Source organism: Adiantum capillus-veneris, chromosome 13, assembly GCF_014529385.1.
Source record: "Adiantum capillus-veneris isolate H3 chromosome 13, ASM1452938v2, whole genome shotgun sequence".
Taxonomy (NCBI): Eukaryota; Viridiplantae; Streptophyta; class Polypodiopsida; order Polypodiales; family Pteridaceae; genus Adiantum; species Adiantum capillus-veneris.
The window spans coordinates 29,080,082-29,141,029 of NC_140943.1; the positions used below are offsets into that span (position 1 = coordinate 29,080,082).

At 43.1% G+C, this 60,948-nt stretch overlaps 1 protein-coding gene and 1 long non-coding RNA gene across 2 annotated transcripts; both read left to right on the top strand.

Annotated features, from left to right (window-relative positions):
• Positions 1-11,529: 11,529 nt before the first annotated feature.
• On the top strand, positions 11,530-43,660 carry LOC147443738 (NADH dehydrogenase [ubiquinone] 1 beta subcomplex subunit 2-like). The gene is made up of 4 exons (XM_086526535.1): positions 11,530-11,712; positions 11,789-11,834; positions 12,002-12,097; positions 43,204-43,660. The coding sequence occupies exons 1-4, from the start codon at positions 11,606-11,608 to the stop codon at positions 43,213-43,215; spliced, it is 261 nt and encodes an 86-aa protein (XP_086382661.1). The 5' UTR covers positions 11,530-11,605; the 3' UTR covers positions 43,216-43,660.
• On the top strand, positions 41,366-43,176 carry LOC147443739 (uncharacterized). The gene is made up of 3 exons (XR_015189980.1): positions 41,366-42,770; positions 42,867-42,916; positions 43,022-43,176. It is a non-coding gene; the product is annotated as an uncharacterized LOC147443739 (long non-coding RNA).
• Positions 43,661-60,948: the final 17,288 nt, after the last annotated feature.

A 60,948-nucleotide genomic window follows, 5' to 3' on the forward strand; every position in this document is an offset into this window, starting at 1 on the left:
TGATATTTTGGTATTCACTAAATTTGAAGAAGAGCATACACAACACGTAACACGTGTATTTGATCTGCTTGCACAAAATCACTTGTATTTGAATTTTGAAAAGAGTTCATTTTTCCAATCTGAAATTGAATATTTGGGACACATTGTATCGGGTAAGGAAATACATGTCGATCCAAAGAAAATTGAAGCCATTCAATCATGGACTAGACCCAAAAACTTGCATGAGCTACAATCTTTTATTGGTCTTTGTAGCTATTACAGGAAATTTGTTCGTAATCTTGCTTACAAAGCACATTATTTGACTCTCTTGTTGAAGAAAAACACGCCTTATGAATGGACTGATGTGCAAGAAAGCTCATTTAATGCACTTAAACATGCTTTAACTAATACACCTGTATTGCAATTGCCTGGTTTTGAAAGACCATTCTTTGTGGTAGTCACTGATGCTAGTGGAAAAGGTATCGGTGCAGTCCTTATGCAAGATAACCATCCAATTGCTTTCGAAAGTCGTAAATTCAAACCTGTTGGGGTATAAAGCCCAATGTGGTCGCCCAGGTAAGTGGGCGGGCCGCCAGGTATGTACACATATTCTTTTGTTAAAACATAATAAGAACTCACTATGCTCTACACATTATAGTAGAGCGAGTTCACCATATCGTCGTGCTCTTCTTCTCGCACTCTCTTTCGCGTGGCACTTCTACTCGTACTCCTTCAACTGGTATCAGAGCTCAGATCGAGGCTCGGGGCAGCACTGCAGGAGGCTAGAGTCACCAACTCATATTGGAGTGAAATTCGACAGGCGAAGACACGGCCCCAAATCTCGTGGGCAAGCCCGAAGGGCTTGGTGTTGTCAGAATTTCATTCTGAGGTCATCTCGGCCACCGTTCGGCTTCGACAAAGGTCTGCGCAGGTTTTGACTACGTGGTCTCAACGGATGCAGATCCGACTGCAAATTTGGGGTTTTCGGCCTACGACTGTAGGTGCTGAGGATATCGACACTCCCAGAGTGTTGATTTGTGGCTGTCTACACATCGAAGGACAGCTCACAGTTCTTGGAGGCGTGTCACATACAACACGGGCGCATCTACACACAGACTGTAGGCGACATCCACTAGTTCATCAAGTAGCTTGTGTTTGCTGCTTGATATTCCAGATTTCATCCTGACATTGCAGGTACTTCCACATGGGATGTATTGTCAGAGATGATGTATGTCTGTTGAGGGTTTGCTGGCTGTGAGTCACGCAGCAAACAACCGCCGCAATGGTTACAGCATACAGTGGGAAATTTGTGGATGTACGACTTTGTGGGAAGTCTATGTACTGTCAGATTTACTGCAGCCTTTGTTGAGGGTCGAGTGAGGTTTTATTGAGCTGGGGGATTCTCGAATGTTGAGATCCTTTCGGTGATACAGGTCTTGGAGCGATCCCTCGAGCACCCTTAGATAGGCAGCTAGGATGTATTGACTGTGAGTTAGACAGTTGGGATTGCATCTTTGCTTTACTGCCGTTGAGGCATTGTCGCAGTCTATGCTTACAGGACAGTGACAGGACAGTCAGAGACAGTACAGGTGCAGGACAGGTTTACCCACAGCTTACAGTGTCAGAGAGACAGTGTTTTTGAGCTATTTTTGGTCTGTTTTTGAGTACACCAGAGCCATTTTACAAAGGAGACTCTGCCGAAATTTATGCAGAATCTGAAGCTTTCTTGGTTCATTTGACAGGTTGATATTGGTTCAGAGGTCAGTTTACAGGGGAAACTCTGCCGAATTTTTCCCAGGAAAGTAAACTATTGTGAAGCGTAGCTATGGCTGGATCACAGGACACTGCTCTTTACAATATCAAGAAGCTGGATGGAACCAATTTCCCATTGTGGAAGAAGCAGATTTGGCACGTGTTGGTACAAAAGAAGCAGATAAAACCTATAAAGCTCAAGGGGATAAAACCAGAAGATATGGACGAAGATGAATGGAGCGAAATGGATGAATTGGCACTTTCTACCATTATGCTGACTTTGGCAGAAAGCGTTTACTTCAATGTAGCAGACGAGATGTCGGCTTATCAAGCATGGTTAAAGCTGAGTGATCTTTATGAGAAGCAGAGTGCAGCTTCACAGGTATAGTGGCTTAAGAAGCTTGTTGACTTGAAGATGAAAGAAGGGACACCTATGTCCAATCATCTGAATGAATTCAACACAATCTATAGTCAGTTGTCAGCTCAAGGTGTCAAGTTTGATGAACCTGTTAGAGCTATGTTCCTGTTGATCACATTGCCGGAAAGTTGGGACACTTTTCGCACAGCTTTGAGTAATTCTGCACCTCCAGATGGTTTGAACATAGCAGGTGTAGAAGGAAGTCTGCTTACTAAAGAAACCAATAGAAAGACAATGGACAAAGGCAAAGGAACAGCCTTAGTTGTCAGGGGAAGGACCAAAGAAAAGTACAAAGGTGGAAAGAGGAATCAGTCGTGTAGCAAGTCCCGCAGTGCTAAAGGCAAGAGTGACATAGAATGCTACCATTGTGGCAAGAAGGGTCACATGAAAAGAGACCGCAGAGAATGGAAAGCAGAAAAAGGCAAAGAGAAAGCTGAAGACCATGGTGAGAAGAACAAGTCCTCAATGAAGATTCAAGAAATAAATGTGACAAACACTGTTGCAGAGGATAACAGTCTAGTGTCAGGAGACATCTACTTCTTGAAGAATACAATGGACTTAGCTCTTCTTACAGCATCTGATGGAAATGCACTAAGTGACTGGATTATAGACTCAGGGGCATCACTTCATGTGTCTCCAAACAAGGAGTGGTTTACCTCTTATGTGACCACTAAAGATCATGTTCGGCTAGGCAATGGGTAGACATGTGAGATCTTAGGTGTTGGAGATGTTCAATTGAAGTTTCAGAATGGCTCTTCTTTCACGCTGAAGAATGTGAGACATGTTCCCGCAATTACAAAGAGCTTGATCAGCATAGGTTTACTTGATGATGTTGGCTACATCACCACTTTTGGACAGAACATGTGGAAGATATCCAAGGGTTCTATGACAGTAGCACATGGAGTAAAGTCTGGAGGACTTTACATGATTTATGTATCAAATGTCTCTAAAAATGTAATCAATGTAACCGAGCAGCCGAACGTTTCTTTGTGGCATAGCCGGTTAGGACATATGTCCAAGAAGGGAATGGAAATCTTGTCTCGTTCTGGTTATTTTCCTAGCTTTTCATTTAATGATTTTGAATTCTGTGAACATTGTCTGTATGGTAAGCAAACACAGTAACCACATAAGCATAGAAGCAGTAGAAGAGATACACAGTTGGCACTTGTTCATAGTGATTTGTGTGGACCTATGCCTAACCTATCTCTAGGGAGAGATTCTTACTTTATGACATTTATAGATGATTACTCGAGGAAAGTGTGGGTTTACTTTCTCAAGCACAAGGATGAAGCGTTTAGTGTTTTCAAAACGTTTGTGACACTTGTGGAGAATCAGAGTGGCAAGAAGCTTAAATACTTACGCACTGACAATGGTGGAGAGTATGTTTCAAAGGCCTTTAAGGACTTTTGTGAGTCAAAAGGTATAAAACGTGAACTTACTGCTCCTTACAATCCTCCTCAAAATGGTGTTGCTGAGAGGATGAATAGGACCATACAAGAGAAGGTCAGAAGTATGTTGTCTAATGCACAGCTGCCAAATGGGTTTTGGGCTGAAGCTGTATCAACAGCTGTTCATCTTGTAAATAGATCTCCTAGCAAGGTTTTGCAGAAGGATTCAGTGCCAGAGATGGTATGGTCAGGCAAGGTGCCCTCATACAAGCATCTCAGAGTCTTTGGCTGTGAGGCATATACTCACGTTCCAAAGGAATTTAGGAACAAACTTGAGCCAAAGAGTAGAAAGTGCATCTTTCTAGGCTATGGTTATTCTGGTGAGATGGGGTACAGACTTTGGGATCCCGAATCCAGAAAGGTTGTCCGCAGCAATGATGTTCACTTTAATGAATCCAAATATCATTCTAAACCAGAGAGGGTTGAGGAGATTCGAAGAGTTGTCTTCCAAGAAGATGGACCTGCACGTGCAAGACAAAATGTCAGGGCTCAAGAGGAGCAAGGACAGGATAGAGTGGAACCACAGGTTGTGGCTGAGCCTGAGCCACCTATTGTGCGTAGATCTGGACGTGTCACGCGACCTCCTGATAGGTTTGTTCCATCTATGAACTATGTCATGTTGACTGATTGCAATGAGCCTTCATGTTACAAGGAAGCAGTGCAAATGAAGGACTCCGGGAATTGGCAATTGGCCATGTTGTCAGAGATGACAGCTCTGCATAAAAACAGGACATGGAAGCTAGTTAAATTACCACAGGGCAAAAAGGCTCTACCTTGTAAATGGGTTTACAAGTATAAGATCACCGCTCATGATAGTCAGCCAAAGTACAAAGCAAGGCTTGTTGCCAAGGGCTTTAAGCAAGAACAAGGCATTGACTTTGATGAAGTCTTCTCTCCAGTGGTCAAGATGACTACATTGAGATGCTTTCTTGCATTGGTTGCCATATTAGATTTGGTGTTGCACCAAATGGATGTCAAGACAGTGTTCTTGCATGGTGATTTAGATGTGGAAATTTACATGCAGCAGCCAGAAGGGTTTGTTGAGAAAGGCAAGAAAGATTGGGTATGCCAGTTGTTAAAGAGTCTTTATGGCTTAAAACAATCACCGAGGGCATGGTACCATAAATTCCACAAGTTTATTCTTTCTCAAGGCTACAAACGTAGTGAGTTCGATCACTGTCTATATACAAAGAAGGCTAAGGATGGTAGTTGGCTGATCCTTATTTTGTATGTGGATGACATGTTGATTGCTGGCAAGCACTTGGAAGAAATTTTAGCTTTGAAGTCAAAGATGGCAAAATCGTTTGACATGAAAGACATGGGTGAGGCAAGTCATATACTTGGTATGCGCATTGAGAGAGACAGATCAAAGAAGTTGATTTGGTTATCTCAAACAGAGTATATTGACAAGGTTTTGCAACGTTTCAATATGGAGAAGGGAAAGGCATTGAGTGTTCCATTGCCACCATATGTGAAACTTAGCAAACAAGATTGTCCTGTGTCTGAGGAAGAACAGGTTGAAATGGATAAGATTCCATATGCGTCTGCAGTGGGTAGTTTGATGTATGCAATGATTGCTACTCGCCCAGACATTGCATTTGCAGTGGGAGTAGTAAGTCGATACATGTCAAACCCAGGCAAGAAACATTGGGAGGCAGTGAAAGGAATATTGAGATACCTGAAAGCTACAAAGAGTATGCGTATATGCTATGGGAGTCAGGAGCTAATTGTAAAGGGTTTTACAGACTCAGATTATGCAGGTGACTTAGACAACCGAAGGTCTACGTCATGGTATGTCTTTACATTGGCTAGTGGAGCAGTATCATGGCGTTCTAGATTACAAGATTGTGTTACTCAGTCTACTACAGAGGCTGAATATGTTGCAACATTAGAGGCATGCAAAGAATCAATTTGGCTTAATCGACTAGTAACAGATTTGGGAATCAAAGAAGAGATGCATGTGTTATATTGTGATAGTCAAAGTGCTATACAATTGGCTCGCAATCCAGTTTATCACTCAAAGACAAAGCATGTGGATGTGAAGTATCATTTCATCAGGGAAATGCTCGAGGATAAGCAACTTCAGCTTGTCAAAGTTCACACCACAAAAAATCCTGCTGATCTACTTACAAAAGGACTTCCCTCAGAGGGCTTTGCGCATTTTCGCAAGCAGTTAGGTGTAGGGTAGTACATCACTTCTCTACATCTCTTGTATATTAGCTTGTATAGTAGCTTCTCTCACACTTAAAGTACCACATTTGACTTTAAGTGGGAGGTTGTTGGGGTATAAAGCCCAATGTGGTCGCCCAGGTAAGTGGGCGGGCCGCCAGGTATGTACACATATTCTTTTGTTAAAACCTAATAAGAACTCACTATGCTCTACACATTACAGTGGAGCAAGTTCACCATATCGTCGTGCTCTTCTTCTCGCACTCTCTCTCGCGTCGCACTTCCGCTCGTACTCCTTCAAAACCGTCTGAAACAAAGTTCAGTACTTATGATAAAGAGTTGACTGCTGTGGTACATGCATTGAAAATTTGGAAACACTATGTGATGGGTACTGACTTGATCATTAAAACTGATCAACAAAGTATCAAATATTTACTTTCTCAGCCCTTAATAGATGATAGACATATTAAGTGGGCCGCTTTTATTCAAAGTTTTCAGCCCAACATTCAATACCAACCTGGTAAACAAAACATTGTAGCTGATGCATTGAGTAGAAGACCCTCACTTAATCATCTATCAGCCATTACAGGAACTTCATTTGACACTATGCCTGACACTTATGCACATGATGATGACTTCAAAACGACATGGTTGCACATGCTTGATAATTCTGTACACACATTTCTCAAATACACTATTCAAGAAAACTTCCTTTATTTCAAACAAAAATTGTGTGTGACTAAACCTTTCCGTATATTAATTATTGAAGAATTGCACAAACCACCTTATGCTGGACATAGAGGATTTGCTGCAACTTTTCAAAATTTATGTCGTGATTTCTATTGGCCTACTATGAGAATGGATGTTAAACAGTATGTTTCAATTTGTTTGATTTGTCAAAAAATCAAAGCAGCTATACAGGTAAGAAATTGGGACTTTTACACCCTCTCCCCATTCCTGAAAGACCTTGGGAACATATTTCAATGGATTTTGTTACTGGTTTTCCACTCACAACGCACAAACATGACATGATATGGATTATTATTGATCGTTTCTCTAAACAAGCGTACTTTGTTCCGTGTAAGAAAACACTCACAACACATCAAGCTGCACTTTTGTTTCTTAAGACTGTTTTCCCACATCATGGTTTGCCTAAAGTGATTATTTCTGATCGAGACTCAAAATTTTGTAGTGCTTTTTGGACTACTGTGTTTGACAATCTTGGCACTACACTTGACTTCACTTTTGCATTTCATCCTGAATCTAATGGTCAAACAGAAGTCACCAACCGCACTATTATTGACTTGTTAAAGGCTTATGTTTCTTCTCAACCTAAGAAATGGGATGATTACCTACATATTTTGCAATTTGCATATAACAACACCACTCACACTGCCATGGGCAAGTCTCCATTTGAAATTTTATACGGGCACCCTCTTCCTACTCCTGCTTCATGTCTTTCTAACGTTGTGCCTGCCGCGCCGCTGACGATTTCACTACTGACTTTCATGATATTTATGTAAATGTGCATTCCGCCATTAAACACTCACAAGAACTTTACACCAAGCATGCTAACAAGCACCGCAAGGCACACCACTTCAAAGAAGGTGATCATGTTTTACTTTGCATCGAAAAACGAAGGATCAAAAGTGTTGATACTAATATCTTTGTTAAGCTTGCTCCTCGTTTTTATGGACCTTTCAAAATTTCAGTTGTCATTAATGATGTTTCTTTTCGTTTAGAACTACCTGCACATTGGCACATTCACAATGCCTTTCACATTAGTCTTTTACGCCCATTCCGAGGACCCCTCCCTACACACCACATTTATGAAGACCCACCTTCACTTGTAGACCAAGAAGAGCAACTCATCCCGGATAAAATAGTTGACCATGAGACCACCACTACACGCACTGGAATGGTTTATAACCGTTACCTTCTGACTTTCAAAGGCCACCCTAGAGAGGATGCCAAATGGATGCCTGAAAAGTTTTTTCGCAACTTTCCCGACCTTCTTCGCACTTTCCATCACTCACGGTCTAGTTGATTTCTCTATTGAGCGACTGAGGACAGTTGCTATCCCTGGTGGGAGGGATGTTACGAGAGTGGGCACCCTCCTGTTGTAGTGGTTAGCTGCAATTGGGATAGCTGGCGTAATGGTTAATTATGTGCTGTCTATTTATTTTACTAATTGAGTTGATGATGATTTTGTAGAGTGGAATGCGGGGAGTTGATGAAGAGGCGACGACAATTACTCTTGGCCATTTTATATTTGCACAGTATCTTAGAACATCATTGTAATAAGCCACTATGGCTCTGTAAATAGTTGTAGTGGGAACTCCCCTTATGGGTCATGCAAGAACTAACGAGCTTCACTCATTTGCAAAAGTAAAGTGGTTGTAAAAAGAGGGGCCTCAATTTTTGGCACCTTAAATTCAAAAATAATATATTAAATACCAACTCCACAAGAGAGGTGCCGTGGAGTTTGGGGCTAGATGTAGGCCTTTCTCTTGCAGATTCTCTTCTCTACTCTCTTAAGCTATGGTTATTTGCTGTGTATTCTCTAATCTCGTCTCCATCTCTTACACATCTCTTACTCTCTCTTACAAGCATGTCTATGTCAATTCTATGTTTACTTGTGTGTGTGTGTGTGTGTGTGTGATAGTTTAGGTGATTGTGTGTGCTTGGAAATTGGAAGAAGAGGTGGACAGGTTGATGGTGATTGCTTGGAAGCTTGTGTTGAATATTTTAAGCGGTCGATCTCCCCCTCTTCTCCCAACATTCTTGATGCATATCTTAAGCCATTACCCTTGCTAGAGTGATTGTATTAGTCCATGTAATTCATTAGGGAGCAATCTTGCCTAATCTTTCTCTTCACACTATAATTGTTGCAATCAAATCTATTTTGGTTTGATTTGCGGTCATATTCATCAGCGTGAAGTGATTAATTCTACTTGGAGTTATCAAACAGGTCAAGTTTAAGGTAGAATTCCATGTTTTTCTGTGGAACTTGCTTGACTATTCCTCAAAGAACCCTTTGTTAGAAAAAAATTCAAATGTTTACAATAAACTCGGGGTATGTACTCTACGCAAACATTTCATCATAAATAAAATGACCCCTTCTTCTTCATTAGCTTGTGGCTTTTTTAAACTTTCCATTTTTAAAACGCTCTTGTCAATTCTTTAATTCTTTGAAATTTGAAGAACCCCTCCATGTGAACTCACACGCTACACTTACCTTTTTTTATCCCTCGAAACTACAACTATATTCGGCATGCTTGGCCTCATCAACTTTTTCATTGTCTTTTCTAAAACATTCGGCACGACTTAATTTTTCGCTCAATGTCCTACTCCATGGATTCTCAACATAACTTGCACTAAACGATCATTGTGGTCCACTCAAAACCTATGATTGTGTACCTGCATTTTGTGCCGCCACATTCTTTTTTACATCAACCACAAAATCATCTTTTACATCAACATACTAGCTCTTCAATCAATCAAAAATCACATCCTTACTCACCATCACTTGGTGCATGACAAGGTTGCAACATTTGTATTCCTTTTGTTCAAGGGAACAACGAAGGAACACCCTTTTTTAGCCTTTGAATCCAACTTTGTTCTAACTCATCCGACATCAAGCTGGTAAACTTCTTCTCGTGCAACAACAATAGGAGTCTTGTTCATATCATAAACAATCGTAAAGACTGCCCAAAATGTTAACTCAATAACCATGATGCATGCTATTCTCATTCATCATTCCCTTGCAACTTTTGCAATGTGTTTGTTCTTCCGCATGGTAGCGCAATTTGCTACGAAGTATACCTGTGACGGCCCGTAGTTGGGCGCGTCATGTGGAGGTGCGTGGTGGGCGAGTTTGCCTTCAAAAAGCCCGGCTCGGCCCGGGGCCGGCTCGGGTCGCGTTCCGTTCCGTGGGTCCGCGGCCGTGGTGTGTTCCGAAGGTTTCGCGTTCCGGGTCCCTAGCCCCACGTAGCCCCAAGCTCCCCCGCACTCAAAGGAGGGTCATAGCGTGCCCTGGGGAACCTTGCGTGGAGCCCCCACGGTGCACGAGTGCGTGGAGTGGGGCTAACGTGTCTAGGTGGGGGGTCCCCATCCCGTGGCCGTTTCCGGGAGGCTCATACCCCTTATATACACCCCCGGTTGAAGAAAGTTCGACATCCTCGTCGAACAAAGGGAGAAAAGAGATCTTGGCTATGCATAGGCCAAAGGTCTAAGGGGTGCATATAGTGCAAAGTGCGTGAAAACTGTACCCGAAATGCAAGTAGATAGCATGCTTTGTTTTTGGAATTTTTGGAATAAAGTTTGTGTATTTTGGCAGAAGGCTGAAAAAGATATGCTTTGAATACCCAAGTAGAATTCCCCATACTTGAGCATTCCCCAAAAGGTAACCCGAGGTGCGCGGAGCCACCTGCTGCGTTGGCCCGCGCGGAGACTTCTTTGAAAGCCGAATTTGAAGTAAAGTCCATCGCAATGCAGCCCTTGCGAAGTTGCAAGGAAACTTATCGTCATTTTGACGCGCGTTGTAGACTTAGGCTGACACCAGCTTTGGTTTCCAATCGATGAATCTTGAATCGGGTAAGGTTACTTGGTTAGATTCAGTCTTTAGGGTTGAAGTAGCTTTGGTCATCATGACACCATGAAGGCTTTGGCTGAATCTTCAATCGTCAAACTGATCCCAGTTGGTCCCTGTGTGGACCTCATTTGGAGGGCTAGCTCGGTGCCCCTTTGGTCTCTTGTAGACTTGAATGGGTCTTCAGCTCAGCATAGGCCACAAAAGTGGCCGGGCGCGACGAACTAAGTTGAGTTAGTCCATCGCGTCTTTCTCTTTTTGATTTTTTTACAAAGAGCCCTATCTGGCTCGCATCTTTCCTTTGTGTTTGGAGTAGTGGACTTGTAGTGTGGCCATCTCTGGGCCATTGTGTATGTACGTTTTGCCTTGGCGCTCGCATGTTGAGCGAAGTAGCATGTAGTAGTAGCAATAGTATGAGTGGCGGGTCGTAGGTTTGCCCGTAGCCTCCCCCCTCCTGGGTTTGGCGAACTGAGTGGCGGGTCGTAGGTTTGCCCATAGCCTCCCCCCTCCTGGGTTTGGCGAACTGAAGAGTAGTAGTAGCCTGAGTGGCGGGTCGTAGGTTTGCCCATAGCCTCCCCCCTCTTGGGTTTGGCGAACTGAGGAGTAGTAGTAGCTTGAGTGGCGGGTCGCAGGTTTGCCCGTAGCCTCCCCCCTCTTGGGTTCGGCAAGCAGTGGTTGTAGCAGCAACGTTGGCGGCCCCGCACGTTGGGTACACGCCGTTTTGAGTCCTGGAGCCTCCCCCTTCCTTGGGTTCGGCTTGGTTGATTTCCTGAAGCTCTGATACCAAGTGTGACGGCCCGTAGTTGGGCACGTCATGTGGAGGTGCATGGTGGGCGCGTTTGCCTTCAAAAAGCCCGGCTCGGCCCGAGGTCGGCTCGGGTCGCGTTCCATTCCGTGGGTCCGCGGCCGTGGTGTGTTTCGAAGGTCTCGCGTTTCGGGTCCCTAGCCCCACGTAGCCCCAAGCTCCCCCGCACTCAAAGGAGGGTCATAGCGTGCCCTGGAGAACCTTGCGTGGAACCCTCACGGTGCACGAGTGCGTGGAGTGGAGCTAAGTGTCTAGATGGGGTCCCCATCCCGTGGCCGTTTCCTCATACCCCTTATAATACCCTGCACTAGCAACATAAACAAGGTTGCTCAGTTTTGCATTACATACAGATTACGTAATATATTATTTATTGCTTTCTCGAGGAACAAGAGGTGAGGCGGATCGCACATCATTTACCTGTGCGTAGGGAGGAGCTCGCAGCAATGGCTGGTGGTGGTAGCGCCCGCGCCCATGGGCACGATGTCTTCGATATTCATCCTCCTAAGCGCTGGCATGTTCGGACCGGACAGATTATGGGCGCCATCATGTGGTACATCCCTCTTCGTTTTTTCCCCTCATTGCTAGTGACGCAGAAAATGTTTCTTACCCTTATGTTTTTTGTATAGGTTCTGGGTCTTATACAGAGCGAGGCAAGATGGTCCTGTTCTCTTGGTAAGTGCCTGCAGATTGTATCTGAAGTTAGTTGTAACGACAATTTGAATTGAGGCAGAATTTCGTAGGCATTATGCACTTCTGGCTAGCACCGATCTTCTGATTTCTGCGAACATCCTTTCTAGTAAGCAATTTCAGTAACAATTTCACCATTTGTATTATGGCAGGGCTGGCGTCATCCATGGGATCATGATGGCCATGGGCATGGTCACAGTCATGACCATGATCATGATCACAGCCACAGCAGCACTGAAAACTTAAAGGTGCAGATCGTTCTTTCCTGCTTTCAGATTGTGTGTTCTAGTTTATCTTATTGCTACATTTTTCAAGGAGGAATATTCAATGCTATGTCTAATGTGGATCTTTTTCCTCAGAGTATAGGGTGCTGTTCTAGGTTATTTTGCTATGATGATTGAACATGACAATATTGAGGATTAAGATTGATTGTGAATCAATGACCATTACAAAAGAAAACTGTATTAAGTACAACATTGATTTTCTAAGCAAAAGAAATGCCAAAAGTTGGACTTTGCATAAAGCTAAAAAAAAAAACCAAAAATACTGAAAGCTCTAATTATTTTAACCCAGGCAGGGTCAAGTTTGAAACTAGATTTCAAAGTCCTGATCTTTCAAATATTTTCAGGCATTTGGTAAAGATTTCAATCGTCTGAATGCAACCGTGTTCCACATGTCCAATCGTTACATGGAAAGTCTCCACATGTCTATTTGTTGCATGGCAAGTTCCACTTGTGCAGCTCTTGCATGTGAAGACTCAACGTGGTAGTGACTCTACAAGTGGCTCAAATATCGACGTCTACCTATAAGGAGACTTGACTTGCATCCTATCTTCATTGCTTGTTATGTAGGGCTCGCTCATCAGAGATACCATCTTTGGAATGTTGACACGTGCTTCTACTCTCAAGAACCTTGGTTCTCGAGGATTCTAAGGAATGGTGGCTCCTTGAAATAGGGTTTTTGCTTTGAACAAGAGGCCGAGGCTTCCAAGTATCATTAAGTTTGATTCTAGAATGAATGTGGTAATATGTTTGGTTCAAGTGCTTGTATAGACTTCTCCCTAGTAATAAAGATACTTTTACGGGGTGGGGGGGGGGGGGGGGGGGGGGGCAATTCCATCTTTTGTCCCTAGTACTTTGTCGATCTTCTCACTCTTTCTCTCTGTTTCTTTCTACATGATTTGGCTTCAATGTTAAGTGATAAATTCTATTTATCCGAGTATATTCGATAGTGTTATGCGCTCCCGTTTGGGACAGTGGTATCAAAGCATGGTCTCCTCTCTTTCTTTGTTAAGGAGGACGACTCTGGGAAGATATGGGAAGAAGCCATGACAAGCCAAGAGAGAAGCAAGCAAGCGGAACTCTAGGAAAACCTCACAGAGTTGGAAAGAAATTTCTCTCTCCCCATCCGATGGACGTGGGGAATAGCCTTTTATGAAAAATTCTGACAAGGAAGAGATGCGGAAGTTCGAAGCAAGCCTTCAACCACCGCTTCGGAAGAGCATGAAGGTGTGCCACAACGATACCTTTCAACGGATCATGGAGTCAACAATCATTGCCGAGGATTTACATTCCATTTGTGTCCCTAGACGGATGAAATATAGCACGTACCGTGTGAGGCAAAGAGCGGTTCATGATGACTATGGCGATCAAGGCAAAAGGCGTCCCCCTGAAGATCCGGATCAACCTAAGAGCTCCAGTATCTCACGTCAAATTAAGTACAAATCTTCAAAGAGCAAGGAAGGTGTTTCTACTGTGGTGAGAAGAGACTTGAAGATCGATTGTCCTATTCGGCAGCAATGCGGTAGGAACAAGCATCTTCGAAGAAGGAACAAGCCACTGAGCTCGAATTCTATTCCTGATGTGCAAGGAAACACGGAAACAAAACAAGGGAAGTGTCAGCTCCTTAAAGGCTTGGGATCCGTGAATAACCAACTAGTGTTGGTCCTTTATGACCGTGGATTCGGATAATTTTCTCATTGGAAACTGCAAAACACTAAGGCCTCACACCGGCTTTGCTTGGAACTCTGATCACTTCAGGATCGGCATTCGAGGGGTTGACCACCAATACAACTTTCGTGCAATGATAGCTCAATCTTCGGATTGGCGAGTACAAGGACCGCGGATCATTTTTGATGGCACCTATCGAGGGATGTGATATCATCTTGGGTATGCCATGGCACTACCATATGCAACCGGTCCTAGATTATATAGAAAAGACCCTCGCCTTTGAGCATGAGGGCAAGAACATTAAAATTTTTGCTGATGTAGGGGATTGGCTATTCCCCTATCGTAAGCCATATCTCCATTAAAAAGGAAATAAAGAAGTGCGTTTTTGCTTGTTTTTCGCACGAGATAAAGATAAAACTGGAGACGGGGAAAGGGGGCGATCAGCCCCCCATTGACTACCAGAGCAAGAGACCCTCAATACATCAGATGAGATCTGTGATCTATGGAAGTGAATACCCCCTTGCCCCCATATAAGGTGTCCAAGGGGAGGTAGGGCAATGCCTGGAAAAATTCCCCATGACACCACAAGAAAAAATAAAAATATATGAGGGCGCCCGGATAAGGTGGCTGGCCGGCCTAGACGTGGGCAGCCGGACAATGCAGTCCGAAATCATATGCAAAGGGTGGCCAGCCCGGAGGCATACTAGTCGTACACGTATGCCTTAGACCTGTGTGTGCAACAGCAGAGTGGTGTAAATCTAACACCCCCTCTCAGCACCGGTTGCTAAACAAACCGCATGAAATCGAAGATGTGAGGCAAATGTTGAAGATGTCTGCTGCAATGTCCACTGAAAGACAATACACCGACGAACTCGGCGAGTGTAGCAGCAGTCTGGGGTGTCCAAACTGCCGAGAAATCTGCGTGGAAAGATGTCGTCACGAGTTGTGTAGCAAACTGCTGTACTCCGCTAATACAGTGTGAAGGTACTGTGTGAAGGTCCCAAACTGAGTGTGAAAACAACTCCTTATCGTAAAAGAAGTGCCAATAGACCTGCAAGTGTCTTGTCTAATAGGATCTGTGGTCTCTGTAGTCAAACCGTCTGGAGAAAATGGGGAAGCCAGGGAATGCATGAACCTATAACCCAGGGTGGCCAGGTGGCCAAGCTGTGTAAAACTCTAAGAAGGCCAGATGTAGCAAATTGCGCTGTAAACGTTTTTTGAAACAAGGAAAGCCAGACTAAACTGTCTGCACTGTAGAAGCTATTGTAAGCTGCAGCAGTCAACGGGAGACCGCACGGACCACCACCGTATGGTGTCGTCAGTAGGTAGGGTAATCCAAGATGAGGGGAAAGCCAGACTCAGTCTGCGCTGTGAAGAGCCTCTGAGAAGAGGTGTGGTCAGACCAAGCTGTCTGCACCGTAATCATCCTGTATGAAGAAGCGAAGCCAGATTGACCAGTCTGCGCTGTGAAGATCCTCTGAGAAGAGGAAAGGCTAGATCAATCTGTCTATTCCATCTTGCATGTATCTCCTGTCTCCAATCCTCCGTTGTCAACCAAAATAAAATCCGCGCACCAAACCGCATCTCGGTGTGGCTCTCAATGTGAATGAGGTGGGAGTGGCCTACTGCCCAGGTCAGGGGATAAGGATTCTGTAAGGTTACTGAGGGTGAGTGTAAACAACTCTGAAGGCAGTAATCCAAATGATCAGGAGTGTAGAAGAGCAACTGCACTACCATCCAAGCCAAGCTCCAGGTGACTCCGAATGTAGTCGCGGGATGCTTGATCTCCCGCATTTCGCGGGTAAACTCTTTAAGAGAGTCCAAAGCACTGAAATCCCACTCTAGTCTGTAGATCCAAGCAATGAACCTCTCCAAGAAGAGATTTAGGATTCTCTTCCTAAGTCCATTTAGATGCTCCTGTGTGAGCAAGTGAGCTGACGTGTCGAGGTCAAGTGGTAAGTGTCTGTCCACCCAAGATGGTGGTGTCTTCTGTCACGTGACACATCCAACCCTATGTGTCCGTGGACAAGCTACAACACGACAAGGGTTCAGTCAGTCCAGTTAGTTTAGATTTAGAAGTGATCTGGCACTTTTGTGAGTCTATTCGTAGACCGTGCATGCCCAGTCACTTAGTGTAGATGTATATCCTCTGGTTGCACACAACATGATTATAAGCATTCCCATCAGAATCCATCAGAATCCTTCAGGGGAATTTTCCAATGCATTTAGCCTATTTTTCCTATTTTTGACATTTTTCACTTATTATTTTAAGTGACTTTTGTTGAAAAGTAGGTAGCGCAAATTGAGTAAGTTTGTATATAAGCAAACCTAGACTAGCACTAATTGGCAGAAGAGGCAGCAGGAGCACCTTGCTCAACAGGCAACTTCTCAACAAGACCAACCCCCGCGACTACTCTGGCATTTTCTCCACAGAAGACCTAGCGTTTTTGCATCAGATTGGCCTTGGCGTTTTGTGCATAGTAGATCAGCCCCGGCGTCGTCAAGACACAGCAGATCTGCTTTTGCAGAACAACCGGCGACAGCAGAGAAAATTTTCAGCCCTAGCGTTTTTGCATCTGCAACACACCCTAGCGTTTTTGCAGATCCTCCGCGACGGAACCCCAAGAACCCCCAGCGTTTTCAGTTTTCAGCCTTTAGACACTGCAGAAGAACCCCCAAACCTCGCAGATCTCACCTTCCCGCAGCAGTTCCTCGCCGCACGGTCAGTTTCCGCAAGGTTTACAGTTTCAGCGCGTCGTCGTCGCATTGTCGTCATCGACTTAGAGTCAAAATTTAGTAGATAGAAGATTTGCAGATTTCAGCCCTTAGAGTTTCCAGATTTCAGCCCGTCTCGTGGTCGTCCTAATCGTCATCGACATCGTTTGCAAGTCCAAGCATTGTAGAGATTTGTGCAATCATAAGTAGACCGCTCTCGCCATAGAGAGTGGGGCCTTCGGAGGAGGGTTTTACAACGTCTCTGGTGTCGTATTCTCTTCTCTCTCTCTCACTCTCATACACTTGCACGCACAGTGTCCATTCACTTTGTTTGTCATCATAGCATTCTCTCATTAAGAACGGAAGGCTCTTCCTTCAATAAGAACAAAAGGAACCTTGAGCACAGTTCGGAGCACTCATCTTGAGCAAAGCGCAAACATTCATTCCGCTGCACCTTACATCTTCTCTGGGAATGTCGTGATCCCATATGCCATGAGCATGGCCATATCTCATGTGAACTCTGATGATGAGTGCGTAGGTGTGTCATGCCATGAGCATGGCCATATCTCGTGTGAACTCCTCTGATGAGTGCATAGGTGTGTCCATAGCAAACCACAAGTCACCAATGACCACCCCCTTTGGAGTGCGCAACCGCCGAATGATGGCTGGAATGAATGGATCTCCCAAGGATCGTATGCCCTAGATGATCAATCATCAAGCCGATGTCGAAACTACCGTGTACTGCAGCAGTCAATGAGAGATCACATGGACCACCAGTGGATGGTGTCCTGGCAGGAGGTAACTTCATCCTTTGTGAAAAACACAAACCATGTGGCTGCTGTCCACCCAAAAACGCAACTGTGAGGTGATGAAAACGCTGCTGTCCAGCGATTTTCAGCATGCTCGTACGCTCCCGACATGGTCCGGAGCGGCGCAGAGGGTCTGTGGATGGTGGTGAATCAAAGTCACTGCCCGTGATGGGCTGTAAACAGAGAAAACAGCAGGTGTTTATGGCTGAAATCTGTAGCAGTTGAAGAGGAATCTCGCCGGCAATGCACCAGATGCAAGGCCGGTTTCGAAAGGCAAGATCCAAGTTCTTTTACTGAAAACGCTGATGCCCCAGCCTGAAAACGCAAGGGCATTGATGCTTTCCAAAAACGCAGAGCTGATGGCTGCTGGCTGAAAACGCAGATGGCTCCCAGTCTGAAAACGCAACCCTGCCCAAAACGCAGGTGTCTTCTTTTTCTGCTGGTGCAAAGAACGCTGCTGTCCTGCACTTGCTGAAAACGCAGATGGAATAGGAGGGGGTTCTCGCGATGAGAAGGTTTGTAGAGGCCAGCGCTGTCAGCCAGAAGCAAAAACACAAGTAGATCTGCCCTGAAAACGCAAGTGGAGGGGGGTCCTCCGCGACAGAAAACTCCATATTCCATCACGTGCCTGGCTTTTATACGGCTAGGAGTAAGAATGTGGCTACGGACGCTTTGTCTAGACGGCCTAGTGTGAATCCAATTACTTCCGTATATCACCACAAACTAGAATCACTTTCAGATTTGTATCAGAATGACCGAGACTTCTCCTCCATTTGGAGCAAGTTACAGAACGGAGAGAATGAATTTCTCTATTCCATTTACGATGATTACTACTACCAACACCAAGCAATGGTACCATTGAGGAAGAAAATCATGGAAGAAGCACATGCTTCGCCTTATGCGGGCCATCGGGTATCCTCCGTATGACTTTAGCATTGGAATTTTTTTTTTTTTTTTTGGCCAAGCCTTAAAGAAGACATCGATCAGTATTTCAGGGAATGTTTGGTTTGCCAAAAAGTAAAGTACGATCGGCATAAGACACTTGGGTTACTCAAACATTTGCTTGTGCCTGATCAACCCCGGGAGAGTATTGCCATGAATTTTATTATGGATCTCCCAAAGATTCAGATTGGAAATGATGCGATTTGGACCATTGTGGACAAATTTAGCAAGCAAGCTCACTTTATTCCAGTTTAGGAAAATGATCAAAGCAGATCATATGGCTAGGATTTTTCTAGCACAGATCTTTAAGCATCATGATGCCCAAGTCTATTGTGAATGATCGATATCCTTGCCTGACTGGAAATTGTTGGCATGCTTTGTTTGATAATCTTGGCACAAAGTTGAAATTTTCTTCTACATATCATTCTCAAATGGATGGGCATAGCAAGATTGCCAATTCCACAGTGTTGGACATGTTGAAATCCTATGTGTTGGACATTTTGACTGGGAGAAGTATTTGTCCCTTGTCGAGTACGCGTATAACAATACAATATATTCGTCTAATGGGAAAGAACCCTTTGAGATTCTTTTTCCACCTATCCTTTTAACTAAGGATAAGATTTTTGCATCGGATGACTTTGTCCAGAATCTAGACACGGCCTAGGAGCGAGTTACGAGAGCAATTTTGTGCTCTCAGGTAAAACATAAGAAAGCTACGAACAAGCACAAAAGGAATTTAGACTTAACAGTCGATCAATTAGTTTTACTCAGGTTTGAGAAGACTAAAGAAACAAGCGACTCATAAAGGGGTGCAGGTGAACTTTCCAATCGTTATTATGGGCCGTTTAATATAATTGACCAGGTGAACGATGTGACGTTCCGATTAGAGCTACCATCTAATTGAAAGATTCACAATGCTTTCCATGTTAGTACACTCAGGCCATATGTGGGACCGTCTCCAAGTCGGCCTATTGTTGAGGAACCTCCTGTCATGAGACGGGCACCATGTGCCAACAGAAAAGAACAGACTGAACAAACTTTTAGCACTTAAATAACAACTGAATTGAAAGAGATAGACGACACAGGGAGTTGCTGAGTTCCACCCCGATAGAGCACTGGCTCCAAACCTTGATGCCCCTTTCGGTATTTCTTTATATTATTGGAACTCGGTACAATGCGGGTACTCACGCTCTGCACCTTCACCAAGAAGAGTGCTAGAGAATGAGCCCTCTGCACATATTTAAAGGTCCTTGGCCTTGAAAAGCGTTACATGAAAAGCATTCAAACCCAAAATCATATGGTCCCAAAAGCACTAGCACCCAGAAAGCTACCAGCATGTTTTGCGGAAGTCCGTACAGCCTGTCAGTGCAAAATCCAAGACTGTCCGTACGGTCTGCCACGTCATCGTGTCAATGCGAAACCTGTAAATCTGTATTGCTGCCACGTCATCACGAACAACGTGAATTGCGGAAATCTGTCCGTACGATTGCCACGTCATCAACTTGCTACGCAAGACTTTGAGTGTGTATGTGTACCGGCTTTACCTCTAGTGACTTGGGTCCCCATCGAACGGGGTCCCATAAGTTGGTAAAACTTTAATGAGTTTGCCCCACTCGCCGAGAATCTATAAGTTGGTGAGAACTTCTGCTAGTTCTGATTCTTCTAGGGTTTAGGCCTTTGAGCCGGGATTTGTAGGTTGTCTCCGTTCTTTAGTGGCTTGACACGTCAACAATTTGTGACACCTCCTGAGGTTGAGGAAACGGAAGAAATACTCCAACTGAAGCAGATCAGTCGTCATTAGGAGCGGCCACTCAAGTCCGGGAGTATTACACGGAAGTATTTGGTAAAGTTCAAGAACTATTCTACTTTAGACGCTCAGTGGATGACCGAGCAAGAATTAGCATCTTATCCCGAGATTCTGGAATGATATGTACAAGCACTATAGACCGTTTAGAAGCTAGAGGGATGTTGCTAAATGGACTATTTTCTTACTTTTCTAAGTAATTTCTATTCATTGAAATTAGGATATTTAATTGTGTGCACTTGAACCGTAAAGGTTAGAAACTGTAGATCTACTGGAATTATCAAGAGCCATCAGGAATGGACAACTCTGATGTGTCATATGATGGGTGACATTAAGCATTGCGAAAGGTTGTATTGTTAATTCGGTAGGAGAGATTGGAAAACGGATATTCCTGATGCGTCACGTGATGGTTGATGGGAGCATCAGAAGGGAATATTCCATTGGTATGGCAGGAAATCCGAACTCAAAAAATGAATACGCAGAAAGACGCAAGCACAAGAATAAAGATGGTTTCTGAGAAGCTTTTTTCAAAAGCGGAATATTTTAAAGTGCTTTGCGAGAAGAACAGATGCTTTCCGCGAGGAATCTGTGTTCGCATTGCATCCGTGTGTGAGACTGCATCCGGGGACGACTGGAATGTGTTTGCGTAGCATCAATTTTCAGCTCACTAAATTTATTGAGTTTTATCCAAGTTCACATTAAAACAAAAAAGTGACCGGCCACCCACTTAATAAGTGGCAAGCCCACTTAAAATAAAACAAAGCTCTAACAAAAATAATTAGGGGTTGCTATCTGCCGAAATAGAACTTACGATTCTTTTCTCTTGCGTAGCAAATTCTGCCGCCAGACTCCCTCTTTTCTCTAGCACTACCTCCTGCAGCTATTCTGGCTGTCGTCGCCCCTGCTATTCCTACTAGGTACCTAAAACAAACGCAGGGAGTGGATATCCCAACTACACGGACCGCGCCTACAGACACTCGTCGAACGAACCACCCGACCATAGCCACCATCTGGCAGCTCCCACGTGCTGGGGCCAATGTCCGAGGCTGCCGTCGCACCTGTAAGACCGAGCGTCCCATACCACCCGGCCTCACCTCCTCGAGGTGACCTCGCGCACTCCTAGCCTCGCTGGCTAACCACTGGCACTCTGCCAGTGGGGGTAGATAACTGCAAATGAGGCCTTGGCCTCCCTTCTATAATGATGGCCGACGCCACACTGGCCGGGATCACACTACGTCCGCCCGGACACTGGATGCCCATCCCGACGGCATCTGGGCTAGAGCGGGACATAACATACTTCCCCACTTCAAAACCATTGATGTCCTCAATACTGAGCTTTCAAAGCTCTAACTGATTCCCAAGTGACGAACCTACCCTTCCATTTAGTTAAGTACTCGTCATAAGCCTTTTGGCCCGAATGACGGGTTCTTGAGGAATATATCGAGTTTGCATATCTTGCCATACATTTTTCTCCAATTTTACTTTAAGGCGGTTGACATGAAACACTGGAGGATGGACCATAATATCTAGCCGAAAGCTTATAATGCTTTCCCATTCGCATAATCTTGGAATCCTTGGGAATCTTCAGATAGACCCATTGTCCCACATCAAGAGTCCTTGGAGATCTCTTTTGATTAGCATAAGTAGTGACTCGATCACGAGCCGTTCTTATGCTATCCTTAGCCAATTCGAGCATTTCTTGCATGTCATACAAGAAATCACGAGCCTGGCGTTCCTTGACTTTTTCTAAGCCAATAGCAATCAGGGATTTAGGCTCAAATCCAAACATCAGCATGAACGGGCTAAATCCAGTAGCAGAATGCTTGCTACTAATATAGACAAACTCTAACTGTGGAAGATATCTTTCCCAATCAGACTGCATGTGAGAGACATAGGCTCTGAACATGTCCTCTAACGTCTAATTCATCCTCTCAGTTTGTCCGTTGGACTCGGGATGGTCAGAAGACGATATACTCAACTTCGTTTGAAGATGAGCAAACACATCTCGCCGAAATCGGCCAGTGAACTTAGTATCTCGATCATTGACGATATCCTCTGGCAAACCATACAGCTTGTAAAGTTGGTCGACAAATAAGACCGCCAACTCGTGGCTTTGTACTGTCGACTTCGTTGGTATAAACTTCGCCATTTTTGTGAGTCTATCGACCACAACCCAAATGGCGTCATTGCCCCGACTAGTATTTGGCAAACCAACAATGAAGTCCATGGAAATACTTTGCCACTTGGCATCTGGGACTTCCAATGGGTGTAGCAGGCCAACTTTCCTAAGGCGCTCTGCCTTATTGATCTGACATTGAGTGCATCCTTTCACATAGCTCTCTATGTAAGTACGCATACTTGGCCAATAGAAATATCGCTTGACCAAAGCCAAAGTTCTCTGAATGCCTGGGTGCCCAGCGCTAGGAAGATCGTGGCATTCGCACAAAATCCTTTGTCGAACCTCATCGATTTCCGGCACGCAGACTTTTCCATTTCTGAACAATAGTCCACCTCTAATGGAATATTGTCGCTGTCTCGTCTCTCCGCCACGACTCACTCGGGTCTCCGGACCACCCAAGTCTGTACACGAGTCACGCCCCGCTTCGACCTCGTTCCATATCTTGCCAAAATGGCCATCGGAACGACATAGCCCTCGGAGAGAGAGAGAGAAATCTGTTGATATTTCAACCACAGACAAGGCATTAACCTCGGAATCCTGCTGAGCGCATCGGCAACTCGATTGTTGGATCCTTTTCTATAACGGATCTCAAAGTCAAACTCTTGCATAAGCTCAACCCATCTAGCCTTCGTGTCTCTGAGATCACCCTGATCACAGACATAGCGCAAGGAGTAACGATCTGTCCATGCAACAAACGTAGAGCCATACAAGTAGTGTCGCCATTTCCTCAAGGCGTGGACTACATCGTAAAGCTCCTTCTCATACGTTGGATAACGGATCTCAGTGTCAGAAAGTTTCTTACTTTCAAACGCAACAGGACATCCATCCTAGTATAATGCCACACCAATGGCATAATCGCTAGTATCACAAACGGGAGCGCACAACAATATAAAATATACTCAGATAAATAGAATTTATCACTTAATACTGAAGCCAAAGGATATAGCGAGAAATAAAGAGAGAGAGAGAGAGAGTGAGAAGATCGACACAATACTGGGGACCAGAAGATGTGCTGGTCCCCCCCCCTTAAAGAGAATCCTTTATTAGGAAGAATCTCTTTACAAGCACAAGAACCGGAGAAAACCCCTCCGTTCTAATTCTCCGACTCGATGGTCGTTCCTTCCCGTAAGGGAAATTTGAGAGACGAGCTCACAATCCTTTTTCCGTCTGTACTCGGAGTTGAGACTCCACGAACAATTTCCGAATTCCGTTTTCAGAATTCCCAAGCGTAGGCCGAAGCCTTCTTGCTTCTCCTTCGCGATGAAGTACCTGCAAACACACACGCAAACATGCGACAACAATCCGTATGGCGAATCCACAATAGATACCTGTCGCTCTTGCGCGGGAAAAGCGATTTCCGTGCTTCGTAGTCTCGCGATCTCTTGCGTTATCTGGCGGTAGAGTCTTCTCTTGTTGACGTTGGTAACTCCTTTTCAGTGAGGGCATGTGGTGCTTTTATAGCTCCTTGGCCACGGCACGAATAGCTGCTCGCGTAGAGATCGCGGTCGTTTTTTTTTTTTTTTTGGGTGCTGTTCTACCCGAAATAGGGAGAGAGAATTCACTGGTTGGTTTTGTTGCTTTATTTTCTAAGTGGCTGTCCACTTATTAAGTGGGCGGTCGGCATATTTTAAATTGGTCCGAACCTTCCCAAAAACTCAATAAAACCTTAAGTTTAAAACAATGCTTTTCACAACACTTCCCAGGCGTCCCTGGATGCAACCACATGCACAAATGCAATCCAGACATAGATTCCTCGCGGGAAAGAGTTTGCTCTTCCTGGAAAACTGTTAAAATTTTCCGCTTTTTAAGAAAAGCTTCTTGAACCCATCTTTATTCTTGTGCTTGCGTCTTTACGCGTATTCCTCTTTCCAGTTCGGATTTCCTCTCGACTATGGATATCCCCTTTCCGATGCACCCGTCACCCACCTTGTGACGCATCAGGAATACCCATCACCTAGTTCTTTCCTACCGAACTTACGGTACAATCCCCTTCACGATGCTCTATGTCACCCATCCTATGACGCATCAAAGATGTCCGTTCCCGGATGGTCGGATACTTCTTACTGATGCTCCCTGTCACCCATCCGTTGTGACGCATCAGAAGTACCCGTTCCTGGTGGCCTTACAGATATTCCCTTTCACAGTGCTCCTGTCATTACTTTGAATGACGCACTAGGGATACTCTGTACTCAGATGTCTCCAGTGAGAAAAACCCTCTCACTTAAAATTCCAATAATTCATTTAGAATTATTTTCTTGGTGTTCCAAGCGAGAAAACCCTCTCACTTATAAATCCAATAATTCATTCAGAATTATTTTTCTGTCAAACAGTTGTCCTCAACTGTAGAGGTCGAACTGAACTGTCGGGGAGAAACCGAAAAATTTCAAATCTTGCTCAATGGTGAGTTGAGCTAGTCCTTTCTTAAAAGAGAACTTAAAAATTAAATTAAACAAAAATTCAATAATTCAATACTTACCTTACCGATTCATGTCGTTCCTCCAGTACCTCGAGGATATCCTTCACCATTCATCAAACTTACGAGCCATGTAAGGACTTGTTATTCGCGTCTTTCCGAGAATCTGTTAACTCAATTTCACCTTCTCAATCCCGAGAAGAATAATCCTCCTAAAAATCAATTTAGGTCTATGTCCTTGCGGATAACCTTGCACTATTAGTCCTGAGGATATTAAACCTCTTCTGTTCTCCCGCATAGGGCATGTCAAGAGCATTAAGCTCATGTGAATCTTCCTGTGACAAAGTGTGCCATCTTACCAAAGTAAGTTCTTATTCCGGAGCCTTTGCTTTGGGTAGGCCAATTGTTCTGATCCAAAGTTTTCCTTATCCGAAACTCTGTTAACTTGATTCCGTCTTCTCAAATTCGAGAAGAATAATCTTCCTAGAAATCAATCTAGGTATCTGTCCTTGCGCATAATCCTGCGCTGTTAGTCCAGAGGGTCACTTGTTCCTTCCTCGTAAAGAGAGTGTTCATTCACTTGTGCGAAAAGCACTACCATGTCTTCCTTGACCGGGTAGGGGGTGTGGGCTTGAAGAGTATTCAAGCTTAATGAAAGCTTTTCTTTGCTGGAAAGCTTAGAATGGTTCCTTCATAATTTTCCTACCGGCAATAGCAGGTAATCTATTCGAGAATTACCTAATACCAGATCAATAGTTGACCTTCCGGCTAGTTGAGCAAACCAATTCATCTTAGGAAACAATGTTTCAAATTGATCCTACTCTCATAAACACTCGAGAGTGAGTAGTCTTGGTCAGACATAACCATACCTCGTGCAAAAGAGCAAACAAGCACCATGCACTTTATGATTTCCTCAAAGATGTAACTTTGATCAAAGACCTGCCCTCTCATAAAGTTTGAGGGTCTTCTATTCAAGAACTCAGGAGTTAGATTGAATTCCCTTACTCCAAACTTTCTCCGGATAGCAATGTATCCTTCGAGGAGAGGTAACAAAAATTCGTTGTTTTTGTGTTCAATGGTTCTCGTCCCACTGCGGGGATTGTATTCTATGTACACTAAGGTGTACACTTTCAACTTTTATTGCTAACTCCACCATCTGCTGCAAAGTATCTTGCAGATGGGTTTACGAAATTCAGGCAAAAGTCCTTCGTTAAATTTGTTCATCTTTCCTTCCTCAGAGAGGATCAAGAATGGAGCTACCTTGGCAAGAGTGAACGGCTACTTGCTTTGACTCGCTCGTGTTCCTATTGGGCAAACCAATCCCAATCTTCTTGAATGCCTTCCTCAAAGCGTAGAGGAAAAAAAATTGTTGTTGTTAGTTCCTTGCAGAGCTTTGGTATACCACCAAGTACTTGCAATCCCCTTGAGGTGTTTGGTCACATGCCTCACCTTCGAAGCTTCTCATAAATTGCCGTTTGCAAAGGCAACTTCAAACTGTCGAATGAAAGCGGTAGCTTTCGGGACATCTTCTGTTCCGTCAAAAGTATCAAACTTGACCGGAGTGTCCTGAGATCTAGAGACCTTCTTCATATCCTTCCCGAAATGACGGGATTTCATGGCTATAGTTCTGGATTGACATTCATGGATATTTTTTGGATTTTGAAGGATCTCGAGCATTCCGCTCCTTGGATTCTCTAGTTTCTTGAGCATCATGCTCTTGTCACCTTCTCAGAGAATCCCAAGTCTCGTGTGGACTTCTTGCAGAGAGAACTTTTTTTCCCAACTCTGCGAGCTTTTCCTGCAGGACTTAGGTTTTCGCCTGCTTACTTCTCTCTTGGCTTCTCATGGCTTCTTCCCGTATTTTCCTAGAGTCGTCCTGCTTTACAGAGAAAGAGAGGAGACCATGCTCTGATACCACTATCATAAACGGGAGCGCACAACAATATAAAATATACTCGGATAAATAGAATTTATCACTTAATACTCAAGCCAAAGAATATAGATAGAAATAAATAGAGAGAGAGAGAGAGAGAGAGAGAGAGAGAGAGAGAGAGAGAGAGAGAGAGAGAGAGAGAGAGAGAGAGAGAGAGAGAGAGAGAGAGAGAGAAGATCGACACAGTACTGGGGACTAGAAGATGGGCTGGTCCCCCCCCCCTTAAAGAGAATCCTTTATTAGGGAGAATCTTTTTACAAGCACAAGAACCGGAGAAAACCCCTCCATTCTAATTCTTTGATTCGATGGTTGTTTCTTTCCGTAAGGGAAATCCGAGAGACGAGCTCACAATCCTTTTTCTGTCTGTACTGGGAGTTGAGACTCCGCGGACAATTTCCGAATTCCGTTGTGGGCGGGATGAAAACACACAGAACGCGTCTATAATGACCCGACACACACTCTTGGGATGATATACACACACACTATGGGGCACCACTCGGCTTACACAACCCACCTGGCCGAGACAGGGAACACACCGATGGAGTGAGAGGAGAGAGACTACCCATTTACCCACTCCACACAGACACACACACACACACCCAAAAAACTCAGCTCAAAAGAGGAGAATTTCTGATGTTTAGATATAACTGAGCTTGGGCCAACACCAAGGGGGCAAAAAGCTCACACAGTATGGGTAAAATAAGCCAGATACAATCACAAACTGGAGCAGAAGCTTCGCTCCTAGGAGAAACTTACACAGCCAAAAAAAACAAAAAAATAGTGAGGAATTTGGCAAAATGGACAGCGCCATCGCGTCCGGAACGGCCCAAAGCCCCAGTCTACCATGTCAAAGTGCTCAAATCTGACATCGGATGAGCAGTTTACGGCCAAAACAGACTCCAAATGAGCAAAAACACAGTTGCGGCTGTTCCTCCTCTTCTCTCCACGTTTTTTCTGGTCTTCTCTCTGCTTTTTCAGTTCTCACACTTAGCTTTATCACTTGGGCACCCTTGGCCTTTTAGTTGACCTCAAACGGACCTCGAACAGGCCAAAAACTGACCTCGCAGTGCATAGTTGTCACCTTGCTGCATCCATCCACACACCTAGCACTCAGCTTTTTCCAATAATGCATCCCGCCAGCACGTGAAGTGGCTCCAAAATATGGTCCTCATGATGAGCTTTCTGCATAATTATCACAAGAAAACATCCACGTCGTGTCCGTACTCATCCACGTGCAAGTATTGACCCCATTCAGCCTCCTGACGCCACTAGATGCCATCTGATGCACCTGCTTACCTCATGTCGTCGGCCCGCGGATAGCTTCCTCGAGAATTTTTACACGCTACCAACTCCTCATTATTATAGAAAAAACACACTGGTACTGGTGACGATGAAAATCGATGCACTATGTACACCCTATCCTACCTGTACACATGTGGGCCCCACGTAACCACCTGGCTGTGGGAAACGGGCAATTCTTTATTATATGCACCATGCATGTGTATGTACATATGCGCAATCTCTTGCTCTAAAAAACTCCTGACATAATTTGCCCATCCCCTAGCCTGCTAGATCATTCATGATCAGTAGCAGCAAAAAGAGATGCTCATTTCACCTGGATCCCACACGAAAACACTTGGCATTCCTTGCATCAAAAGCTTAATCAAGGTTCCACCTGGCTCTCAAGGAAAACCTGTAGAGATGCCATATATCAACTCTGCATCAAGAAAATCATCAATTACTTTGGCATAGACCTGCATATGCAAATTTATCTCCTTCTCCATAGCTGAGAGGTCTCCACTGATCATTTGTGTCATCAATTCTTGCTTCTTCGACAATTCGACCTTGGTTTGCATAGCCCTTCAATCACTTCATAAGGCCCTTCACTTTCATCTTCATCCTCATTTGCAAATGCAACTAAACCAGACTCCTGGGTTTCTTTGTCCATAAAAAAAAATGCAACATCAGCATCCTCATCATTGCTGGTAGTGCTATCACTGTCCTCATCAGACACTGTGGAATAGTCTTCATCACTAGACTCATCCTCATCTTCATAAAGCTCCTCCAATCGTTTCCTTGTGTCCATATTATATAGCTTCTTGGCACCTGTCTTTCCATAGAGACTAATCGTACCACGTCGCCAATCTTGAATAGCTCTTACTGCATGTAACCATGGTCTACCAAGTATAATAGGATATGCTCCCAGCCTTGCTGGCATCACATGAAAATCAACCACCGCCTTTGCATCATACGCCTCCACTTCTAAGCTCTTTACAACACCCAAACATTTTACTTTTTGATGGTTTTCCAATCTGATCCGGAAGCCTGACACCCCAGTCACTGTAAGGCCCATCTTCTCAACGCATGAGTGTGTTATGACACATATTTGGGCTCCACCATCAACATAACCTTGTCCCATATTTTTTCTTTTGTGCCACACATCTACTATTGGACAAATGTCTTGTAGCTCATCCATCGTCAACACCTTCACTGAACCTCTCTCTGGCTCTTTCTCCATTGGGTTAACCATCTTCTTTCACTGTCGCTTTAGCTTAGGAACCATCTCTATGAGCTGCCCAAAAGTAACATCTGCCTTTCTGTTTGTCAGATCCTCCTTCAAGTCATAGCTTAATTGCCCATCCCCTAGTGGAAAACATGAAACTTGCGACGAGCCCTTCTTTTCCTCTTGGCCTTGACATCTTCGCCTTCATGGCTCTTTCCCTTCTTATTAGGACCTGGGGCACTTCTTCCTTCCTTGTCCTCTGTGGTCCTCTTCCCAATAGGCATCACTAATGTATCCTCTAGCTTTGATGCCTTCTCCAAGGTGACTACACTTCACACTTTTGTCTTTCCCTTTTAATTCACTGGTTCCTTCTTCTCCCTTGATTTCGATGCAATAATCATTCGACCTAGTTAGCACCTGTCTTGGCAATGGATACATGTCTCCCCCCGGGCTGATGTGGCCCAACTCTCCGCAATTATAACATGTGGGAGTCTGCCTCCAGAACCTACCATTGGTTTGTCCAACACCATTCCTAGGTCTTTCTTCACCTCCTGGCTGATTTGCAAACCTCCCTCGACCTCGATTATTTCCCACTTGACCTAGCATGTTTAGGCTGAGATTCTTCATTAAATCTACCACTTGCCTCATGTCTTGCCTAAGCCCATCATCTTGCACTGCTGTAGTGACCACTGTTGGGATAACCCGAGGAGTAACAGGAACCACTGGTTCATGATGAACCCCTGGCATGCGACCTTGTAAAGAGTCCATAGGTTGAAATTCAGACCTCATGGGCAAAGACTCCACCCCTAACTGACTCATTTTCCTCAGCTTCCACTCTTTGTTCCTTGCTACCTCTAGTGCATCCTCATATGTCCTAGGCTTCTTTAGCTCCACTCTCCAATGTATATTCTCCCAAAGACCAGCCAAGAACCTATCCTTCTTCATCATGTCAGGCGGGGGTACTTGTGGTGCTAAGGCCTTGCACATCCTCTCCCATCCCAATGAGAACTTACGTATGTACGCATCTACTGGCTCACCTTCCTTTTGCACTGGCTCACCTTCCTTTTGCACCAAAGCCTGTACTTCTTGCCACACTTTGTCAGGATCTTCTACCTTCACAAACTCCACTTCTAATCCATGCCTTAGATTGTCCCAACTCAATCTTACAGGTGGATCAGCCACACGTAACTCCTCTTCAAATGCTTTGGACCAAACTCGTGCATCACTCTTCAAACAAATTTGGAGAAGACGTAACATCTGCGTTGGGTCGTGGATTTGGTTGCTAATGCAAGCAACCTCCATCTTTTCCAAAAAGTCTTCCACATCTTCATCACTTCTTCCATGGAACTCCGGATAAGAGAAAGCCATGGCTACCCAAGTTCAATGCTTTGAGAACCCCTTCGAACACACGTGCAAGAACCCAAAACTTTTGACTGACTCAATCCCCAGAAACTTCAATGGAGCTCAACTTTAGATAAAGACAAACACATGCACATCAAATGAGTTTTCATAGTTGATCATCGGAATTACAACGGACAAAGGGCATTCCAGTATCTCTCTTAATCTTCTTGGCCCAAACATAAAGACTATGCGTTGTTGGAAAAAAATCTTCCTGGACACATGAACATTTATCTGGATTCTTTGAGTTAAATGAAAAGGAGTGAATTGAGGGCCATTTTGATCATCCATTAAAGCCAACCATGCGGCTCCCAAGAAAGCATACATGTCTTATCTTCTGATCTTGCCAAAATTTCAGCAACATAACAGTATAAATGGCTCAAAAGACCAAAAAACAAGCCATCATAACTTGGAAAAATTTTGGCAGAGTTTCCCCAGAAGTAGAGCAGTGAGAACCTAAAATATAGACTGTATATGTATGCATAAACTGCCAACAATAGAACCCGAGCATCAAGTAGGAATCACTAGTACATAGCCTATGGCGAGGTCATGAAAAGGATGCTCCAGCTACCTGTATCACCGAAAGGATCTCCACATTTGAGAATCCCCCAGCTCAATAAAACCTCACGCTATCGACCCTCACACGAAGGCTTATGCAACAGTCGTCTAGTCAAGTCTCAGAAATGGCTGGGACTGCCAAATAAAACCAAATATGGCTCCACAAAGGCGTACAATGGCAGTTTCGACAAGTAACATACAATCCAGCAGACAATGCGCTCAAACAGGCGCCAAATGATGCATACCCACAATAACTACAAATGACACCACTGCTAGTATATCACTGTACTCCAGCTACCTGTACCTGTGTGAATCACCTGTACCTGTACATGTCCCTGTAACCTGTAACCTGTAGTATGCAACCTGTAATCCCGAATCTCGAAGCTCGAAGCAGAAGATACTCGAAGAAGATCCTCAGTGGGGGCGCCAAAAGAATGTGGGCGGGATGAAAACACACAGAACGCCTCTATAATGACCCGACACACACTCTTGGGATGATATATACACACACTATGGGACACCACTCGGCTTACACAACCCACCTGGCCGAGACAGGGAACACACCGATGGAGTGAGAGGAGAGAGACTATCCATTTACCCACTCCACACAGACACACACACACACACACATCCAAAAAACTCAGCTCAAAAGAGGAGAATTTCTGATGTTTAGATACAACTGAGCTTGGGGCAACACCAAGGGGGCAAACAACTCACACAGTATGGGTAAAATAAGCCAGATACAATCACAAACTGGAGCAGAAGCTTCGCTCCTAGGAGAAACTTACACAGCCAAAACAACAAAAAAACAGTGAGGAATTTGGCAAAATGGATAGCGCCATCGCGTCCGGAACGGCTCAAAACCCCAGTCTACAATGTCAAAGTGCTCAAATTCGACATCGGATGAGCAGGCTCCAAAATGAGCAAAAACACAGTTGCGGCTGTTCCTCCTCTTCTCTCCATGTTTTTTCTGGTCTTCTCTCTGCTTTTTCAATTCTCACACTTAGCTTTATCAATTGGGCACCCTTGGCCTTTTAGTTGATCTCAAACGGACCCCAAACAGACCAAAAACTGACCTCGCAGTGCATAGTTGTCACCCTGCTGCATCCATCCACACACCTGGCACTCAGCTTTTTCCAATAATGCATCCCGTCACCACGTGAAGTGGCCCCAAAATATGGTCCTCATGATGACCTTTCTGCACAATTATCACAAGAAAACATCCACGTCGTGTCCGTACTCATCCACGTGCAAGTATTGACCCCATTCAGCCTCCCGACGCCACTAGATGCCATCTGACGCACCTGCTTACCTCATGTCGTCGGCCCGCGGATAGCTTCCTCGAGAATTTTTACACGCTACCAACTCCTCATTATTATAGAAAAAACACATTGGTACTGGTGACGATGAAAATCGATGCACTATGTACACCCTATCCTACCTGTACACATGTGGGCCCCACGTAACCACCTGGCTGTGGGAAACGGGCAATTCTTTATTATATGCACCATGCATGTGTATGTACATATGCGCAATCCCTTGCTTCAAAAATCTCCTGACATTCGTAAGCGTAGGCCGAAGCCTCCTCGCTTCTCCTTCGCGATGAAGTACCTGCAAACACACACGCAAACATGTGACAACAATTCGTATGGCGAATCCACAATAGATACGTGTCGCTCTTGCGCGGGAAAAGCGACTTTCGTGCTTCGTAGTCTCGCGATCTCTTGCGTTATTTGGCGGCAGAGTCTTCTCTTGTTGACGTTGGTAACTCCTTTTCAGTGAGGGCATGTGGTGCTTTTATAGCTCCTTGGCCACGGCACGAATAGCTGCTCGCGTAGAGATCACGGTCGTTTTTTTTTTTTTTTTGGTGCTGTTCTACCCGAAATAGGGAGAGAGAATTCGCTGGCTTGTTTTGTTGCTTTATTTTCTAAGTGGTTGTTCACTTATTAAGTGGGTGGCCGGCATATTTAAAAATTGGTCTGAACCTGCCCAAAAACTCAATAAAACGTTATAAGTTTAAAACAATGCTTTTCACAACACTTCCCAGGCGTCCCTGGATACAACCACATGCACAAATGCAATGCAGACATAGATTCCTCGCGGGAAAGCGTTTGCTCTTCCCGAAAAACTCGTTAAAATTTTCCTCTTTTTAAGAAAAGCTTCTCAAAACCCATCTTTATTCTTGTGCTTGCGTTTTTACGCGTATTCCTCTTTCCAGTTCGGATTTCCTCTCGACTATGGATATCTCCTTTCGGATACACCCGTCACCCACCTTGTGACGCATCAGGAATAGCCATCACCTAGTTCTTTTCTACCGAACTTACGGTACAATCCCCGTCACGATGCTCTATGTCACCCATCCTATGACGCATCAAAGATGTCCGTTCCCGGATGGTCGGATACTTCTTACTGATGCTCCCTGTCACCCATCCGTTGTGACGCATCAAAAGTACCCGTTCCTGGTGGCCTTACAGATATTCCCTTTCACAGTGCTCCTGTCATTACTTTGAATGATGCACTAGGAATACTCTGTACTCAGATGTCTCCAGTGAGAAAAACCCTCTCACTTAAAATTCCAATAATTCATTTAGAATTATTTTCTTGGTGTTCCAAGCGAGAAAACCCTCTTTGTAAAATACAATGCTCCATGGAGCCGATCTATTAGATCGTCCATGCGTGGGAGTGGATACTTATTCTTAACAGTGAGCTTATTCAACCCCTTGTAATCCACGCACAAGCGCATAGTGTTATCCTTCTTTCGAGAAAGTAACACTGGCGCTCCCCACAGGGATTTACTTGGCGGAACAAAACCTCTGTCAAGATAATCTTTCAGCTGTCGTTGAATCTCGTCATCCTCGGTTTTTTCTAAACCGATAGGGTTGCTTTGAGAAGGGCTAACTACCAACCACCAACTCAATGCCATGATCTACTCCTCTCGAAGGCGGCAAGCTAGGAGATAGATCATCAAGAAAGACATCCCTGAAATCAGTCATGATTTCTCAGATAAGGTTGGATTCATCGGAATTCCCAAGTTCAACAGAAGAACATGAAACATTTTTACGAAATCAGTGACAGAAGTACCAAGCACTAATGAATCAAACCAACAGATGGTACACATTGGTAGAAGTCAACATCAGAAGACTTTGTATCTTTATACATTTCCAAAGCAGTAACAACTGGTATTGCAAAACCATTATTTACAGAAATTTGATTACAAAGCGAAACAGATACATGAGGCATGTCTTGCTTAACAAAAACAAGAGAGTGATGTACATTGTCTATACACAACGAGTCTTGTTTATCATAAAACCATGGAATTCCTAAAATAACATATGCTCTGTCCAGGCGCATGATGTGGAAGTCCAGGTTCTCTTTGTAATCAGCTAGCTCGAGCAACAAATTTGGAACCATCCGATTCCATACATCCGTATCCTCGCCACGAGCCATCTTCACGTGATACTCATGGTCATTGTCCCGCGTCCGCAGGCTCAGTTTCTGCACCAATTTTGTATCCACAAAATTGTGTGAGCTTCCATTATCAAGGAGTATGATCACGTCGTGACCATTGATCTTCCAGGGGAAACGGAGAAGATCGTGCTTATCAAACACTTTGGTGCTAAAAGTACAATTAGTGCATGAACTGTGTGCTAAATGATGGATTTCAACTTGAATAACAGCAGAGTTATCTGAGATCTCGTGAATCTGAACCGAAGGACGACCTTGCGGTTTCTTTGTCTTCTTCTTCTTGGGGCAATCCTTGATTTGGTGACCTGTCTGGCCACACCTGAAGCAAGCCCTCTTCTTCACTGCATCAGCAACTGTTGGAATCGGGGTCGCCCTCGAAGCGCCCTCACCGAATTGATGGTCTAAAGTTCTTTTCTTCTCATAATCGCTCCATTTATCAAACGGAACGTCTTGGCCTTTGTCACTGCGTCCTCGACGTCAGTCGGGGCTTTGTCCTTAATTAAGGCCCAACAGTAATCCTCATGTAATCTCAGCAGGTACATGTGCACAGCGTGCGTAGAATCCACCTTGTAGAAGGGGAGCGCCTCTTTGAAAGCTGTCGTATACTTATCAAAAGATAGAGCTTTCATCGAAAGACGTTGCAATTTGGCGTAAGCTTTCAAAGGATCCATTTTGGTGAAATCTCTCTTGAGTTTCACACAAAAGTCAGTACATGTCGTAGGCTTCTCTGTCATGTCGCGCCACTAGGTAAGCGCCTCTGTAAGGTGCAGCGGAATGAATGTTGTTCTTTCTCAAGATGAGTGCTCCGTACTGTGCTCAAGGTTCCTTTTGTTCTTATGGAAGGGAGAGCCTTCCGTTCTTAATGAGAGAGTGCAATGATCACAAACAAGTGAATGGACACTGTGTGTGAAAGTGTATGAGACTGAGAGATAGAGAGAGAAGAGAATACAACACCAGAGACGACGTAAAACCCTCCTCCGAAGGCCCCACTCTCACGTTGGCGAGAGTGGTCTACGATTGATTGCACAAACTGGTACAAAGTGGATGCATGTGATTGATGCAAGTCTAGCCTAGATCGACGACGACGGGGATGACGAGACCGATCTAAGGGCTGAAAACTAATGCTCTTGTCGTGCTGTCCAAAACGCCAGGGGCTGAAATCTGCTACTGCCGAAAACGCTATGGAAAAAACGCTGGTTTGCTAGTCTTTATTGCTGAAATTCTGCTGTTGTTGTGAGGCTGAAAATGCTAGGGAAAGAGGGCGACAATGGCCTGCTGAAAACGCCAAAGGGCTGAGATCTGTGGCGATAGGTGCTTGGATGAAAAACGCTAGGGCTGAGAAGACTTGGCAATGATGTTGTGGCTGAAAACGCCAAGTGCTGGAAATTGTTGGCGATGAAGCCTTGTTGAGGAAAAACGTTAGGTGAAGGGTTGTCTTGCTTGGCCACCAAGGGGGGATCTTGCTGAGAAGTTACCTGTTGAGCAAGGTGCTCCTACTGCAATTAGTGCTAGCTTAGGTTTGCTTATATACAAACTTACTCAATTTGCCCTCCTACTTTCCAACAAAAGTCACTTAAATTAGTAAGTGAAAAATGTCAAAAATAGGGAAAATAGGTTAAATGCATTGGAAAAATCCCCTAAAGGATTCTGATGGGAATGCTTATGATCATGCTGTGTGCAACCAGATGATATGCATCTACACTAAGTGACTGGTCATGCACGGTCTGTGAACAGACTCACAAAAAGTGCCAGATCACTTCTAATCTAGACTGACTGGACTGACGGAACCCTTGTCGTGTTGTAGCTTGTCCACGGACACATAGGGTTGGATGTGTGGGTCGTGCGGTGCTTGAACTTCATAAAGGTCTGCAACGCTTGCTTCTTTGGACCGCGTCGAAAGCGACACAAAGTCTTTTGTGGCTCCTTCAATGCTTCAACTTTGTCGAGAGTCATGCTTCTTTCTTCTTCAAGAATCTCCATGGTTGAAAATTCTTGAAACCATTTCCAACACAAAACCATGAACATACTATTCCATGTAAAATGAGTGGAAAAAATCTTGTCTTCCTAAAAGACTGTGCATGCAATGTAGATGAACAACGAGACGGAGTGCCAAACCGTTCACCACATACACGCAAACAATGAGATCGAAACTTTCTCTTTTGATCTAAAGCAATCAATTGTGGCAATTCACAATGGAAATGCCCATGCTTGGTGCTCATACTGTCATGTGTTCTTTCTACAACTGTGTCGTGCCAAGGAAGAGACATGGAATGTGACTTCCGTGAATGCATACTTTTCAGCTCTTCATGAAAAATCCGCATACGTTTGTGCTCATTCATGAGTGTGGCAATTCACAATGGAAATGCCCATGCTTGGTGCTCATACTGTCATGTGCTCTTTCTACAATTGTGTCGTGCCAAGGAAGAGACATGGAATGTGACTTCCGTGAATGCATACTTTTCAGCTCTTCATGAAAAATCCGCATACGTTTGTGCTCATTCATGAGTGAAACGTGCTCAACGTACAATATGTCATGCCTAGGAGAAGGGATCACATAAAGACGTTGACTAAAATACAGGAAACGATCACGAATGAAACACTTGTACAATGCGTGTGTACTAATCATGCGAACACATAATACTTCTTGTGAGGGTTCATTAGACCTAGGCTCGAGAGCCAAGATTGGTTCTTCATGATCGATCGAATCTTCCTGTGGGGGTTTTGTGGACCTCGATTCGAAAGCCAAGGTCGATTCTTCGTGATTGATCGAATCTGCAACGAGGTTAGCTTCGCTAGAAAAAGCATTCACTAACTCATCCTTCTTGTGAACAATCACATCTTCTTCATGCAAATCATCATGCTTGTGAGAAATCACATCTTGATCATGCAAATCGTCATGCTTGTCATTGTCATCCAAATCAACATGCTCATCATTATCATTCAAATCATCATGCGTATCATCATGCAAATCCTATGTGTCATGCTTTGAAGAAGAAGAGACTGAGAGAGTCTCCTTTTTCCGAATCTCTTGCATTTGTGCCTGAACTTGAGAAAAGAGTCTCAACATTTCTTTCATGTGTCAGTCGTTCATTGCTTGTCTTGCTTTGTTCTCGCGATCAAATGTTGCTTGTCTTTCTTTGTTCTCGCGATCAAATTTTGCTTCTCTTTCTTTGTTCTCGCGATCCAATTAGGCTTGACTTTCTTTGGCTTCCAAGTCGTACTTACGCTCTATGGCTGCCATGCTTTCTTCGTAGTCATGATCTATGGCTGCCATGCTTTCTTCGTAGGCCTTTCTTTCTGCTTCTCTTTCTGCTTTTCTTTCTTTGCGTTCTAACTTTCTTTTCCATAAACAACTGCTCCAACTTCTCCATAGGAGTTAGTGCAATCCTTGGCGTAGATGGGGAAGGGGGAGAGTCGGAAAAACCTCCTGGTGGGGAAAATTCTTCGTCGCCAACTCCATGCTCATCACCTTCATGCAAAGTATCCATTCCGCTTCGAGTGATGACCATCCACTGAAGTCGTGGGTTCTTGTGGTCTTGGGTTCTTAAGTTCACGAGGAACTTGGGGTTCTTGCGGGTCTTGAGGTTCTTGAGGTTCTTCTTTAGCTTGCAATCTGTGTTAGAGAAGGATCTTCTCTTCACCCGAGTTCTGCTCTTTTTTGCGGGCGCACCCCTTGGCGGCCTTGCGCTCACACCGAGGTTGCTTTTTCCCACCTCACGTCGATTGGCCGGCTGCTAAGTGCACGGTCCGCTCTCAATGAGTGAAAAGGGGAGGCTGGACAAGCCCTTCTTTCCTGGGATTCCTATCACTCTTCAAAAACACGATTAGGAATCTACACGCCCAAGCGAACTTGGGTTCGTGCGACTGTAACAAGCAAAAAAAATTCTTGTGGTTCTTTTCTTGAATGATACAGAACACTGCCAAAGCTCTGATACCAATGTAAGGTGCAGCGGAATGAATGTTGTTCTTTCTCAAGATGAGTGCTCCGTACTGTGCTCAAGGTTCCTTTTTTTCTTATGGAAGGGAGAGCCTTTCGTTCTTAATGAGAGAGTGCAATTATCACAAACAAGTGAATGGACACTGTGTGTGAAAGTGTATGAGACTGAGAGATAGAGAGAGAAGAGAATACAACACCAGAGACGTAAAACCCTCCTCCGAAGGCCCCACTCTCACGTTGGCGAGAGTGGTCTACGATTGATTGCACAAACTGGTACAAAGTGGATGCATGTGATTGATGCAAGTCTAGGCTAGATCGATGACGACGATGGGGATGACGAGACCGATCTAAGGGCTGAAAACTAATGCTGTTGTCCTGCTGTCCAAAACGCCAGGGGCTGAAATCTGCTACTGCTGAAAACGCTATGGAAAAAACGCTGGTTTGCTAGTCTTTATTGCTGAAATTCTGCTGTTGTTGTGAGGCTGAAAATGCTAGGGAAAGAGGGCGACAATGGCCTGCTGAAAACGCCAAAGGGCTGAGATCTGTGGCGATAGGTGCTTGGATGAAAAACTCTAGGGCTGAGAAGACTTGGCGATGATGCTGTGGCTGAAAACGCCAAGTGCTGGAAACTGTTGGCGATGAAGCCTTGCTGATGGGAATGCTTATGATCAGGCTGTGTGCAACCAGAGGAGGCCGTGTTAAAACAAAAGGGCCACTTAATAAATTAAGAACACAACCCACCATATAGCGTTAAAAAAAATCAACGAGCGGCCAGCGCTTACGAGCGCGTGGAGAGAGGGGAATCGAACGCAAGCGAGAGTGAGCAGTTGACGCGTGGGAGGAGGGAGAGATCGATTTGGGCGTGTGCCCACTTGTGGAAACCACGTGAGAAAGGCCACGCTGGCTTTCTCTCTCTCCTCTTGGGCAAACACTCTCTCTCCTCTTTTGCAGTGCAAGGATTCAAACACTCTCTCTCTCTTCTATTGTTCCCTGCAGATGCAAATAAGCACACAGAGAGAGGTCTCTCTCTCTCTCTCTCTCTCTCTCTCTCTCTCTCTCTCTCTCTCTGTGTATTTTACACGTAGAGGAGTACAGAGAAAGATTAAAACTTTTGTTCGCTGAATTTAGTCTAAAGTCAGCAAATAAATAAATCACTAATTTTCATAAAAAATCAGCAAAACAAAAAAAATCCACCGATTTTCAGCAGTTCCGCTTGCTAAATTGCTGAATTTTGTCAAAAATCAGCGAGAAGCACATTAAACTTCACCTGCAAACATGCTCATGAGAAGAAAATAATCAGTTAAATAGTTATTTCATCAAAACTTGCATAAAACAGGAATTATCCGACTCTAATCAGCCCGTAGGTGTGCACACGGTCCATTCCGTAGCCAAAGCCGGCTCTGATACCATGAAACAAACGTAGGGAGTGGATCTCCCGGCTACACAGATCGCCTACAGACATGCGTCGGACGAACCACCCGACCACAGCCACCATCCGGTAGCTCCCCTGTGTTGGGGCCAGCGTCCGAAGACGTAGACGTGCACCTGTAAGACCGAGCGTCCCATACCACCCGGCTTCACCCCCTCGAGGTGACCTCGCGGGCTAACCACTGACACTCTTTCAGTGGGGTCGATAACTGCAAATGAGGCCTTGGCCTCCCTTTTATAATAATGGCCGGCCACACTGGCCGGGTTCACACTACGTCCGCCCAGACACTGGACGCCCATCCCGACGGCGTCTGGGCTAGATCCCCTCTCTTGTGAGCGGGACATAATAGCACGGGTGCCTATAAAAGCAGCCCACACTCTCTCAGCCTCACAGTTTCACCAGCGCAGGCAGCAAGGAGCACCTCCATTGGGAATCTGTTGTAACGGGAACAGGCATCATGTTCCAACGGAAAAGAACAGACTGAACAACTTTAAGCACTTCAAATAACACTGAACTGAAAGAGATACACGACACATGAGACGGGGAGTGGCGGAGTTCCACCCGGAGAGAGCACTGGCCCCAAACCTTGGCGCCCCTTTCGGTATTTCTTTATATTGCTTGAACTCAGTACGACAGCCTGAGGCTCTTGCTTTGCTTCCGCTCCTGCGAGAATGCTAGAGAAGAGGCCCTCAGGTGATATTCAAAGGCCCTTGGCCTCTCGCTAACCCCGCAAAGACCTAGGAACAGGGGTCCTACCTCATGCCAGCCTACTGAGTGGGCTCACACATGGGATGCGCAACCACAAAGGTACATCTATTGGCATAGCCACAAAACAGCCCCCACCCCCTAATCTGCTCCTTCCAGACAGGAGGTGAAACTCTTGCTGCGACATGTACCCTTTTAATAGAGGTGCCTGTTCAAATAGATGGGCTGCCCAACTAATAAGTGGGCCAAAATGGTCAAAAGGCCTAATAAAGTACAAAGTAGACGAAAATTCATATCCAAGGCCAAAATAGGCAGATAACTATGCTAATGACCTTCGTACAAAAAATGCTAACAACCAATGAAGGGCAAACACGCACTCATGGTGGCACATAGGTTTCATAGGGTTTAAGGGTAGCTTTTAAAGTGACAAAAAATGAGATCCTAACCTAAAGGTGGTCTCTCTCTCTCTCTCTCTCTCTCTCTCTCTCTCTCTCTCTCTCTCTCTCTCTATTTTACACAAAAGAGGAGTACAGAGAAAGATTAAAACTTTTGTTCGCTGAATTTAGTCTAATGTCAGCAAATAAATAAATAAATCACTGATTTTCATAAAAAATCAGCAAAAGCAATAAAATTCCACTAATTTTCAGAACTTCCGCCTACTAAATTACTGAATTTTGTCAAAAATCAGCGAGAAGCACATTAAACTTCGCCTGCAAACATGCTCATGAGAAGAAAATAATCAGTTAAACAGTTATTTCATCAAAACTTGCATGAAACAGTAATTATCCGACTCTAATCAGCGCGTAGGTGTGCACATGGTCCATTCCGTAGCCAAGCTAGCTTTGATACCATGAAACAAACGCAGGGAGTGGATCTCCCGGCTACACGGACTGCCTACAGACATGCGTCGGACGAACCACCTGACCATAGCCACCATCCGGCAGCTCCCCTGTGCTGGGGCCAGCGTCCGAGGACGTAGACGTGCACCTGTAAGACCGAGCGTCCCAAACCACCCGGCTTCACCTCGAGGCGACCTCGCGCACTGCTAGCCTCGCGGGCTAACCATTGACACTCTGCCAGTGGGGGTCGATAACTGCAAATGAGGCCTTGGCCTCCCTTGTATAATAATGGCCGGCCACACTGGTCGGGTTCACACTACGTCCGTCCGGCCACTGTACGCCCATCTCGACAGCGTCTGGGCTAGATCCCCTCTCTTGTGAGCGGGACATAACAGCACGGGTGCCTATAAAAGCAGCCCACACTCTCTCTCAGCCTCACAGTTTCACCAGCGCTGGCAGCAAGGAGCACCTCCACTGGGAATCTGCTTAACGGGAACGGGCATCATGTTTCAACGGAAAAGAACAGACTAAACAACTTTAAGCACTTCAAATAACATTGAACTGAAAGAGATACACGACACATGGGACGGGGAGTGGCGGAGTTCCACCCAGAGAGAGCACTGGCCCCAAACCTTGGCGCCCCTTTCGGTATTCCTTTATATTGCTTGAACTCAGTACAACAGCCTGAGGCTCTTGCTTTACTTCCGCTCCTGCGAGAATGCTAGAGAAGAGGCCCTCAGGTGATATTCAAAGGCCCTTGGCCCTTGGCCTCTCGCTAACCCCGTAAAGACCTAGGAACAGGGGTCCTACCTCATGCCAGCCTATCAAGTGGGCTCACACATGGGATGCGCAACCACAAAGGTACATCTTGCTTGGCACAGCCACAAAACAGCCCCCACCCCCTAATCTGCTCCTTCCAGACAGGAGGTGAAACTCTTGCTGCGACATGTACCTATTTAATAGAGGTGCCTGCTCAAATAGATGGGCCGCCCAACTAATAAGTGGGCCAAAATGGTCAAAAGACCTAATAAAGTACAAAGTAGACGAAAGTTCATATCCAAGGCCAAAATAGGCAGATAAATATGCTAATGACCTCTGTCTTGTGCTGACACAAATCTCCAACAAAGGATTGCCAACCCCCAACTAAGGCCCTGTAACAACACACACAAATGCATGCTTGCATGCGCATCGAAAGAAAATTTAAAATTAGAACATTCTACCTGTGTGAAAGTGAACATATACAGGGTTGTAGGTTTGCATGCAGGCTTGGGTAAACTGCTCCTGCTTGCACGTGCACACGTCGATGCACACAAGAACACAACCCAAGAAAGGGAAAGAAAAAGGTATGTTGTTTTTGAGTCAACGATTGTAAGTAAATATTGTCTATGCCGTATGGTGAATAGATGTCCTTTCTAAGTTCTCTTTACCAAACTATACAGACACTTCAAAACACCTACATCCAATCTCTTAAAACACATTAGTATATGAGGTGAGTAGACGTCCTTTCTGAGTTCTCTTTACCAAACTATACAGACACTTCAAAGCACCCACTTCCAATCTCTTAAAACACATCACTACATGAGGTGTTATGTAGATCTTTACATGGTTTTCGAAGGGGAATTGTCTCCATCTAATACTTCACTTGCTTAAGACAAGTCAAGGGTAAATATTGCTAGGTTTAAGCTTTGATTTTGTCAAGACTTGCACAATTGAGCAAGAGTGTTTTCGGTAGCCAATGTTAAGTCTCAGTTTCTTTTTCTTTGTTGCATGTTGCAGGCGCATCATTGATGCAGTTTGCCAACACCATGTCCATAACAGAGCAGCATTGGGAGTTGGATTCTTGTTTTGGTCTGGATAATTTGCTTGTATAACGGGTGATGGATAACATTTTAAATTTTTGTTTTGAATCCACACATCAAACTTTTATCAAAGCTGCTAAAAATGCTTCAGGCAGATCACAAAAAGTTTTTCATGGTAAGATCCTAAAGGTGTTGTTATTATGTTTGCCTGAAAAGGCATTCCTATGTTTCACTAGCCATACACAGCAGATACCTTGTGGTTGCCTTTTCCTTTGTTATCACAGATTCCTTTTGGTAAGGGAACGACTGTCGAATTGTGCATTCTGGAGCAATGACGACCCTAGCGGGGATGTAAATTCTATGTCTTGTGGATGAAATCCTTGAATTTACAATTCCCACGTTCCACTTTAGGTGAATCTGGGCTTTTTTCTTCCTGGATTTGTGTAGGTATGCATGGGGAAGTTTTGAGTGTATTAGTCGATGGTTTCGAAAGAAGGTTGTGTGTGCACTTCGTAAGAGAGGATTTTTTTGTTGCTTTGTAAAGTCAGGGAAGGTTGATGATAATCTGGATGTGGATGACAAGGGATGATTAAGGTGCTCTGTGACATTAAGTGCAAGAATCGTGTGTGTGTGTGTGTGAGAGAGAGAGAGAGCTTGTGGTTTAGGATTTCATGATGCGTTCCTCGATTTATTAATATGGTTCCTTTTGATTCCAAGTGCTTTAATACAACGCAAGGAAAGAGGAAAGAAGCTAGCAACGTACAAAAAAATGCTGACAACCAATGAAGGCCAAACACGCACTTATGGTGGAACTTAGTTTTCATAGGATTTGAGGGTAGCCTTTAAAGTGACAAAAAATGAGATCATAACCTAAAGGTGGTCCTAGAAAACTTTACAAGAGGAGAGTAGAGTGGCACCTACATGAACATCCTGCCTACCACATTGTGGTACTAGGAGTTTTTCATGGGGCAAGACACCTAATGTTTGCTCAAGGCCAGTTATGGGAAGCTTGTTGCTAGTCTTTCTATGCATCTTGTAAGGATGATATTGAACCTATCAAATTTGTTAACACTGTTTTACACGTGTACATGAACAGATGTGTGCATGTGTTCATGTACACATGTATGTTTCCTTCCCTCAATCCCCTCACCTTTGCCCTCTTTTGATAAGAAGAATCAAAACTGTTCTAGATGTAAATGCGCTTGAAATGGGCCAAAGAAGCATCATGCAAGAACACGCAAGTTCTAATTTTCTAACATTCTTAAAAGATCATTGAAGAGGAAGTGCCTTCTATTGCTGATTCCCAAGCAAAGTTGCAAAGAAAAGGTTTTCTTGTCATGACCTAAGTGGCGTGTACATGACTGTGTCCTTGCATAATGCAAATGTACCATCACATGATGCATTATGTCCAAGAAAACATGTTCTACGAGAAATGAGTGTTGTGAGATTGGAAGTGCAAGCCTAAACATAAAGCAAACCAGTACAAAAGGAAAACGATGACATGTTTCAAGACTCGACATCCCACTACACAAACATTTTGTAAGCTTCGGATACATAAGCGATTGGTGTCTTTCCAAGTAGGGAATGCTCAACAAGGATGGTGTGGGCTACCATAAATCAGGCCTTCCTAAAGCAAAGAGTCAGTCCATGTCAGAGTTAGCTATCCCTTTTGAATGTCGTCCGTGGACGCTTCTTGTGTTGGTGCTTATAAAAGTTCACTATAGCCACAACATGGGTGCTTGTGCTTCCATTATCTATTTGTGCAACATTGTGTAGTGCTCCATCTATAAGCTCCACACTACATGCCATTTTGCTTGCCCTTGTGTGACCTCTCCCCCGCGAGCCAATGTATGCTAAGATTCACACAAGTGCACTTCCTAAAATTTAGGAGGATTTATTTGATGAATATACTAGGCTGACAAAGGTGCCGCAACACTTCCTAAGTTGACCTAGGCCCCATCAATTTGTGATGTACTTGACACCTTTCTAAAGGGATGAACCAAGCTAGGTGGTTAGCTTCCTACCTCCCTCCAAATACAAGGGAATCATACTAAATCATTTTTTGGGAATAAAACCCGGAACATCTTTTTTTTCTTTTTAGCAAAACTCACGAATAGTGAGTGAGTAATGAATTAAAACCAGAAAATTACATTGTAATCCATGCTACAATTGAGCCATGGCATCCAGTACAACCAAGAGCATCATCACCATATAACAAAAACCCATAGTTCAGAGGGCTGAGAGGGGAGCCACCTCACAACAATCAAACTGGGAGATAAAAAAGGCAAACAAACCAGCAGAACAGAGATACTAAAGGAGCAGATAACACAACATATGGGGGGAGTTGCAAACTCCATCACCAACTGAAGAGACACCATCGACCACCGATAAGGAGTCACCATTGAGCAGAAACCAACAAAACGAACATTATACCACTGATTTCTATAGTGCAAAGGGGGAATTGGCTGCAATGATAGAATGGAAAGCCCAAAATCTCTTGCCAACCATGCCATTTGCTTGTTACTCTCTATATCAAGGTGTGTGCATGTGCATATGCATGTTTTTTCCTTCCCTTCACTTCTACATAATAAGGTTATGGTATAATGAGGTAGATGCAACAAGTTTTTTGCTATTATCGAAGCCTAAGGCCAAAGAATTGTATAATGAGGTTATGGTATAATGAGGGTTATGGTATAATGAGGGCTTCAACAAGTCTTGTCAAAAGCCTACAATTATACCATGAAGACTTGTCAAAGCCTACAACTTAGGCTTGAAATTTCGAATATGCAAACTCATAGATTGCTGAATTTTTTAACAACCTTTATGTCGTGTGTGAAAACTACATGAGGGCCTCAACTAAACACTCGCTTCCAATTGCAAGGTTACCTTGTGTCTCGGCTCAATTGCTTAAATTAGTTGGTTTTAGGAAAATTATGCTGCTCAAATCTTATTAGACTAATGGGTTTTGCAGAGCCTTCTTTACACAATTACTTGAACCCTTTTAGCCAGACCTTAATCATTACAACCTTGCTTCATACCAAATTTTGAGGGCATTGGTGGAGTGAGTCTGGAGAGTCAAAATTGCAATCTTTTGGATTTTTAAATACTAGAGAGTGCACCTTGAAGTAGTTTTCACAACTTGTCTACAATTATAGTAATCCCCATTGAGATAATGCTGTGATAAACCCCAAATCTAAAAGAGCTTGTACACATTTAAGAGAACAAGCCATCAAAGTAAAAATGCTTTCAAGTGAAGCGCTGCCCACATTTTGGCAAGCCAAATCATCCACCTTATAGATGCTTCTACAAGAAAAGATACAAATTATCCGTAAGAAAATGGTAATGTCAACCAACAACAACAATAATAAGAAGAAGCCACATCTTATGGCATGGTGGATTCCGACTCGAACATTTTGTGAGCGCTTGTACTCATGTTAAAGCCACTTCATTGTACCTACTCTACACTCTCTGAGTGTGTCTGTTGCTAATTTTGAGTTAGTGATGTTAGGTGTTGTCATTGAAGTATGAAGAATGGATTCTTATCTCTTGTTGTTTCTAAGGGAGATGCACATCACAAATTAGTTTGTTTAAAATGATAGAAGTATCATATGGAGTTTGAATTTGACAATTCTAACACCACCACTGTGTTTGAAACGCCCAAAAAACCAAGAAACGGTTGTCTACTTGCCTCAATCGCACTCTTGGAGAGGTAAAAAGACCCACAAATGCCTCTAAGGAGGCTTTCTCCTACTGGTGAGCGGAGGCCTTTTGGTTGAGGGCCAAAAGCTCTATATGTGCCGTTCGGAGAAAGCCTCCTTGGATGCATTTTTGGACATTTTTAACCTCTTTGGAGTCGGATTGAGTCATTTTTTTAGCCTTTTAACCTCTCTAGGTGACTAATTGAGCCTTTAAAGAGGGATTTCTTCTCATGGTGCGTAGAGGGCTTTTGACCCTTAGCCAAAAGCCCCCTGCATGCCTTGAGGAAGAAACCCTTTTAGAGGCGTTTTTTGGCCTTTTTGATCGCTTTGGGTGTTTGATTGAGGCAAGTAGATAGACATTTCTTAGGTTCTTGGGCATTGCATACGCGTTGGTGACGTTAGAGCATCCAATTCCACCTCCAAATGATAATTTTATGATTTCATGCAAACGTCATTATGGTTTTTAAATTCAAAAACTACACAATGTCAGATTCAATTTTTAGAGTGTCTAATTGTCCTTTTGGACGCTTAGTAAAGGCGCGTCTTTTATCAAGATTTTCTAGAGAGAGAAAAATAATTTCTTACAAGGCCCTCTAAATGATCTCCAAAATCTCCAAATGAGCTCACAATTGTCTCCTCAATCAAAGGCATTGGTGATGTTTGTCATGTACAATACGCCATGAGAAGGAACACTGATTTGATTCTGTTTGCTCTATGTGATAGCAACAATTTTAAATGAAAGCAAAAATCCACGAGTACATCTCTAATTAGATGGAATTCCCATCCAATCTAGTCGCTCTATGTGATAGCAACAATTTTAAGTGAAAGTAACAATCCACGAGTACATCTCTAATTAGATGGAATTCCAATCCAATCTACATATGTGAATCCATACAATTGCAAATCCATGTTAGTCTTGTAAAAGAGTGCATAATCCAAGGTAACACCCACATAGTACAATGTCGCCTCATTGAATCACGTGTGGCTTCCTAGGAAGCTACATAAAACGACTCTTTAATCTACTTGTGTGACTCAAATTTGGTCTTGCAAGATTGTCAAGTAGATCTAGCTACCCAAAATCTTCTTGTACATGATGGTATTCTCAAGTTCACCTGCATTAGCTCTCATCTTCAAATTATGATCCAAGGGCATAGAAATAGGCTTACATAATCCATACACACTTTGATAACATATCTATTGCATATTTCCTTGGTGATAACAATATGCCCTCTTCCATGATGCAAATAATTTCAATGATAAAAAAGTAGTGTAGCTCACCTAAACCTACCATGTCAGATTTTTCTTTAGGAGAGCCTTCAGATAATCAAATTCAGCCTCCTAATCACCTTCAACAATCAAAACATCCACAAGTACAACAATACTTGTCTCGTTGCCTTTTATACATACAACAAACATTCTCCATTAGCCATTGGAAAAAACCAATGGTAAGAAAATATGTTGCAATCCTTTCATGCCAAGATCTTGGTTCTTGCTTTGGCCTAGAACTACTTGCTTTGGTTACATAATTGGGATGAAGCACATGCTCATATCCCTATGGCTGCTTGATATACACCTTTTCTTTCAGTGTCCTAATCACCTTCAACAATCAAATCATCCACAAGTACAACAATACTTGTCTCGTTCTCTTTTGTACATACAACAAACCTTCTGCATTGGCCATTGGAAAAAACCAATGGTAAGCAAATATGTTGCAATCCTTTCATGCCAAGATCTTGGTGCTTGCTTTGGCCTAGAACTACTTGCTTTGGTTACATTCATAATTGGGATGAAGCACGTGCGCATATCCCTATGGCTGCTTTATATACACCTTTTCTTGCAAGTCATTATGCAATAACACATTGTTCACATCTATTTGATGCAAAATCAAACTAATGTATCCAATGCAATAGTAGAATGATTAGAAGCCATATCCACCACGAGGTGTAAAATATCCTTAGAAACAATTCCATACTTGCTCAATGAATCATATTTATTATGAGTCACCTCGTAGACCTACTTTAGAACAATCATGTAATTGCCTCATGGAAATGATATTAAATCCAATTCTCATTTACATCAAGTGCATCCTTATGCCATCCATTTATTTCTCCCACTTTGTATTTCCAATAGCATCCTCAAAACAAGTGGGTTCTACATCATGTACAATCTTTGCCACATACGCAGAATGGTGTGACACGTAACTATCTTTTCACTTTTTTACACATGATTTCTCACCATCCTAGATCTCCATGGCACCCTGGGGAAATCACTAGTAGTAATAGGGAGACATCACCTATGTGCACCAAAATTGGCTTTTCAATCCCTATATGCGGGACTTTAAATGCCCTATTGTACACTCATGTGATAGTGCATGGTAACCCTTAGTTAACCTTGGTCATGGTACATAATCACTTTCAAGTGCCATATGGTTTGCATGCATTTCACAAGTCACTCAAATCTTCATCATCATGCGTTAATATTTTTTTTTGCTTCCTTGGGGTATCATCAACCTTTTATTTTATTTTCCTTGTTATGCTTGGTGAGTTAGCAAGAATCACTCTATCATGTAATACATCACTCCATGAAATTTTGACTCTTGCAATCTACTCAAAGCTTGTGACCACGCACATCTATTTTCTACGACCACATCCTCCTTTACATCAGCCCCAAGATCATTAGTATGCCAACTTTTCATTTCATAAAAACATCATCCATGCAAACCCTTAATTGATGCGTGATAGGGTTGTAACATTTTCACCCTTCAACTCAAGGAAAATAGAAATAAGCACACAAATTTTACCCGTTGGATCAAGCTTACTCTACAACTCATTCAACACATGCACATAAGCAATATATCCAAACACTTTGAGGTGTGAAAAGTTAGGTTTCCTATCTTCAATTTGGGTGTCATGTTGTGTACAATAGTAGAAGGGTTCTTGTTTATAATGTAGATAGTGTAATGGAAATGGCCTATAAGAATAGCGGAATTAGGAGAATTAAAGAAAGCATGAGAACATAGAGGGTGAAATTAATTGATGGTAGCAACGTAATCATAGTATTTAATTAAATTGGCATGAACAATACTTTTGCAAGAGAGAGAGTTTAGAGAACTTGACAAGAATTGAGGACTAGATTTATGTGGAGCCGGTCCCCCCTCCAATACACATTTGTATTATAGATTCTTCCATCAAGAGAGGCTTGGTACAATACAATCTTTGTGTTCCTTGTGACCTAGGTGATGCAATGAAGATGGAAAGCTTCATGCCTCATAAACATAACATAGACTTTGTAAAAAGCATTAACTATCCCAAGACTCAATCCGAAGTCCTAAAAAACCTTCAAAGGTGGACAGAGCTAGCAGGGAATGAGGCTAGGGAAGAGGAAGAAGAAACATTCAAAGGAGAAAGAAATAGATCCTCACTTATCATCACTCTTCTTGCTAGCATACATAATAGCATAGTAATGAAGATGGAAAGCTTAAGCATTGCATGGCTCTTGGTTGGATTTGCATTCCATAGCCAAGAGTGTTGGTGTATGCTCTCAACTTCTCAACTAGCTTGGAAAAGGAGATGGAGTTATTGCACTTCACAAAGTCAAGAATGAGAGAAAATGAGAGAGAGTGCGAATGAGTATACCCCCCAAGCACACCCCTTGCTTGCTTTGGTCGACCCCCCCCTTGTAGCTCATGCTTGAAGCTCATTGGACTCCTCCAGGCCTAGCCAATCACATGCAAGAGGAAATTCAAGCAACAAGAGTAGGTTTTGGACAAGTGTCCTTCTTTCCCCTTTGAGGGAGAAAGGCTTGATAATTGCTTAGATAATTATTTAATTAACCTAAATGCTCATTGGACCCCTTTTAAGCCTATTCAATAGGATTCAGGCACACCTTGAGGGCAACATGGGTAGGGGCTTGATAGGTGTCCTTGCTGCCTCTTGAGGCTTGGACTTACCTCGTGTGTGTGTGTGTGTGTGTGTGTGTGTGTGTGTGTGTGTGTGTGTGTGTGTGTGTGTGTGTGTGTGTGTGTGTGTGTGTTCTCTCTCATACCCCTAGCTTTAGGGATTGCCCCCAAGATTTGTAGGGATCTTGTTGACTTTTGGAACACAAGCACCTTAGTCAGCAAGCACGACAAAGCACCTCAAGCTTGGGTAGTGTTCCCATAAGCACCTCAAGCTTCCTACTCGGCAAGCACGACAAGCACCTTAAGCATCGTAGCCAGCAAGCAAGACAAGCATCTCAAGCATCTTAGTCATCAAGCACGACAAGCACCTCAAGCATCTTAGTCAACAAGCACGACAAGCACCTCAAGCATCTTAGTCAGCAAGCACGACAAGCACCTCAAGCTTGGGCCGGGTTTCCACCTCAAGAACAACCCTAGCTTACCTAAGGTCAAAGGAATTTTAACACTAACCTTTGGAGGTCTTCAATGAAGCTAACCCTAAGGTCTTTATGATCTATTGGCTAGCCTTTCTCTTTGACATACCATCTCTCATTTGGACCCCTTTACCATTGGCCCCGTGTTGAGATAGATCTGTAAGCACATGTCTATATTCTAACCCTTGTTCCCATTTATTCTCCCACATTAAATGATCAATTTAATATGAGAAAATAATTTGGGCTGGTTAGATATTAGACTTTATGACAGATAGCTTGCCTCATTTCTAGATGCACCCAAATCCGCATACCATGCTTCATCGCCACATTTAGATACAATTTCAAGCATTGTGATGAACACTATGTTGTATAACAAACAACCTCTTTGGATCATCTACACCCTCTATAGGTAGTACCATAATTGTTTTTTTGCCTTCTTTGTGGACACGCATAGTTAAAGTGGTCTTGTCATCCCTTGCCATTGTTGTTTGCATTGATACTACAAATGTCCCTATGACCTTGTTTGCTCTCCTTGCCTCAAGATTTTCCTTAATCATTTACATTTGGCTTTTGAGAGCTATACATATCTTGACTGCCTTGATTCTCGTTTCCACAACCATGGCCACTTCCTTGACTCGTACAATGTTCTCTACCTCTACATTTGTTGTTGAAGAAGACATGTTCATAAATCTTTGTACATTATGAAGATGATTCTTTACCAATGTTGTTCTATTTCACAATCAACAATACATTAGGGAGTTTGACCTTATTTTTTTGCCTTTTAATATTTAGAGATAAGAGTATTCTAGGCCAATGAGAGGAGGGCTTCCATTACGAAACCTTCATTTTAAAAATTTCTTTTCAAATTTTTAAATGAATTTTCTTTGAAAGAAAAATTGATGCAACTTTCCATTAGGTGGTCTTTTTACCTCAAGAAGATCTCTTTCACTGACCAAAAAAAGTTTTTGAATCTTCTCATGGCCTTCTTTTCCCTCCTATTCTCACCTCTCTCCTTGTCCCACCGCCTCCTTCTCCCTCCTAGTGCCTTAATTTCTTGAGGAAGGTACTGGATACCATTTTGGAGACAATGACATTAGTGCTCTCCAAATTGTCATCATTGAGTATCTTTCTCAAAAGATTAAGGTGCTTATGGCTGAAAGTCTAATTCACCAAGAAGAGGTTCAACCTCTTGGACTTGGAAGGTGTCCACTGCTTGCCTTTAAACACAACAATTGCTCAAAAAAATGTGCATTTTGAGTATGGAGTTTCTTTAGAATGGCAATTTATTACTCTAATATGTTGTGGTGCTCAAAGTCCCTTTGTGCAATGCCAAGGCACTCAAAGAATTGGGCCTTTGAGTGGCACATCAACACCAGATCAACAAATTTTTCAATCAAGTACACAACCATTGGTGTGCAAGTGGGGAGGAACTTGCGTATTGACTAGGGGGGACTAGGCAATGTTTACCTCAACTTTGATGAGAAGGACTCAAGGGGAAATTTAAGATCCCAATATCTTTGATTGTAGAAAAACTACCATGTTTGCATGTAAGTAAGATCATCAAGGGAGTGTGGGTGGGGAAACTTGCGTATTGAGGGTGTGGAATTGAGCATTGTATACCCAAGCTTTGATGAGGTCTCAAGAGGAATTTCAAGATCATAGTGTCATTGATTGTATAAAAATCAACATGTTTGTGTATAAGTAGGATCATCAAGGGAGTGTGTTGGCCATGGACCGACGGCACCAACAAGGGGCATAAATTGATCATTGAGAGACTCCTACTTGCACATTATGCTCTTGATGATGCTCTACAAAATTTGGTGGAGAGTGTAGACTCTAGAAGCAACCAAATTGAGAACAACCAAGATCTTGGTGTGCAAAGGGTTGTAGTGGAAACTCTCCAATAAATCACACGAGCTTGGAGGTTGCTGCTAGTAGAGAGAAGCTGCTGAGAGTTGGAGGATTTCAGCTCATAGTTGGAGGATTTCAACTTAGGATCGGAAGCTACAAGGCTCTTTATACGAGAATGGAGATTGATCATAGTAGCAATCACAAGGTCCTTAAGGTTTCCAAAATCTCCTCTTCAAGAGAGAATTTTTGTTGTTCCTTCTTTGGTTCGCTTCCTGTTGTAGAAGAATATGGTGAGATTTGGCTTTGGGACCTCTTCAAGGCAAGGAGACACACCTTCCCATGATTGCTCACCAACACACACCGTGCTGATTTTATTGACATGGTTGGTCTTTAGTGCTTTGGATCTCAAAATTGGAGTCACATCTGAGTGTCTTCGACAAAGAGAGGTCTCCCAAAGTCTCTATCATGGGGAGCGAGGGGAGGATGGGAGAAACATGACTGCGGTGGAAGGATCCAAAGCTGGAGGAGGAGGAGGAGGAAGGGGTGAAACAAGAGGTGGTTATAATCATAGCACCAAGATAGGTATCACAAAAAATAAAACATAGAGATATCAAGAAAGAGACAAAACATAGAGAAAAACATAAAGCGTCAATTTTTTTATGAACCCATAGAGAAAGAAAAACCTTAATAATATTTGATTTTCTATCAATTTTTCACACTAAAATCTTTCAAAATTTATAGTTTTTTGTGAGACCATCCTCAAAATTAGCTGAGAGTTTTGCAAATAGGCTAGAGGTTGTTTTTTGAGTTTTTTGCCCATCAACTACACCTCTCTGATTGAGTCGAAATGGGATCGGATGTTTCTTATTTTACTTTTCTACAAAGTGCTTTGTCACATTGTTGGGTCATGGATTTCCTTCCAAGATCTTGCCTCGACTAGCTTTGTCTCAACTCGCATCATCCATCTTGACTTGCACCCTGGCTTGGGCTTGTCTCGCGGCTAGGATGACGTTTCCACCTCTGGTGGCCATTCTTGCGTCATGTATCGGCTCACTTGCAGCTTACTCGAGTCATTTAATCTTCCATCTTTCACCCATGCCATTTGTTTTATTTTTCGGTATTGTGGATGGCCAACCCACTTTGAGTCCCTAGCCCCATGCTAGGATGTGGGTCATTGCAGTATCGTATTGGCATACCGCCCGCGAAGAGGAATGACCTAATGTGCCTAGGTTGGGTCCATCTCAAGCACTATGAAATTCTCAAAACATTTACTGTGCCCTTTTACTGCATTTTGTAGAGAGTCTCCAAAATGGGCTAACCAGAGAAGAGAGGGGGGAGCGGGGGGGGGGGGGTTATTTTTTGTATTTCAAATATTACTACAGGTATAGGCCGTGCATATTATGACAAATATTACCACAATTATTGCCGCTGTAATTACTGCATCTATTACCAAACCCCACTTTAGCGCTTCAACAATCAAATTTTGGTGTTTCCCTCTATTTTTCTTGTGAACAAAAATTAAAGAGCATTAATTAAAATTTCAAAAAAATGATATTAAAACATGAAACAATAGCTATGTGGATAAACATGAAACTACGAAGAGCCTGCTCCATCCTAAAGTTATGCATGAGCCTCCATGTAAAGCAAACCCTGTCAGAGATGAGAAGCCAAACATGGACAACATATTCTGTCGAGGTATTTGCATGATAGAGTGAAGTGTGCCTACATTTTACCAGATGGTAGCACCTATGTTAGTTTTTTCAAGCTCTATCTTGCAACAATGTGCACATGGTCTACACTTTTGCAAGAATCTTTCTTATCTCTTGCTTATCGTGGGTAATTTTGCTTTTATTACTGCCTTTATTACCGCTTCTACTACCGCACACACATTTCACCCGAGCGTCTGTATCCATGCACTCTTCACATATTCTGAAAGCTTTATGTAGTGGAACCAAAGAGCTCTCTTGTCATGAAAAGTAGTTGATCAAGGAGCACAATAGATAAGCTCTTCTTCAAAGCACTCTTGCACTACGCACAACAAAAAACTCTAGCTCCACTTGCACCTATAACGCTTTATAATAACAATAATGCTTCTTAGAAAAATGCAAAGCATTAGTTATTTTTTGACAAATAATTGTTCCAAAAAATTATAGATGTTTTGTTAGCAATTAAATTAATCACTCCCACCACTTGATTAACATAATTTAGAATGCTTCACAAAAGCAGAGAGAGAAAGAGGGAGGAGAGAGAGAGAGGAATGGACGACATGACGAAGAATTTTCATAACTTAAAATATACAAAATTTCTTCCAAAAGATCTCTACAAGAAGCATCATCCAATTCTAAGCCCATGGCTCCTAAATCATCAAAGAGAGAAATGGAATTGTTGTTTGTGGATGTGTTGGCTTCATCATCTTTGAACTCGTCATCCTCCATCTCATCATCATCATCATCATGTCACTCGCTAAGACTTGCGGCCGTGGGACTTGAATCATCGATCTCTCTCTTCTCTGTCTCTCCCTCATCCAAATTATTAGGTGGGAGAGGGTTGAAGATAGTCTCCACTTCATTAGTGGCAAAAAGTTCTCCTCCGAGGTGTTACGAGAACTATGAACCAAAGCATTAAGGAAAATTTCAACTCTCAAAGGGGCCCTATAAGGACTTTGACTTTCTCTCTCTCCTGTCCAAAACGGGACACAATAAAATTTTTACAAATGAAATTAAAACTTGTTGGACCTTTTGGAATTAGAATGTACTCATTGAGATCTATCCATTGATATATAGCATGCCATCAGATTCCTTATATTCTAAAAGATTCCATTTTTTTGATGTGACGACTTTGTCTTGTAAATGAAATCTCTCCCCATATTTCAGCTGCAGTGGGGAGGAACTTCTACAAATCAACTTCAAATTTCTTGGAGGTTTTCGATTTAGAACCTACTTTCTAAGATCTTTTTAATGATATGTTGGTCGATAGGGTTTTGATGAAGCGTTCATAGACTTTACCGGGTTGTCCACTTTGGAGAAGAGAGACAAAGTCAAACATCCTTATAGGGCCCCTTTGAGAGTCCAAATTTTCCCTAATGTTTTGATTGGTGGATTGCTGAGATATATATGACCTATAGAAGAGAAGGTCAAAGTGAGTAATATTGGTATAATTAATGGAAATAAGGGTAAAGAAGGAAGTCACTCACCTGCTCACAACTGCATGGCAAAACTAAATTGTCATACCTCCCTGTGTTTTGCATACTAGATTCCACCATGTAGACGCCATTCTCATGCCATCTAGACACATTTGCAAACCACTTGCACTTGAAGATGAAGGTACGAAAGGTTCTAAAATTAACCTTTAAAGTATCCTTTCAATAGTCCCACAATAGCATCACCATCTGTGTCAAATTTTTCGATGATGCCATAGTCCGTGGTGGTTCGACACTCTTCAATGTGGTGTGTACGAAGGTGTCGACCCTTTGAACACATAGAGTTAAAGGAAAGGCACTACAAAAAAAGAAAATATCTTTAATTAGTTACAAAAAAAAAAAAAACTATACAATATGGTTTAAGTATATGAGCACTCTACCTTTGGTATGCAACTTTGTGCATACTCCCATTCTTTGTCGGTGATGCCTTCTCCACGTTCGTTTGTTGCGGTCATTATCTTATGAACCCACTCAACACTAATAAGTCAGCTCTAATGAGAGATGGGAAACATGCAAGGTGTCTAGGCACTGGGGGTGGCCTCCTGACTCTATGAGCTTGCTTCCATGCTTCCCTCTCTTGCAAGTTGACACCTTGCCGTTTCCATTGTCCAGAAGTCCCCCATTTGGTCATAACCTTTGCATTGAGGATACAAAAGTTATTGACAACTTGGGTTAGATCCATATCCATGTTAAATAATTTTTCCTTTCCACTTGGCAAGTGTGAAGTCATCCTTGCATCCTCCTTGCTTGACCACATGCGAGGCATTGAGGGATCAACTTATGTCAAATAGTCTAAAATATAAACAAATTCCGCTTGCAAATCCACCCTTTGGCCATACATGCCTCTGGTTGGGACCCTAGCCTCACAAAATATTTGAGAGTCTTTAAAAGCCTCTCTAAAAAGAACATCCATCATGCATGCACTACTCTACATATATTGATCTCCTCAACCACGTGAAGCAAGAGGTAGATTTGGCTAACAAGAACTAATTGAGAATATGCATCCTCAATGGACACACGATTTCCACTGCAAGTGTTTGAGCAGTAGGGATGGCATCTATTTCAATTTCTTGGAGCTTACAAATCTACAAGAAAACACACAAGAGTACACTAAGTGCTTGGTGAGGGTATTGTGTACATAGAAAAGTTTAGTTGAGTGCTTTAACTCTCCGAGTTTGAAAATAGCTTCCCTGAATTTATTGTCCTGGCATATGCACATACTAACCAAAAAAATGAACTACAATGTGAAAATAGTCAACAAGAAAGTGAGAGAAAGTCATACACACAAATCAATATCTAGAAAAAATGAGGGCGAGGAATAGAATAGAGAGAAAGAATTACATGTAGCATCTTGTGCCAATCATGGGACTTCAACTCATACAATACAAAGCTTCCACCTTTCTTTGCGTTTGTGAAAGCTCCCTTTAATGACCTTACGTGTATCCTGTTGGTGTGCAAATAGACACAATAGCACACTTCACTTGATCAAGCTCTTCTTTGGTTAGCATCCATGGTGCTTTAGGAAGCACAATCTTCCCATTGGGGACTTGACGTGGAGTGGCAAAGGCGGGGAGGCGTTTCAAGGTCCTCAAATACTCAGCTACATTCTTGAATATGTGCATGGGATCCAAAAGGTGTTGTGTTTTTAAGTCCTTTCAATATGGAAGCCTTAAAAACATGGAATACCTTGAAATACCTTTTGGTGGACTAGTCAGGATCACTGTTGTAATGCTCATCCCAAATAGTTGTCCAATATGCCATCGTGCGCTTTAGAGGCGTCTTCCCATTTGTTGAAGCCTTGAATTTTCTATGAATTTGGGGTATGAAATGATGGTTGTTTGAATCGATTACCTTGTGCAAGGTATCTGACCTCTCCGTCACCAATGATGGCCCACAAGTAGGGCAGGCATTGGGGCCCGATGTGGACAACCCTGCACACATCACATCATTAGAGAGAAGCTTCAAACTACAAATGGTAACTAGAGAGGAGAATGAAAATAACATACCAAAAATATCTTCAAGCCCAAGATAGTCGTGCATAGTTCACATAAGGATTCCCCTCATAATGGCTTCTCTTCTCTCCTTTGAAAGTGAGACATCTAAAATGGGGATGCCTCTCCATAGCTCCTCCAACTCCTAAATGAGGGGATCGAGGTAGACATCAATATGTGCCACCTTATACTTCTCTGGCACAAGCAAGGAAAGAAGTATATTGCACTTCTTGGTTGTCTCCCATGGTGGAATATTGTAGTTGATATCACCACATGCTAAGTGCTCCATGAAGTGGACCTAGTGCCAAAGGGATTGACACCGCCGCTTGCTAGCCCAAGCTTCAAGTGTCGAGGCTCTAGCCAAAACTCTGGCCATCGAGTCTCTATGTGTTTCCATGCACGTGAATCGATAGAAACACGCATCATTCCATCATTTGAATGATGGTTGGCGTGCCATGTGAGAAGCTTCACCGTAGTCCTGCTTTTAACACTAGTTCTGTAATCGGACTCTAAAGTGTCCTGAGACATTAAAGTGTCCTGGTTTCCTACAAAGTTTTGGCAATTTATTGTCAAGCTAGAAAGAAGTTTTTTACACCTTGCTTCTACCATAGGTTGGTTATGAGGGAAAGAAAACATTGGATTTTTCTCCATGTCAAAATACAAGTCCTATGGAGAGAATTTGGGTAATTTCTAAGCCATAATTTTTTGTAAAATTTCAAGCTGTTTTATCAAAAAATCATAAAATTCTTATATCTTTTTGTAGAGGTGAGTTTTTTAATGTTTTTAAAAGCCAAGTGCTAGTACTTAGTGTTACAAAACAATGGAATGACCTTCAAGGAATAGTTTCAAATTTAATTGCAAGTTATAAACATAATTTCATACTTGAGCACGTGTTGACTAAGAGCATAATTTTGGCCTTTCAAAGGTCCTCTCATGGAATTGAGGCTATTCTAGTACAAATTGACAACATGAAATGACTTTAAATGTTAAAACTAATACACTATGTATTTTTTTGGCTCCCTAACTTACTTAAATCTTGTCGCTTACACCCTATCTTGAAATTTTGATTGTGCAAAAACTCTTGAAAATCTTGAGTCCTCCACAATAACATTGAAACCAAGGTTTTAGGTATCCCATTTGTATTCATACCATGCACTTTGATATATTTAGTTGATATGTGTGGAAAGATTGCAGTTATTTGAGGTTTTGAATACTTATGTCTCAAGGATTAAAATGTCAAAATTTTTATGTGCGCAGTTTTGAATATTTGAAATGATCCACAAATTGTTTCTTACCAAAGCACTTCTACTTGCCACCTTGAGTCCTCATTGGAGAGAGTAAGCAATGTACCACTTTCTAAAACTCAAAAACACATCAAAAACATATTTTTTCTATGCATACAACGATATGCTTGAAATGGCCATATCAAACACGTAGAACTTCCCATTATTTTATATACTCTCCAGTAAATGTTTTTGCACATGAAACTTGCTTTTATCTATAGCACAATTGTAGAAAAGTTGTGTAGAATTTTCTACAAGGTCGCTTCATTTTTTTTGAGCTTATAAAATTGATTTCTTCAAAGCATCAATCGTAGTTTTATGGGGGTTTACTTGATGAGTATATTTCTTGATCATGATAGCTTCTAAAATGCAAGGTTATATTTTTCAAAGACCCTCTAGCTAGCATATTTAAGCATATCAAGAGGGTTTTCTTAAATACACTGTCTGATGCAAGTAGCATTTAATCTAAATTTGTTAAAAAAGAACACTTAAGTGTCTTGTTTTGGTACCAAACTAGTGTTAAATATGTGTTGAATGCGAGTGATTAGTGAAAAATTTCTTAATACCTTACGAGGTAGGTGCACCCCACTCACTCTGGTCTTGTAGCATGCTTTCCCACACACAAGACACGAGGTAGCATGTGTGTGCTCATTGCAGTATAGTATGCAATCGTTGACAAATGCGTGGATACGGTCATACTCCATGCCAAGTGTAGTAACATATGATCGAGCTTGTCGGCAATCTGTAGGCATGTGGTGATCTTTAGGAAGCATTTTGTCCATCAAACTACAACAAAAAAAATTTATTAATAAAAATGCAAGCACACACCATGAAGGGAGTGCCATGCTTTTTACTCCCACTTAAAGGCCAACGCAACCCAAGTGACTTGGTATGTACAACCGTGAAGCAATCTAGTGGCTTCAACCTATACCCATCAACTCACTGCAATGTGTAAACTGCTCCAAAGCTAAGCCTTTCGTCAAAGCATTTGCTGGGTTGTCGTTAGTGTGTACCTTGACCAAATCAATGAGCTTTTTGGCTAAGAACTCTCTCACGAGATGATACCTGACTTCAATGTGTTTTGATTTGGAGTGAAACATGGGATTCCTTGCCAATGCAAGAGCACTCTGACTATCACAATATATCACTGGAGTCTCATCAATGCCAAGATTTTTGACCAAGCGAGATAACCATACAGCCTCTTTATTTACATCCGACAATGCAACGTACTCTGCTTCCGTAGTGGAAGATGACGTACAATCTTGAAGACATGACCTCCAAGATACTGCTGCTCCAGCAAATATGAAGACATAGCCAGATGTCGATCTC

Bases quoted from the DNA above. Each gene is read 5' to 3' on its own strand.
- LOC147443738 (XM_086526535.1), top strand. From the start codon at position 11,606: ATGGCTGGTGGTGGTAGCGCCCGCGCCCATGGGCACGATGTCTTCGAT. The intron at 11,713-11,788 runs GTACATCCCTCT...TTTTTTGTATAG, and splicing joins ATTATGGGCGCCATCATGTG to GTTCTGGGTCTTATACAGAG. The intron at 11,835-12,001 runs GTAAGTGCCTGC...GTATTATGGCAG, and splicing joins AAGATGGTCCTGTTCTCTTG to GGCTGGCGTCATCCATGGGA.